The 60948-nt window shown below is 37.3% G+C and overlaps 1 long non-coding RNA gene and 1 pseudogene across 1 annotated transcript; one reads left to right on the top strand and one right to left on the bottom strand.

The window, feature by feature from the left end:
• The first annotated feature begins 9639 nt into the window (after positions 1–9639).
• LOC118835736 lies at positions 9640–10126 on the top strand (annotated as a pseudogene).
• A 9474-nt stretch (positions 10127–19600) lies between these two features.
• Positions 19601–58839, bottom strand: LOC118835737. The gene is made up of 6 exons (XR_005009519.1): positions 58798–58839; positions 53821–53857; positions 48266–48299; positions 48009–48057; positions 47743–47779; positions 19601–19670 (listed from the first exon to the last, which is right to left on the bottom strand). It is a non-coding gene; the product is annotated as an uncharacterized LOC118835737 (long non-coding RNA).
• Between the last annotated feature and the right edge of the window lie 2109 nt (positions 58840–60948).

The following is a 60948-nucleotide window of genomic DNA, read 5'->3' as shown; positions in this document are numbered from 1 at the left end:
TTCAGTCCCTTAATGTGGAAGCTGCCAGATCCTGTGTTATCCTGATTGTTTTTCCACAATATTCAAATTGTTTCCTTCTGGCTGGTTGCAGTATTTTCTCCTTGACCTGGGAGCTCTGGAATTTGGCAACAATGTTCCTAGGAGTTTCCTTTTTGGGATCTATTTGAGGAGGTGATCTGTGGATTCTTTCAATTTCTATTTTACCCTCTGGCTCTAGAATATCAAGGCAATTCTCCTTGATAATTTCTTGAAAGATGATATCTAGGCTCTTTTTTTTGATCATGGCTATCAGGTAGTCCAATAATTTTAAAATTATCTCTCCTGGATCTATTTGCTAGGTCAGTGGTTTTTCCAATGAGATATTTGACATTGTCTTCCATTTTTTCATTCCTTTGGTTCTGTTTTATAATATCTTGATTTCTCATCAAGTCATTAGCTTCCACTTGCTCCAATCTAATTTTTAAGGTAGTATTTTCTTCAGTGGTCTTTTGGACCTCCTTTTCCATTTGGCTAATTCTGCCTTTCAAGGCATTCTTCTCCTCATTGCCTTTTTGGAGCTCTTTTGACATTTGAGTTAGTCTATTTTTTAAAGTGTTGTTTTCTTCAATATTTTTTTCAGTATTTTTTTGAGTCTCCTTTAGCAAGTCATTGACTTGTTTTTCATGGTTTTCTTGCATCGTTCTCATTTCTCATCCCAATTTTTCCTCTACTTCTCTAACTTGCTTTTCCAACTCCTTTTTGAGCTCTTCCATGGCCTGAGACCAGTTCATGTTTTTCTTGGAGGCTTTTGGTGTAGGCTCTTGGACTTTGCTGACTTCTTCAGGCTGTATGTTTTGGTCTTCTTTGTCACCAAAGAAGGATTCCAAAGTCTGAGACTGAATCTGGGTGTGTTTTCACTGCCTGGCCATGTTCCCAGCCAACTTACTTGACCCTTGAGTTTTTCATCAGGGTATGACTGCTTGTAGAGCGGAGAGTACTTTGTTCCAAGCTTCAGGGGATTCGCCATTGATTTCAGAGCTATTTCTATACAGCCAGCTCTGCCACCCCAGCACTCCTCCTTCCTCAAGAATCCAACCCAGACCTGACCAAATCTTCAGCAGGCTCTGAACTCCTGCTCTGATCCACCACTTAATTCCTCCCACCACATGGGTCTGGGGCCAGAAGTAACTGCAGCTGTAGTTCTGTAGCTGCACCTCCCCTGCTGCCCCTGGGGTAGTGGCCAAACTGTGAACTCTGTCCCCTGCAGCTTTTCCCACTAACCTTCTCTGTTGTCTTTGGTGTTTGTGGGTTGAGAAGTCTGGTAACTGCCACAGCTCACTGATTCAGGGTGCTAGGGCCTGTCCTGCCTGGCTCCTGGTCTGGTTGGTCCTGCTGCCTCCCATGCTGAGCTCTGCTCCCCTCTACTGTGTACACCATAGACCTCATCCAGTGACCATCCAGGCTGTCCTGGGCTAGATCCCTGCTTCCCTCTGCTATTTTGTGGGTTCTGCAGTTCTAGAATTTGTTCAGAGACATTTTTTATAGGTTTTTGGAGGGACCTGGTGGGGAGCTGACGCAAGTCCCTGCTTTCCAGCTGCCATCTTGGCTCCACCCCTGGAAGTCCCCTTAATAAATATTTGTTAACTGAACCAAAAGGAATATAGAAGACAGATCAAGGGTTGCATTATATACATGAAATATTAAAAGACTTTAATAGTAATTAAGGTGGAACTTTTTGCTGTTGACCTTTAATGATTCTGGCCTTTGTTTGAATGGGGCAGATAAAGTGGGATGTTTTTGTATTTCTCAGCATTGAGACAATTGGGAGTCATTGATTGATTTGTATCTGATGTGATATTGGGGGTGGGGAACTTTTCCATGCCCAGCCTGGGTGAGGTCAGGGCCCTGGGGGCCCTGAACAGGATACCTAAGCGCAGAGGTTAGCATTCTGTCTTGGAGCTCCTAGCCACAGCAGAAGTGGCATGTGACTCTGGGCCAGCTGTTGTAATGAGCTCCCTGGCTGAACACTCAGATATTGATAACTATGAATTGTATTTGATCTATAATTCAGGGTGCTGGCTTTTTCCCCTGAACTAGGTGGATGTTATTTGTATGCTGGATTAAAGTAAGATCGTTAACCCCTTAATGTTGCTTTCCTTAAGTAAAGAAGATCAAAAGGACCTGTGTTGGCAGCTTTCTGGGTGCTGGTTGTTGGTGGATCTTACACCCCCACAGAAGCTGGTAGCTGGATTGTTGATACAAAGACTCAAAGGACAATCTCCAGTGTATTGCAGATCCTCTATGGAAGTTTCATGGAAATATATGGGCAAGAGGATGATGAGGTTGAGGATGAGATGCACGCAGGGTGTGATAGGAATGGATAGATTTTGATGTATATTAGGGAAGGGAGGAGTAACAGCACCAATAGGATCTTGGGTCCATCAAAGTAGTAATGAAGTAAATATCAAAAGGCTCAAATTCTCCCACTTAGAGACTTTAGTTGTCTGTGATGGGGGGGGGGAATCTCTCTCTCTCCCTCTTTCTCTCTCTCTCCTCTGTCTCTCTCTGACAAAACTGAGCCTATCCGTCTTGTATGTGAAAGTACCAAGAAATAGTAAGACTGATTTTTTGCAAAGTCCTTATGGCAAACCAAAAGAAGAGCTGCAAATGGTACCTGAAACTTCTGACTTCCAGTCCCATTTTAAAAACATTATACAAGACTGCCACAAATACAAAGAGGGGGATGGGATGCAGGCAAAGACATCTGTTCTGCAGGAGACAACAGGAAAATGGTAGGAGACATTAGGACTATATAAGAATAGTGTGTGGAAAGCGGATGAAGTTTAAGTTCCTATTAGCCAATAAAATTATTTAAGAGAAATCTTTGTAGATTGAAACAAAAAAAGGAATAAAGTTAAAAGCCCTCAGAAGACATCCAACATGACAGATACTAAGTTTTGTAGTCAAGAGAAGATATAACTCCAATATTCGCAATTAGATAGGAAACTAACCAGAATAAACCAGTCTTACTCAAATTGTAAAGTACTTGAGGGGGAACTAGGAGAAATTATTTTTACAACCTAATAATCTTAGACACAAATAAGCAGAGCTCAGGATCTTGGACCTAAGGACCTAATCCTGGCTCAAATGACTCTGAAGTTACTTAGTCTATGTTACCAAGTTTAAGGTACAGTATTATATTTTTACTTCTGATATTTCTTGTATAATTTTGACGTAATTGATTTTCATTTTAACAACATTTACTAAGCACCTACTATGTGCAGAGCACTGGGCTAGGCACTGAGGGAGACACAAAGTTCAGATGACAGAAAACTCATAGATAAGTCCCTACTTACATTCTAATCAAGAAATATGGGGCATGCACACAATTAACCAACACAGTAATTCACAAGTACGTGAATAAATTGATAAATGTGGTCTAATGGAGGAAAGGAATATTACCTAGTGGAATGAAAATCTGGAGGGGCAGTTAAGAAAAAGCTTCTTGGAAAGGGTTTGAGTGATTTTAAAGGATTGGTAAGAATCAATCATGAAACATGCAAGGGAACCAATTAGTATAATATTGTGATAGTATAAACAAGAGATAATAAGGCCTACATAGAAAGAAGAGATTGGATGTGAGAGATGTAATGGAGTTAAAAATAGCAAGATTTGTTGTTGACTGAATGAGTGAGACCAAGAGAAGGAAGAATTATTAAGGATAATGCCAAAGTTATGAACCTGGGAGACTGGAAGAATAATGGTACCTTTGATGAAATTAGGGAAATTCAAGAGAGGGGAAGGTTTTGGGGAAAAGTTGTTTTTCAGACAGGTTGAATTTGAGATGTCTCTGAGACACTGAGTTTGAATTCAGTGGGTAAGAGGGAAGAAAGAACATTATACTGAACAATATAAATAAGGGCAAGGAAGTGATAAAGCATAGGATGTGAATGAAGGATTGGAAATAGTTGGGCTAGTGTGCAAAGCCCATGGAGAGTATTAGCATAAATTAAAGCTGGAAAGATAAGAACAGCACAGGATCATGAAGGTTCCTTAAATGTTAGCCAAAGGAATTTGAACTATACTCTGTAGGGTCTTGAGCAGAGGTATTACAGGACTAGACCAATGAGTAAGGAAGATAGGAGTACAAAGAACAGTTTGCAGGATAAATAAACTAGAGGCTGTTAGACAGTTGCAGCAGTCCAGGTAGATGGAGACCTGTATATAGGGAGAGGATGGGATGGATGGATGGAAGACAGACATATTGCAGAGGTAGAATTAACGGGACTTGGTAAGTTATTGGATTGCCAAAAGAAGGAATGTGGGGTAGTGGACAGAGAACTCGCTTCAGGGTTTGGAGGATCTTGGTTCAAGTCGATGCCTCTGACATTCTAGCTGTGATTTTAAGCAAATCACTTAATCACTCAGTGCCACAGGCATCCATTTCCTCTCTGTGCTGATGACTCCCAGACCTACACATCCTGCTGCCTAGCATCTCATCTAAGTTTTGTCCAGGATCATAAATTGCCTATCGGAAAGTTCAAACCGGATTTCTCAGACATCGTGAGGTCAACAAGGTGAAAACTGAACTTAGTTTCTTTTCCCCCAAACCCTTCTCTCATCCAAACTTCCCAGTGTCTGTTGAAAGCACCACCATCCTTTCAGTGTCTCAGGTTTGTCATCTCGGCATGATCCTTGACTCCTCGTTCTGCTTCACTCCACATATCCACGAAGTTGTCAAGTCTCGCTGTTTCTACTTCACACAATTTTGGGCATCTAATCTATTCTCTCTATTCACTTCATTTTAGGTTCTTCACCTCTTGCCCAGATCACTGGACCAGTCTACTCACTGGTCTTCCTCAAACCTCTCACCACTCCCAATTCATCTTGCACTCTGCTGCCAAAGTAATATTACTCAAGAACAGATGTGACTATGTGACTCCCCTAATCAACCAGCTCCAGTGGCTTCCTCTTGCCTCTAGAATAAATATAAACTGCCATGTTTAGTTTTTAAAGTCCCATAGAAATTGGCCCCAAATTATATTCCCTCTTTGGACGTTATTCCCCCTGCCATATTCTGCAATCCATCCAAATCCATCTGTTGTTCTCTCATGTCACTTTATTTCTCATTTCCACATCCATGCCTGGAATGCATTCCCTTCCTTTAAGATGCAGTTCAGATACTATATTCTATATGAAGCCTTTTCTGATCCTCCCAATTGCTGGTGCCCTCTCCCAAAACAACCCTCTATTTAAGTATTGCGTGTGTATATATAATATGTATTTATTAACTTTATATTAATTTATGAAAAATCTGGCTCATTATGTTTGTTATTATGAAATTATATCCAACAAGTATTTATTTAGAAATATAAAGAAAACCTAGGATGGCTATAATGACTGCTACTGGGAGGCTGAGGCTGCTCTTGATCTTTTAGGCTTGGGAGTTCTGAGCTGTAGTAGAGCCAAAGCTGATACTAAGTCCATCCCTAATATAGTGAGCCCCTGAGAGTGGGGGGACACCAGGCTGCTATGCAGAGGCAAACCAACACAGGTTGGAAATGGACCATGTCCAAATTTCCATGCCTGTTGGTAATGGGATGGAGGCCTCTGCTCCAGGAGCCTCTTCTTCCCTCTTATTGGAAGCAGACATCTTTCTTTCCAGAACTTCCATTTAAGTAAGGAGTCCAGATCAGCCATGTCTTCATTTCCCTTTTGGCTGCACTCCTCATGACTTCTGCATCATGTCCCAACACCAGGTACCCCTTCCCACCTTCCCCCTGCTTTTCTGTTTATTGACTGACAGGCTAGATGTTGCATTTTCAGACTGGGCAAAATTAGGGAGACCAGAGAAAGAGAGAGAGAGGGAAAGAAATAAAGAGAGAAAGAAAGAAAGGAGGAAGGGAAGGAGAAAGAAAAAACAGAAAGAAAACAGAGGAGGGAAAAAGAAAGAAAAAAGGAAGGAAAGAAGAAGGGAAGAAAGAAAGTGGAAGAAAGAAAGAAAAGCATAAGAAAATGGTACTTACTCAACTGACATAATTTTTTTGCTGCAGTGTAGTTTCGGCTCATTACTGCTCTTAGGAACTAAAAGAAAAATGAACAATTGGTAGGTTTTAGGGTTTAAATATTAGTAAGACTTATGATATTACCTTTTCCCTTAGTTACTAATTATTTATACACATTGTTTAGGAGTGTGCCTACAATCAATCAACAAAGAACTATTTATTGAGTGCCTTATTATGATTAGCCATTTAAAATAAAATAATAATAGCTGACTTAAGAAAGTACTTTAAGGTCTGAAAAGCACTTTATAGATACGTTATCTAATTTATCCCTCACAATAGTCACAGATGTTATTCTGTTCTTTAAAAAGAGAGCTTAAATGACTTGCCCACAGTCACATGGCAAGGAAGTATGAGAAGCAGGGCAGGTCTCCCTCCTGACGCTAAATTCAGGACACTTTGCACTACAACTTCAGTGCCTGAGCTCCGTGGAGTAAGTAGAATATTTTTTGCTTTATAGTAGATAAACTATATGCTATAGGGTTTGCTCTGTAAAAATGGATGGGCTTAAACTGCTAGGGATTTTGAAGCTAGTAGGAATGAAATTCATCACCATTCTCCAGCAAAATCAAACCGATTCAGTATAGTTTTAGCACTTCTTTGAGACCCCGGCATATATTTATGATGAAAATAGTTGGAAGAAATGTAGACTCATAGGGCCATCTTTTAAGGAAGAACCTCAAATAAATCAATAATTTATTCAACAACCATTTATTAAGAACTTAATATGTGTAAACAGGATGGTATACATGATGTTTGTGGGAGATATAAAGATAAGATATGATCTCTGTCCACATGAAATTTACAATCTGCCACAAAGATCTTCTAACATACTTCTGATATCAGCCTTACCTACTAGTGTCAAAAGATCAAAAGAAAGGCCTCCAGAACATTGGAAGCACAGTGGATAACATTTGGGTGAAGAATGATGAAGGCAAAAAACAGAAATAATTTTGTTAGAGGGGGATTCTATAGACCAGCTGGACAGAGAAAAGAAGTAAATGAAGAGCTTGGGAAACAGACCACAAGCCTGGCAAAGAGGAACGATGTAACCATGATGGGAGCTTAAATTATCCAGACTCCTCTCCCTTAAAAGCAGAGCGGCTAATAATCTCAGGGCTTGCTTCGATGACAATTTTCATCCTTCAAAGACAGAGGAACCCACAAAGGAGGCTTTGATTATGTATTTGATTCTTATCAATAAGAAGGAACTGGTGCTGGAGGGAAAAGATGTGAACCTTGAGAGGAACCTGGCCCCTTCCAAGTTTCCAATCTTCTTATACTTCCCTTTATACACTCTACACTCCAGCAATATTGTCCATTCCACAACTACTATACTTCATCTCCCCACTGGTTCCTTTTCACAGTCATTCCTCACGGTAGGAATGCTCTCCCTCCTGACTTGACTCCAATCCTATCTCTGCAGGCCTTGCCTGTTACATCCCTCCCCAAACTCACCCAGAACTTTCCCTTAAAGATTACTTTCCATTTGCATTGGTACTTTGTATATTTGCTGTTTGCACCATTGTCTTCCCATTAGATGTGAGCTCCCTGAGAACAAGGACATGGGTTTTGCCTCTTTGTATCCCTAGCCCTTAGATAGAATGCTTGGCCCACAGTAAGTGCTTAATAAATGCTTGCTGTTGAGTATGATTATAATAAAGTGACCACTCCTCTTTTCCTGAGTATATGATATAGAAAAGGAAATATGGACATAAATTTCTTCTAGGGATAGACTTTGGAAGGTAAGATTTTAAAGGCTTCAAAGGTGGGAAAGACTGTGGATCCTTTGGACTATTTCTACAGAAGTCAACCTAGGTGGGATAGCAAGCTCTCAATAGTGAAATGCTGAAGAAAGAAGAACAATTGTAATGAAGAAGAGAAAAGGGGCTTGTCTGAAGAGGCCAAATGGCTACACGGGGAACACAAAATTATCTGAGGTTTTTAAAAGCCAGGTAGAAAATATAAGCAGGGTCAGTTAGCAAGGCACAGATACAAAGGCATGGCATGGTTCTGTAAGAGTATGTCAGGAGTGCTAGGGAGAGGAATTCCTCAGCAGGAGGGCAGCTGGGGAGAGCAAAAAAGCATTTTGTTGGTGGAAAGAGGAAGATCAAAGGAGGCTGGCATCCCTGTTAAAGGCAGATGGGATGATAACTGACATCAAAGAGAAGGTAGAGTGTCTTTATTCTTATTTTCCTGTCTTCTCTGCCAAGGAGTTTTCCCCCTGCTTTCTCTCCCCCAGGATCATATTTGTCTTACATAAGCACAGAGTTTGGTAGGATGCCTTCTTTATTTTTGCAAATAGTGATGCAGGAGTCCATTGTTCATTTACTTGTAAATCCATCTGGGCCTGTGGTTCTTTCTTTAGAAGCTCATTTATGGTTTATTCAATTTCTTTTTCTTAGGTAGGCTTGTTTAAACCCTCCATTTCTTGTTCTATTTATATGGCAATTTTATATTTGTGTAAGTATTCATTCATTTTATTTAAGTTATCAGTTTTGTTAGCACATAATTGAACAAAAGAGTTTCTAACAATTTACTTTATTTACTTCTCTTGGATATCGACTACTTGCTAGCCATTTTTATTCTATCCTTTTGAGTGGCTGAAAAATTACAAGTAAAGTAAGAATTGATTAAAAAAAATGAATTGGAAAGGACAGAACAAAAACGGCTAAGAGAGAACTGATATCCAAGATAAGGAAGGTATTAACAGAACACTTAGAGACACTGAATGAGTTCAAGTTATGTGTTCTAGATGAGCTATATCCTCAGGAATGGAAAGAACTGGTAGGAGTAATTGATAAGCCACTAATGGGAGAGGCATCCAAAGATTAAGGAAGAATAAATGTCCCAATTTTTTAAAAGGGGGGAAGAGACAATGGAATCTGCTGATGATAAGTCTGACTGTGATTCCTAGCAAAATCCTACAATGTATTATTTTATAATAGCAGTGGTGCTTAGTGAATACCTAAAAATGGATACATAACCCCAAAGAACCAGCACAACTATATAAAGACAGGTCATTACAGGCTAACCTTATTTTGACAAGTTGATTACTAACTAGTAGATCAGAAGAAAGGTATAGACACACGTAACTAGATTGTGGCAAAGTATTTAACTAAAGTTAGTCTCTTCTGCTATTCTTGTGGAAAAGATGTAGTGTTGTGGTCTAGACAACAGTATAATTACATGGATTAAGAATTCACTGAATGACTGGACTCAAAGAATGTTAACTGTTCAATATCAACTCGGAAGGGGGTCTCCAGTGGAATTCCTTAATGATCTATACTTAGCATCGCTTTAACATTTTTATCTATGATTGGCAAAAAGCATAGATGGCATTCTTATTAAATCTGCAGATGACACAAAACCAGTCAATGAATAAGCATGTAACAAGTACCTAATATGTGCCAGGTACTATGTTAGACACTGGAGATAAAATAAGAGGCAAAAGAAAGTTCCTGGGCCCAGGTATCACTTCTGGCTTCCTCTCTGGCTGCCATCTTGTTACCCTGAGTCTTCTATCTTTATCCTGTCTACCTTCAACCCCGGAAGTGACCTCTGGTCACCTGCACAGTTCTGTTTCCATTCCAGCAAGATGAAAGAAACAATTAGGAACCAGAGAAACTTGCTAAGTTGTAGGCACAAATGTACTTGGGTGGGAAAGGAACTGCTTGGAGAAAGAAGAAGGTGGTTCGTAGAACAGCTATAGTATATAAGAAACTTCAGTTTTCCTTAAAGAAACTAGGAGTAAATGATATTCCTGGCATCAAAGTGGTAAATATGTTTACCAACCAGGGTACAGTGACTCACTTTAAAAATCCTAAAGTTTAGGCATCATTGGCTGCAAACATGTTTACTATTATAGTCCATGCTTAGACAAAGCAGCTAACAGAAATGCTCCCCAGAATTTTAGACCAGTTTAGAGCTGACAGTCTTGACTACCTTAGGAAGACTGGCAGAGTCTCTGCCCAAACAACCTGCCAATGGAAAAGCACCACTTGCCACTGCGGAGGATAATGATGATGAGGTTTTTAGATCTCACTGGGAATGTTGATGAGGCCTCTTAGAACAGGGCAAACTGAATTGAGTACCAACTAACAAAAGTTAAAATTTGAAAAATTAAATGAAGCTGCTATTTTATATCATGTGACTGCTTTTCTTCTTTTTCTTTATGAATGAGAAAGCTGGTTCATTGAGGACCCCTACACTATTTCAATCAGTATAAATCAATTTGATATGATTTTATGGGGGTAGCAATTACAAGTTCTGTATATTTGGCCCCAGAGCTGTGAGCTACAGATTGCAAATTCACTTGCTTAATCATAGAAAGATAACTACAGGCCCTCCACCCTTGTTTTTTGTTGTCATGGTGACCAAACCTGGTGTGGTGGAAGTGACTCAATTACATGGAAAGTCTCTCAATTTATTTTTGTGCCTCTGGACCATTCTCTTTTGTCCAACACAAACAGGTTACCACCTTATAACCATCTTATGACCTCCTAGTCAATGGATATTTCTTACTTCACCCAACCCGTGACTCTGTTGATATATTATTTTGCTTATTTTAGCCTATGTGTCATATGTCAATTGATGGAATTATTCTGTATTTGGTATAGCCACTCAAGAATGTCTAGGTATCTAGCCCTATAAACATAGGGCCCTGGAAGGAAGAGTACCTCAGATCACGAGGAAAATCTGAGGTTGGCTTCATTAGAGGGGACCATGGACAGTTTAATAAAATATCATTGGCTCAGAGCTCTGCCTCAGTCTCTTTTATTGCAGGTTGGACAATTTTAATCCCCACACAGATATGGAAAATTAGATCTCTAGTATTTTGAAGACCACTGGATATTGCAGTTCTTTTCATTTATTGCTTATACACAATTCATTCTTTGCAGCCTAACCACACTGAACAAGCCTGGAATTAAAGTTTGGAAAAAAGTTAACAAAATCTTTACCTAGTTAAAAAAGATAGTCCCTGCCTTCAAGGAGCTCACAATCTAATGAAGAGGAATAGATAATACCTTAGATGTTAGGATAAAGCTCCAAAATATGTCGACAGGTTAGAAAACTGAAAAGAATTTAATGACATAGAATGCAGTAGGGATAAATGTAATGCTTATACTTGGGTTAAAAGTATAAATTTCTCAATTTTTTCATCTTACAGGATATGGAGGAGATATATCAAGAAGCTGGTCTGAAAATGAGGTACAGTTATCCTTCCATGTCTCGACTTTCCCCATGAAGGTTTCAATATATTGAGGGTTGGCATAAGAAATTAGATGGGATTTTTTGGGGAGTTTTGTGGAAGCCACAGATGACATGTGAAAGCCAGCAGCTGACACAGAGCCTATGATCATATACTTAACCGAAATTTTACAATAAGGCATTGTAAACACTACATGAAAGAAAAAAATTCAGACTTCTTCTCTGGTACAAAGGGAGAGTAAAAAAATTTTACTCAGATTTTCCAGATCGAGGGGATGCCGGAACCCTATTCCCCTCCCCACCAAGTGGATGGAATAACCATATAGATTTTAGCTCATTTCCAAGCTGAATAAGTAGTGTGATTTGGGGCTAAATTAAGAAAGGCATGACCGCCAGGAAAAAGGCAGCGATAGTTCCACTGTACTCTATGCTGGTCATTATTAAATCTTGAGTTTTGTATTCAGTTCTGGCCATTACATTTTAAGAGTTCATTGATAAGCTGAAGAACACACAGAGAAGAGGCAACCAGGATGGTAAAGGGTTTAGATTTCATGCTATATGAAGATCAGATGAATGACTTAGAAATGTTAGTCTGAATATTAGGGGGAAATGATAACTGTCTTCAAGTATTCAGTGGGCTATAACATAAAAGAAGTATTAGATTCATTCTGCTTGACTGTAGAGGACCAATTTGTAGAATCTACAAAGAGATAAATACTTCCAATAAGCAGGGCAAGTAGAAAGTGAAATGGGTTGCCTCTGTAGGTCAAGAGTTTCCCTCTTTTGAAGTCTTCTAACAAAGGCTGAAATTTTTGTCATTTGTAGAAGGGATTCTTGCTTGATTATAGGTTAGACTATACGGCTGCTAATGTCCTTTCCTAATGGGAAGTCCTGAGGTTCTGTTTCATGGACAAGAGGTGAATCAGAAGCATAGTAGATAGGTTAGAGTAAACATGAGGATTGTGGTTGTTGGTGGTGGTTGTTGTCCCTAGCTCTCAAAGAGGGCCAAAATGACATGTTAGAGTCAAGTAACAGTGTGTCTGACTGTGGCTGATCAAACCAATATGAGCTCAGAAAGCTGTACCACAGGTTGGGCACAAATAGTCCATGTGAACATTTGGGGTTGATTCTCTAAATTTGTCCATCTCAAGTTTCTTTTGAACTACCTCAATTCTGCTTTGCTTATAGAGCACAGCACCTTTTCTGATGAGTTCTTGTGTTTGTCCTTCATTCTCAAAGAGGACCATGACATCAGGGAAATGATGACATGACTTGCAGTTGACTTCAATTTGAGTGAGGGAGGGCTGTGCAAAGGTCACCAGCCTCACTTTCTCCACCAGAGCCATCTGGCTCCAGTGGCCAGATATTCATCAGGATAACTGCAGATGGCCCAGGATGAAATGGGAGACCCTTTAAGGGTCTTGTAGGCTAAGTAAGGTCTTTTCAGGTTCTTGTGCCAGCGTCTCCCTTGTCACACAATCAATTCCAAAGTTCCTAAGAGAGACCTTGAGAGTGTCCTTGCATTGCTTTTTCTGAACACCATGTGAGGGTTTGCCCTGTGTGAAATTTCCATAAAATAGTCTTTCTGGTAAGCACACATTTGATGTTTGAACAAAGTGGCCAGTCGATCGGAGTTGTGCTCTCTGCAGTAGAGTTTGATAGCTTTCTGAAGCAGAGTTTGAATGCTTGGCAGTTTAGTTCAAGTAAAGACCTCAGTGTCTGGTATCTTATCCTGCCAGGTGATCTTCAGAATCTTCCTAAGACAATTCAAATGGTAGCAATAAACAGGAGGATCAATAAAAACATGTATCCACTGAAGGAATGCTGGAGAAGCATAAAAATGACTTATATCTGTCAATCATGAAAACATCCTGTTTCTGCCTGCATTGTTCACCACAAAATGAAGTAGGCAGAATGCCAGGGCAGATGCTTACATAATACTTTTAGTAAAAGATTGTGTTTTAACTGTCAATGGACAGTGGGCTAAAGCATGACTACAATCAGACTAATAAAAAATTTTATTTTAAAAACAGATGAGCCAAAATTAGAAGGAAAGCAGGAAACTGGGGCGGGGGGCGGAATTTGTAGCAAATTTCTCTTATAAAGGCCTCATTTCTCAAATATATGAGGTTCTAAGCCATATTTATAAAAATACAGGTCATTCCCCAATTGATAAATGATCAAAGGATATAAACAGGCAGTTTTCAGAAGGAGAAATCAAAGCTATCAACAGTAACATTAAAAAATGCACTACTGATCAGAGAAATGCAAATTAAAACAACTCTAAGGTACCACTTCACACCTGTCAGATTGGCTAACATAACAGAAAAGGAAAATGACAAATGCTGGAAAGGATATGGAAAAACTGGGACACTAATGTACTTTTGGTAGAGCTGTGAATTGGTCCAGCCATTCTGGAGAAAAATTTGGAACTATGTCCAAAGGGCCATAAAACAAAGGAAAGGGGACATAATCTATTTGTACAAAAATATTTATAGCAGCTTTTTTTTTGTGGTGGTAAAGAATTGGAAATTGAGGGGATGCCCATCAATTAGGGAATGGCTGAACAAGTTGCGGTATATGATTGTGATGGATTACTATTGGTGATATAAGAAATGATAGAGGGGTTTCAGAAAAACCTGGAAAGACTTAAATGAACTGATACAAAGTAAAGTGAGCAGAACCAGAAGAAAGTGTATATAATAACAGCAGTGTTATAACCATGATCAACTGTAAAAGACCTAGCTACTCTGATTAAGACAATGACCCAAGATGATTCCAAAGGACCCATGATAAAAAATGCTGTCCACCTCCAAAGAGAGAGAATTGATGAACTCTGGATGCAGATTGAAGCATACTTCTTCTACTTAATTTTCCTTTGTTCTATGGAGGGGGAAGGGTGGTTTCTTTTGCAACATGACTAATATGGAAATATGTTTTACATGACTTCACATGTATAATTGGTATCATATTGCTTACCTTCTCAAGGGGTAGGGAAGGAGTGGGTAGGAGGGAGAGAATTTAGAACTCAAAATTTTAAAAAATGAATGTTAAAAAAATTAATATTGACTATTGAATAAATGTAAATATAACTAAAATATATTTAATATTAAAGCAGAATGACAAATCAAAAATATTTGTCTCCTTATAAATTATTTATAATATTAAAACCACAAGGATGAATGCTAAATGTGAATGATTTGAGAGACAGCCTGATATTTATTGTGGAAATAATGCTAGACTTGGAATCAGGAGTCCCAAGTTTGTATTTTGTCTCAGATATCATCTATTAGACGGTGAGATCCTTCAGAGCTGGGGCTATTTTTGCATTTCTTTGTATACCCACTGCTTAGCCCGGTGCCTGGTACACAATAGGTGCTTAAGAAATGCTTGTTGATTTGACCTGATACTTACTACTCTGTGACCCTGGGCAAGTCATTTACCTCCTCAGAATCTGGGTTTCCCTCTCTATACAATAGGCCTAATAATACATTTTTACTCCCTACCTCACAGCAAAGTTGTGAGAAAAGTATTTTTAAAGTTCTGTGTCTGAGTAGGCTGAAGGGTTATTCTGTGTTTTCTTTCACAACATGATTAATATGGAAATATGTTTTGCATGACCATACATGTTTAACCTATGTCAAATTGTATGCTTTCTCAGTGAGGGGCAGGGGAGGGAGGGGGAGAATTTGAAACTGAAAATTAAAAAAAAATCCGAATGTTAAAAATTGTTTTTACATGTAATTGGAAAAAAGTAAAATATTTAAAATAAAAAATAAAGTTCTACATGAGTGAGTTTTTAATATAAAAAGATGTCATGATAGATGGATACATCTCTTTTTTGAAAATGGGCAACACTCCTATCATAGTTATAGGACTTTGCATGAAGAGTAACTTATTTCCTTTATCTAAACGAAGATTGCTTAAAGGAGTCTTTTTCAGCTAAGCACCATTTCAATACCATCCTTCCAATCACTTAATGATAAAATCATTAGCATAGGCACAGCTATGGATGGCTTCTGATTAGTAACACTAATAAATTTCCTAAAGTGGTCAAATTATTTGAATTTACCCTGTATACTTCTATTGAGCTGGAAGCAATGACCAAAATGTATATAATTATGATTTCAAATAGTGTGGATTCGGTTTTTTTCTATTCACTTTTCTTATGCATTATTACTTTTAATGGAAAAATGACAAAGGAATTCCTCTTTCCTTGTGAAATTTCATAGTAAGGATGTAGTAGTAATCTACCTTGATAAGAAAATATTTTAGGATTTTTTTACTATATTTGATCGTCAAAGCCTACATGATACAATTATTAACATTTAATAATTTTCCATTTGTTTCTGAGAACTAAGCAGATTTGTGCAATGAAGAGTTTCAGTTCATGAAGCAAGCAGCATCAAGAATCAGGAAAGGTAGCATTAGGAAACTTCTCATTGGTAAGCGTTTATTTTATGCTCCAAAATGCATGGCATAGTGACATAGGTACAAAAGGACTTAACTGTTCTAAGTACAATCTTTGCAATTGTGCATTTTTCATTAGCATATAAATTGACATCACCTATTGGTTTTGAATTGTGAAGTCGCAAAGCTGACAATTTAAGTGGAGTCAACAATACAGGAATTCAGTTTGCTACATTTTAGTAATATGCTTCTATATAACCAAATTCTATTCTTGAGACAATATGTTAAAAATGAAGTGATATTTACATTAGTATTACTACACCTCTTTTATTGATCTTAAGCTTCTGTTTATGGCAGGGGTGGGGAACCTGCAGCCTCGAGGCCATATGTGGCCCTCTAGGTCCTCAAGTGCGGCCCTTTGACTGAACCAAACAGGGACGCATTTGGGGACTCAGAGGGTCACATGTGGCCGGCCTCGAGGCTGCAGATTCCCCACCCCTGCTTTAAGGAGTAAGGGAAGAGGTTTTTTTGCAGAAAGTCCCCCAAACTGGATGATTTATTCATAGCCTTTCAAGTCTCTGTGATAACAAGAGCAAGGAAAGTCGTATTTTGTATCTATTTAATCCTTCATCCAGGAACCTCAGAACATTTCAAAAATCTAATTGCAAGAAAATTATCTTCATTTCATACATAAAATTATGTATTATAAATGATTTTTCTGAAGACACAAGTGAATTCGTAGCTAAGCCAAATTTTCATTATTTTAGCTTTCTTGCAAGCTTAGACATATTCAATGATGACAGTAAAAACAAAAACAGTGTTCACATTTAATTTTTAACTAAACAGATGATTTAGTAAATTGACTGGGTAATGATTCTAGACTTTCCAAACATCCATGTCAAATATTATGAATACAAACAATTAGACAAATACAAGGAGTAAACATATCTCCCTCCTTTCCAGGTAGGGTAGTTGCAGGGAAAAAAGTCCTAGAATTAGAATTAAGAGACCTGAGGTCAAATCCCATGGGGCTTTGCCAACTTACTACCTGGATGACTCTGAGGTAAGGTCCTTAACTCTTCCCTGTTTTCATTTTCTCAACAGTGTAATGAGTTTGGGATCAAATAAACTATAAGGGACCCTCCTAACTCTAGATCTGGGATTCTAGATCTGGCTGCAGAACCTGAAAAAAGTAGAGGGTATCTCCTCTATCCCCAGCAAAGTGGTCATTGCATGTTCATACAAGTTTTGTGTTCTAATATGCTGTTTCATCTTAAGCGATAAACTGGAGGGCTGCTGTATCAATAAATGTTCTATGGAAGTATCTAGCACATTGTGGTACCTGGATTCAAGTTTCACAAATAAGGCATTTAATTCTAACTGATGTTAGTGGGAAATAAGTTAAAAAAACAGGTAGAGAAAAGTATTAAATGTATTTCACATCTCTTCCCTCATCCTACTGTCTATCTCTCACACCCTCTTCTTTTTCTTCATTATTAAGCATCTGGGTGCATTTACTGCTATGCTTTACAAAATTTAGATAATATCACGTCTAACTCACAGAGAGTTAGTCTAGTAGGAAGATAAGACATAAACTATAGTACAAGACAACTATAATATAAAATATTACACATTTAAGTACCTTAGAGAGTTGCAAAAGAAAATGTGCATTGGGCTTTAAAATATAGACAGGAATTTGAGATGCAAGGGGAGGAGAAAAGGCACTGTGGGCCACGGGAACACTGGGCAAACAGAGAAAGTAAAGGGTGTGTTGATGCCCCTCAGGACACATCCCAAGGCAATCTTAGTGAAAGGAAGCAGAGCTGTTGAAGCATAACTCTGCTTTGCCCTGAGCCCCTTTCTCAATTAGTGTTGCCATCAGCACATCAGGGAGACTCCAGAAGAATCTGGAAGTGGGTCCCAAAGGTGATGGCCAGGTAAATGTCTGCATGGGTAGGTTTAAAAATTATTATTTGCAAAGATGTAACAATCTGACTTTCAAATATATAATAATGTATAAGTAAAATTTACCTCTGTCATTAACTCCAGTGGTGCAACATTTTTCCCAACATATTCATCATTATGTTGTTTCTCATCCTCGTCTTCTGTAGTTTCAGACAGCCTGACATCAGGACTTTGTGAGGAGTCTTCATTAGTTTTTGGAGCTTCTGTATCTTGACCTATATTTAACCAAAATATAGAATGAATATTCTTTAGATGATCAGCCTTCAAAAACTAAGAAATCCAAAGGTGATATTCCTGACCTGTGATATACAACAACATAATCTGGAACTGACTCTACCCTCTGGCTTTCTGTTTTGGAGCATGTCCTTTCAAAGTCAAAGATAATGACAATAAACAGATTTCATTTTTTAAGACCTCTGAAGCCAAAAAGCTTCTCATTTGCCACATGGTCAACAGACCAGAAGTGGCCTCTGTGTGTTCCACAGCCTCTCCAGAGTGCTTTCTTAACTTTTCCCCATCGGATATTCCAGAAGCAAGTTCGCTCACCTCCTCCTCCATGGGCACAGATACCATGTGAGGCCCTCCCCACCACCCAGATCCTCATGACGCTTTTTTAAAAGTCAGCATTGCACTTGAGGTGTAGAGGCAGTGTGGAAGGATGGCAGGAATTTCAAATTTCTGGTCAGGTGTGACCTAGGATTGATCAACCAATCAATCAATTGATCAGCAAATATTTATCAAGTGTTTACGCCATGCCAGACACAAGCAGATAGCAGTGAAACTGTCCCTGTCCTCAAGGAGCTTATATTCTACTATGGAAAATGATATGTACACATACAAGTAATATCAAATATAAACAAAGCAAATAGAAATTTCTTTGTTTAGGGGAGGCAGTAGCACATGAGGGGATTGGAAAAACGATTCACGACAATTGGTCCCTGGGCTTAGAAAGAAGTTAAAGATTCCAACACCAGCACTTGTTAGCATGTAACCTTGGACAAATGACTGATCTTATCCGGGACTCAGCTTTCTCACATCTAAAGTGGAGACCATAATACTTGTATTCTACTTACACAATTGTTGTGGGGGTGAAATAATACAATGTATATAAAGCATTTTGTAACCAAAAATCACTTTATAAATGTGAGCAGTTGTTATCTTTGAGGACCAAATCCTTGCCAAATGCTAGAGATTGCAGTGGACCAAACAAGATATCATTTTATAAGACAGGAAATGAATGCCAGTCATTTAAATATTTTCCTCAAGAAACATATTTTCTGACTCCTCCACAAAAGTAAAGGAAATGATAATAGCTAGCATTTATATTGCGCTTTAAGATTCGCAAAGCACTTTGCATACAGTATATCATTTTGATCCTCACAACAAGAATAGGTATTAGTATTATCATTATTCCCGTTTTACAGATGAGGAAACTGAGTCAAACAGAGGTTAAGTGACTTGCCCAGGGTCATATGGCTAGAAATGTTTGAGGCAGGATTTGAACTGAAGTCTTTCTGACTTCAGGTTCAGTGCTCTATCTACTATGCTACTTCACTGCTTATATCAAATATTAGATATAAATAGCTTAGCATATTGAGATAATAATGAAACAAGACAGGGGAGGTCAAGAAATGGAGAATACTTCTTAGAACAGTCTCTTCAAACCCTGAAACTTCAGAGAAAAATGCTAGAAGAACTTTGAATTAAGGAAAGAAGTAGAGATAAGAGGAAAGTAGTTTGAATATTAGCAAACAGAAATTAATATGACCATTGTAAAAAGTGGTTTGAGATCAAAACCACAATATATATGTTCCAACAATAATTGTGTATTTTTAAAAATCAAGACAAATAATAAAATTCCACAGTTCAGCCTATTTATTACATGAGATTCTGGGAGTGCTAGCCTCTAACTTTATGGAAGTAATCTTAGGGGCTTCTAAAGTACACCTGTATTGGACTCACCTGTGTCTCTAGGGCTGTCATAGCATGGAGGATCTTGGGAGGTGGTTTCCGTGGGAGCAGAGTAACTTGGAGCTGGTCTATCTAGGTAAATATAGAAGCACACATTTTAAGAATGAAGCAAATCAGGAAAATCAGCAAATTGAAAAGAAAGTATTAGGAATGCACAAAAGACCATAGCTAAAACCACTGGGTGGCACAACACATGAGAAAAGCTGAGTCCCAAAACAGGAGACCCAACATGTCCAGAAGTGTCCAATTGATGACCAGACTCACCTGTTCTGTGTGTCTGAGGCTCCATTGGCTTAAGTGTTGGGATCCTTTAGGGTAATCCCCTTATTTCAATCAGCCCTTTTTTCTTGAGGACTGACTGCCTGGCTTTACCCAACTTTACAACTGACATCACACAAGAGCTCATAATGGGGGATGAAAAGATGAATAATATTAGATGACCCTGAGTTGTAAACAGAAACCAGGGCTCCCCCAATCAGGAAAGGAAGTTTTTCTCTCCTCATAACTAATGATGTTACACTCCTCATATGTAAATATACCTTTTAAGAGACTAGGAATTAGCTATGAATAAAATGAGTTCATTTTTAGATCCCTCACATTGCCATTTGGCATAATATGCATTATAAACTATTTAATGGGCTATTGTGAATTATTTAATCTGGCTAATTCCCTGTTTAGTACCTATAGTTGTCATTAGAGTACAGTATAAATAAATTTATTATTATGGAAGTCAGCTTCAGAAAAGGCTCATGTAAATTAATGGATATAAGCCCTTCTTGAAACTTACATCAATAGCAGTAATAACAAGAATAGCTAGCCATTTATGTAGTGTTTTAGGATGTGCAAAGCACTTTGTGTATATTATCTCATTTGATCCTGACAACAATCCTGTGAGGCAGGTGCTTTTAAGGGTAGCTAAGTAGCCCAGTGGATAGAATGCAAGGCTTGGAGTTAGGAAGATTCATCTTCCTTAGCTCAAAACCAGCCTCAGACACTGATTAGCTGTATGACCCTGGGAAAGTCACTTAACCCTGTTTGCCTCAGTTTCCTCATCTGTTAAATGAGCAGGAGAAGGAAATGGCAAACCACTCCAGTATCTTTGCTAAGAAAACCCCAAAATGGCTGAAATGACAGAACAATAAATATGTGCAAAGCACTGGAGATACAAAGACAAAAATGAAATGGAACTTGCCCTCAAGGAGCTTACATTCTAACAGAGGAGATAATATGAACAGAAATACTGATGTGCAAAGCATTGTGGGGATAAAAATTAGAGGTAGTCCCTACCCTCCAGGACTGACAAATTTAGTTAAGGAGAAAAGACAGGAGGAGGTATAAAAAAGTAATAATAGGAGGGTAAAATAACAGCACCGTCAGCCTCTGCATATTTCTGCTTTGAATTCTGTTTGCATCACTTTGATGCTGCACAGTAACCATCTCATTGTTTGCAGTCATTTGTTCATTTGGTGATCCCTGCATGGATGACTCTAATAACATTCTGGACAGTCAAGATACTGTTCTTGCCTTAGTAATTCTCATCTTTGAAACTCTTCTCAAAGCTGTGCTAATAGCCCTGTGATATAGAAGCAATAGTAGGGTTCCTGTCATGTGGGCTGGGCTAATTTTTTGCTAAAAGGCTACCTCTGAGACTTGATTGATTCAGGGAACTAGGGTTCGAGCCTTCGACATGGCTTCTCAGTTGTGTAGGGTATAAAACGGACAGTGTACAGAGAGTCAGTGAGCCTCAGACTTAATGGATGTCACCCTGTCATGAAAGTCAACGCATGCTTCTGACCATTATGAGATTCTGTATGGAGGGGAGGGGCCTGCATCTGCCTGACCCAGTAGAGTATCTTTGTGGCAAAAATAAACTTTTTTTTTGTTAAATGTTGGATGAGGTAATAAGGGTGTCTCATTTTATTCCAATCCTGAGTCTGGCCCAGCCTAGTACATTTGGCATTAGTTAGCAGAACTGGGTCAGAATGATCTTGTGTCTGACCTTTTGGTTTAAGTGGGGAAAAGGTGATGAGGATTGTGTGATCAGAAGGCCGCATCTGGCAGTCTTGCCTATCTATGGTTAGGAAGCTTCTGGCTATGTGCATATGGAGAATTTTCTCATTAGGACAGAACCCAGTGGGATTAGCCTAGTGGGTTCTAAAGAAGGTGGACATGGAGGAAAAGAGATTACCAGGTGGAGCATTGTCTGGCTATTATTAACAGTCCTAAAAAAGCTGGACTAACAGCATAAGGTAAATGTAAGTAAATTGTGCGTGCTCTTCCAACAGCAAGAAATAGAGGTTTTCATTTTTAAGGTCTGCCCTGAAGAGAGAGGGGGCAGCTTGCAGACTAAGTAATGGCACAGGTAAAAGAGGCAATGCTAATGGAGGTGGGAACTGGCTGGAAGTATATCCACCATCAGCAATATTGCTGGAAAATGTAAACTACACTGAGATCAAAGTTTATAAAGCGACAAGAATGGCAGTGGGAATGAAGATGACTTCTACATTCAGCTCTATATGTAATATATTAGCACTTTGGGGACCCACAAATAGTTAGTGTGTGTATTATATTTACACCCATTTGTAAGGCTTGTACTGTGTTGTTTATCTTATTGTTCATCATATCTATAATCTAAAATACTGACTGACTTCCTGGCAAAGAAACCAAACTTCAATTTTAACACTGTTCTTATGGAAAAAAAAATATAATCTGCTTCCTAGGATGCAGCTTTCAGGAACTGTGGTTACAAGAGGAGAATAACAAGGTGTGTGAGATGTACAATTCATTGCCAAATGAAGGACAAAAGGTACAACTTGAATAGGGGAATAAAAAAATGGAAATCAAGTAGCTGTGGGGAGGGGGAGCAGGAAGGGTAGGGTAGGCAAAGGTGCAAAGACAGGAAGAGTGAAAAGAATATTTGGAGAACAAGTACAGATATCTCTTCCACATCATGACTTTCCCCGTTGAGGTTTTGCTGTATTGTGGGTTGCCATAAGAAATTAAATGGAAATTTTGGGGGAGTTTTGCCGAAGCCACAGATTACACACAAAGGCCAACAGATAACACAGAAAAAGTTTAGAAACTCAGAAATGCATAAAATATATGTATAGTATTGTATAATGTTAACATATTTTATGTTTTAATACCATAATAATTCAGACTTCTTCTCTGGTACGAAGAGAGGGCCAAAAAAATTTATGCAGATCTTCCAGATTGTGGGGGTGCTACACCCCTAACCCCTGCTACATGGAAGGGGTAACTGTAGTTTTAGGTGCAGACAACTTACTCAAGAAATCTGACAGCACAAGAAAAGTGAGAACCAGACGATGGCTAGCAATAAGATCAAGTACAAATGTTTCTGTGATAGAGGAAATCAGCATATGTGGAAAGCAGAAAGGAAAGAGCAGGTAGAAAAGAAGAAATGGAACAAGCCGGGGAAATGTGATAACTGAGAGAACAAGACACTGAAAGGAAGGGATGGAATTGAAAATATGGAGTAGAGAGGTTAGCCTTGGGAAGAAGGAAGGGAATTTTCTCTCTTTCTTTCTAAAAAATTGCAACATTAATTGACAATAAAAAGTACGTTCAGGATAAAAAGGTGCAACATTCATGGTTCCTGACCCATTCTTTGTTGTGTATATGGATCAAAGTATACTTACCTTTAATTAATATATACTTCAATTTCAGTATTATAAGATTCAATATGAAATTGATATTATATCAATTTCCTTTCCCCCTTTTCCCTTTTCATTATTTTCCTGTTCTTAGACATATCTAAAATCAGTTAGACACTCTGATACAGGAGCCTGCTTAATTTTACATACAGGCTAATGAATAAGTACTCTGTGTGTGTGTGTGTGTGTGTGTGTGTGTGTGTATACATATATATATATATATATATATATATATATATATATTCTTATGAGCCTGTATATTTTAAATCTGTTGCTCAGATAAAAAAATCCTTCTACCTAATGGTACTTTTGAACAGAATCTTTTTAAATAACAAATAAGCAACAGCTGTTAAATTTAATTTTTTTACTACCCCCTTTTTTTTTTACTAGTTTACTCAAATCTTCTCCCTCTACTCCCAAAACCTAAAAACAAATATACGAATCAGACATAATGGTCTCCCCTTTTTCACTAGCTTTGCCCTTCTCCTTTTAAAAAAGTTATTATTTTTCAATATTAGCAATTAATTACATTTTCCGCTAGACTTAGTGGATTATGTTCTTGCCACTACCCAAGTCATGATCTCATGATAAATTAGGTAGTCAGGCATTTGGGAGGGTACATTATTATACTCATTCATGACAATAGGGCACCATTGACTACATAGTGAAGTCCTCTGGACAATAATTATGTAGGACATTATTTCCTTCCCCTTTTCATCCTATGACATGTCAGAATGACAACCACTTCTTTCATATTTCTCTCCACAGAGAGATACCCTGAAAAAATAGAAGAGATCTAAGATAAGGCCAAAATGGATACAAGACCTAGATATAAAGGGAGATATTACAAGAAAATTTGAAGGACATGAAACATATTACCTATCATACTTATGGACAGGCAAACAATTATGAATAAAAAAGAGACAGAGAACAGTGAGAGGTGTAAAATGGATAATTCTGACTACATTAAATTAAAAAGATTTTGTACAAACAAAACAAAAATAGCCAAGATCAGAAGAAAAGCAGAACATTTTGAAAAAAATTTATAGATAGCTTTTCAGATAAAGGCCTCATATCTCAAATATATAAAGAACTCTGTCAAATCTGTAAAAATACAAGTCATTCCCCAATTGACAAATGGTCAAAGGATATGAACAGGCAGTTTTCTGATGAAGAAATCAAAACAATTTATAGTCACATGAAAAAAATGCTCTAAGTCATTATTAGAGAAATGCAAATTAAAACAACCTTGAGATATCATTTTACACCCATCAGATTGGTTAAAATCATTGAAGGGGAGAGTGACAAATGTTGACGGGGATGTAGAAAAATTGGGACACCAATTCCCTATTGGTGGAACTGTGAACTGATCCGTCCATCTTGGAGAGCAATCTGGAATGATGCCCAAAGAGTTATTAAGCTGTTTTTACCTTTGATCCAGCAGTACTACTATGAAGTCTGTTTCCCAAGATGATTAAGGAAAAAGAAAAAGACCCTATACGTTCTAAAATATTTATAGCAGCTCTCATTGTGGTGGCAAAAATCTGGATATTGTGGGGATGCCCATCAATTGGGGAATGGCTGAATAAGTTGTGGTATAAGAATCATGCTGGAATACTACTGTGCTATGCAAAATGATGAACTCAACGATCTTGGAAAAACATGGACAGAAATGCATAAAATAACAGAGTGAAATGAGCAGAACCAAAAGAATATTGTATATGGAAACAGCAATATTGTTTTAAGAACAATTTTGAGTCACTAAGTCATTTTGACTATTACAAATACGCAATTAACTACAAAGGGCATATGAAGGAAGACACTAGCTGCATCCGGAGAATTAACTGATAAATAGATGTATAGAATGGTTTTATGTGTGTGTGTGTGTGTGTGTGTGCGTGTGTGTATGCATGTGTGTCTAATGGTAGTCATTTCTAGGGTAGAGGGGGGTAGGGAAGGAAAAAAGAAAAAGAAGAAAGTTACATGATAACTTTATTGTATATTCAAAAGTAATAGCAAGTTGTACATGATAGATTTGCAGTTTCATATAAAATCAACCTTTCTTCTATTCAACTGTTATGGAAATGCTTGTTTTAATTCTTAAGTTCAAAATAAAATAAACACAATTTAAATTTTTTTGAAAGTGAGAGAGAAAATATGGTCATAGATACAGGAATATTTTGAGGTAGAAGGACTGGTAAAAGAACCTGAATATATTCCATAAAGTAGTAAAGGAATTCAACAAACATTTATTAATCATCTACGTGCAAGCACTGTGCTAGATACTGAGCATGCAAAGACAACAATGAGAGTGATGCAACAAAACCATGAAAAACAAGTCAATGACTTGCTAAAGGAGACCCAAAAAATACTGAAGAAAATAAAACCTTAAAAAAATAGACTAACTCAAATGGCAAAAGAGCTCCTGACTTCAAGAAGCTTACATTCTATTGGATAATTCTAATTCTACTAGTAATAGTAGTAGTTAGCATTTACTTATGAAAATTATTTCTATGCACCGGCTGTCCCAAAAGTCTTGCAGTGATTAAAACTAAAAACTGGACTAAGACTTTGGGACACCCTCTTATTTGGTCTTTAGAATGCCTCTGAGGTTTAGAAGTTAAGTGACTTTCTATGGTCACACAGTTACTATCTGTTGGATGGTGGGATCTGAACCCAGGTCTTCCTTGATTATAAGAAAAATATTCTAGGGGCGGAGCCAAGATGGCAGCTGGAAAACAGGGACTTGCCTAAGCTCTCCCCCAGGTCCCTCCAAACATCTATAAAAATGGCTCTGAACAAATTCTAGAATGGCAGAACCCACAAAATAGCAGAGGGAAGCAGGGCTCCAGCCCAGGACAGCCTGGATGGTCACTCGGTAAGGTCTATCACACAGAGCTGGGAGCGGAGAAGAGCACAGCCCAGCGTGGACCGTGCCCGGACCAACCAGACCGGGGCAGGCAGAACAGGCCATAGTGCCATGAATCAGTGAGCTATGGCAGTTATCAGACTTCTCAACCCATAAATGCCAAAGACAACAGAGCAGGTTAGTGGGGGAAAAACTGCTGGGACAGAGTGAAAGAAGTTCGTGGTTGGCCTCTGCCCTGGGGGTGGCGGAGGTGGTGCAGCTCTGAGGCTGCTCCCAGAGCTACAGCTGCAGTTGCCTCTGGCCCTAGGCTCACCTGGTGGGAGGAATTAAGTGGCAGATCAGAGAAGGAGTGCAGAGCCTGCTTGAATGTGGGTCGTGGTCTGGGTTGGCGGTTTTTGGGGGAGGAGGAGTGCTGGTGTGGCAGAGCTTGCTGTGTAGAAATAGCTCTGAAAACAGCAGTGCAACCCCTCAAGCTTGGGACAAAGTACTCTCTACTCTACAAGCAGTCGTACCCCGACGAAAAATTCAAGGGTCAAGTAGTTGGCTGGGAACATGAACGGGCAGCAAAAATGGACTCAGATTCAGACTCAGACTTTGGAATCTTTTTTTGGTGACAAAGACCACCAAAACATACAGCCAGAAGAAGTCAAAAAAGTCAAAGAACGTACATAAAAAGCCTCCAAGAAAAATGTGAACTGGTCTCAGGCCATGGAAGTGCTCAAAAAGGATTTAGAAAAGCAAGTTAGAGAAGTAGAGGAAAAATTGGGAAGAGAAATGAGAGTGGTGCAACAAAACCATGAAAAACAAGTCAATGACTTGCTAAAGGAGATCCAAAAAATACTGAAGAAAATAAAACCTTAAAAAATAGACTAACTCAAATGGCAAAAGAGCTCCAAAAAGCCAATGAGGAGAAGAATGCCTTGAAAGGCAGAATTAGCCAAATGGAAAAGGAGGTCCAAAAGACCACTGAAGAAAATACTATCTTAAAAATTAGATTGGAGCTCGCCAGTTGAGAAATGGTCAAAGGATATGAACAGACAGTTTTCAGAGGAAGAAATTAAAGATATCTATAGGCATATGAAAAAATGCTCGAAATCACTACTCATTAGAGAAATGCAATCTCTTTCCTGTCAGATTGGCTAAAATAACAAAACAGGAAAATGATAAACGCTGGAGAGGATGTGGGAAAATTGGAACATTGTTACATTTCTGGTGGAATTGTGAACTGATCTAGCCATTTTGGAGAGCAATTTGGAACTATGCCCAAAGGGCTATAAAAATGTTCATACCCTTTGACCCAGCAATACCACTTCTAGGGTTGTATCCCAAAGAGATCACACAAGTGGGAAAGGGACCCATATGTACAAAGATATTTACAGCGGCTCTTTTTGTGGTAGTTAAGAATTGGAAATCAAAGGGATGCCCATCAACTGGGGAATGGCTGAACAAGCTGTGGTATATGAAGATAATGGAATACTATTGTGCTATAAGAAATGGGGATGATACGGACTTCATAACAACCTGGAAAAACCTACATGACATAATGCTGAGTGAGCGGAGCAGAGTCAGGAGAACATTATACACAACCACAGATATATGGATTCTCTGAGGACTAACCCTGACAAACTTTGCTCTTCTCAGCAACACAATGTGCAAAGACAACTCCAAAGGACTCTCAATGGAGAATGTTATCTACATCCAGAGAAAGAACTATAAAGGATGAATGCAGATTGAGGCACACTTCATGCTTGCCTTTTTCTCCCCCCCTTTTTTCTCTCTTTTGTATTTGTTTTTGGGTTGTGTTTTTTTTTGGTTCTGTTTCTCCATTCTCATGATTCATTCCATTGGTCATAATTCTTCTCCACAACTTGACTAGTGTGTAAATTAATTCAATGCGAAGTTATACATGGAAGTTATATGGGATTCCATGACATCTTGGGGAGGGAGTAGGGGAGGGAGGGAAGAAAATCTGGAACTCAAAATTATGTAGAACTGTGTGTTGCAAACTAAAAATAAAAAGAAAAAATTAAAAAAAATTAGATTGGAGCAAGTGGAAGCTAGTGACTTTATGAGAAACCAAGATATTATATAACAGAACCAAAGGAATGAAAAAATGGAAGACATTGTGAACTATCTCACTGGAAAAACCACTGACCTGGAAAATAGATCCGGGAGAGGTAATTTAAAAATTATTGGACTACCTGAAAGCCATTATCAACAAAAAGAGCCTAGATATCACCTTTCCAGAAATTATCAAGGAGAACTGCTCTGATATTCTAGAGCCAGAGGGTAAAATAGAAATTGAAAGAATCCACCGATTGCCTCCTGAAAAAGATCCCAAAAAGAAAACTTCTAGGAATATTGTCCCCAAATTCCAGATGAAGGAGAAAATACTGTAAGCAGCCAGAAAGAAACAATTTGAGTATTGTGGAAACACAATCAGAATAATACAAGATCTAGCAGCTTCTACATTAAGGGATCTGAGGGCTTGGAATATGATGTTCCGGAGGTCAATGGAGCTAGGATTAAAACCAAGAATCACCTACCCAGCAAAACTGAGTATCGTGCTCCAAGGCAAAATATAGACTTTCAATAAAATAGAGGACTTTCAAGCTTTCTCAGTGAAAAGACCAGAACTGAATAGAAAATTTGACTTTCAAACACAAGAATCAAGAGAAGCATGAAAAGGTAAACAAGAAAGAGAAATCATAAGGGACTTACTAGAGTTGAACTGTTTTGTTTACATTCCTACATGGAAAGATGATGTGTGTAATTCATGAGACCTCAGTATTAGGGTAGTTGAAGGGAATATGCATATATATGTAGACAGAGGGCACAGGGTGAGTTGAATATGAAGGGATGATATCGAAAAAAATAAAATCAAACTAAGGGATGAGAGAGGAATATATTGAGAGAGGGAGAAAGGGAGAGATAGAATGGGGTAAATTATCTCACATAAAAGTGGCAAGAAAAAGCAGTTCTGTAGGAAGGGAAGAGGGGGCAGGTGAGGGGGAATGAGTGAATCTTGCTTTCATTGCAATTGACCTGAGGAGGGAATACCATACACACAGGAAAGAAGGAGGAAGGAGATAAAAGGGGGGCACAATAGAAGGGAGGGCAGATGGGGGAGGAGATAATCAAAAGCAACACTTTCGAAAAGGGACAGGGTCAAGGGAGAAAATTGAATAAAAGGGGACAGGATAGGAGGGAGCAAAATACAGTTTGTCTTTCACAACATGAGTATTGTGGAAGGGTTTTGCATAATGACACATGTGTGGCCTATGTTGAATTGCTTGCCTTATTAGGGAGGGTGGGTGGGGAGGGAAGAGGGGAGAGAATTTGGAACTCAAAGTTTTAAAAGCAGATGTTCAAAAAAAGTTGTTTTTGCATGCAACTGGGAAATAAGATATACAGGCAATGGGGCATAGAAATCTATCTTGCCCTACAAGAAAGTAAGGGAAAAGGGGATGGGGGGGGGAGTGGGGTGACAGAAGGGAGGGCTGAGTGGGCAATGGAGTAATCAAAATATATGCCATCTTGGAGTGGGGGGAGAAGGGTAGAAACGGGGAGAAAATTTGTAATTCAAAATCTTGTGGAAATCAATGCTGAAAACTAAAAATATTAAATAAATAATAAAATCAGAAAAAAAGAAAAGTACTCTACCACATTGTTTCAGAAGTATAGGTAAAAACCATATGCGGAAGAGTAAAGAGGGCTCAGTTGAATGGGAAATAAAGTAGGGTTAAGGAGGTTGTTTTGTTTTACAACAAAATGTAGATGTGAATGACAGCAGGCTGGAGATCAGTAGGCCAAGGAGCAGGATGGAGACATTAGTGACAGGATGGAGGGAAGAGTAGATGCTCATTCAGGCTGACTAGTCACCATCCCAAATGAAATGATGCGGTGTTTTCACTAGAAATCAAAGACTCACAGAATTTTAAAGCTAGACTCCTCTCACTGGGAATCAAGAAAAATGCTTTGCTCAGAGTTCACAGCCAAAGTCTTTCCTGATTAGTAATAATGGAGAAATATCTGATGTGATGTTGCAGGAGCAACAAACCTAGAACTTTCAGGGGGTATATAAAATCAGGATAATTTAAAATATGGATGACAGTAATAAATATCAAGTGTTTGTATCCTTAAGGAACAAACAGATGGACAGGGTTTATCTGCTATTAGAAGATGGTCCCAAGGATATAGGCTGTTTTTTTCCAAAAATACATACATACATACATTTATACACACACACACACACACACACACACACACACACACATATATATATATATATACATATATATATATATATACATACACACACAGAAACCAGCCTAAATACTTATATAGGTTATATGTTTGTGTGTATGACATATATCCAAAATGTTCAGATATACAATTCAGGAAATAAAATTTCTTTTAAACAAAACAGAACTACATTTTATCTTCATAACTCATCATCATCTTCTTCATCATCACAATAGATGATACATAGCAATTTAAAGTTTGGAACATACATATATTGTTGTTGCTATAAAAAGAACTAGTTGGAGGTGTATTACCCTAAAATAACCAGAGGAACCTGTTATTACTTAAACTAAGACTTAAACGGCCTAGAATGTATAACTTCCCTAGGTATAGATATGGTGACAAGCCCTGAAGTCAAGCATCCATTATATGATGAACAGTCGAGACAATAAGGCAATACGTATACTGGAAAGAGTGCTTGACATAGAATTTGGAATTTGATCAGAATTGATTTCAAATCCCTCCTCTAATACTTACTAGATGAATGGCAAGAAATAAGTTCCTTGTTCTCTCTGAGCATCCATTTTCTCATCTGTAAAATGGATCTGCATTGGTGGAGGGAGTTTTCACACCAGGAGCACCAGACAGAAGCAATCATGGTACTCAACTCCCTCTACTCCCATTGGGATAATAATATCTTATTTCATTCACAGGACTGTTGTGAACATCAAATGAGATAATGCATGTAGACCATTTAGCAAACATTATATAAATACCATATTATCCAAATTTCATAAGACAAATATTATGAGATGAATATTTCCATGAGACTTATTTTTAATTAGTCATTATACCAAACATTATCTATTAAGACAAGTAAGCCTTCAGTCACAGATTTATATGAAGATGGATAATTAATTTAGACACACCTGTAATTGAATGAAAACCGTTACCTGTTTTTTCTTGTAAGAAGGAAGATGACCATAACTTATTGTCTGAATTTGTAAATAAATCTTTATTTTCACTACGCTTTGAGGAAATTTTCTTCCTAGATATTAAAGTAAATAATGATTAACAAAATATTCTGTTTCTTTTATAAGGACTTATATGAGCTGTGGGTTTTTTTAATGATAGGTAGAAAACTACAAATACAATATTCTCATTATAATACTTTGATGGATTGATGGTGTCATTGATGTGAGTACTACCTTTCCAACAGTACAGACTACAACCCATCCAGTATCTACTCAGCTCATGTGACTCTTTTATACAACTTCTCATAAGTCCTCTACAGAAGCTCCACTTAGTACATCTGATGGTCAGCCTTCCTCCAGCTTCCTTGATGGTCTATGAATGAAACTGGAGGCACATGGGCTATCTACTGGTTATCCCTCCTTTCCATCACATGAAGTGATTCACCCTATTTTCTGGTCACAGTCTCATATATATTTTTAAAACTACTTCTCCCATATGATTTTCCATCAGTAAAGTGCTGTAGCTTACTCATGCCTATCTCCATAACCCTCCATGACTCTGGGTGACCAGAAACTTGAATTCTGAAGAGACTGTAGAACTCCATGGCCTGCTGTAATATAGAACTACTTAAGTTATACTGATGTTAAAAAGAAGGACATTTTATTTGAAAAGTCATGAAAAACTGCAATTTCCCCGAAGTAATCCAGCCGACTCTCCTTACATTCAATTCCAAGCCCAGTGCACTGTCTCCGGGCAGATTCTGCTCAAGATGTTTATTCTAAGAGGTGTGTTCTATAGTGTGTCCATTAAACTGCACATCACGGTATAGGCTCTTAGCTTTTCCTGTGTGGCAAGAACTGAAGCAGAACACTTTTGACTGACTATGGCTATCACTTAGGAAGCTCTGCAGTGTTCTGGGGCTCATTGTAATCAACACAATATAATTTACAAACAAGAACATCCATCTACATAGACAGAACATTCCTCTCTTCTATTTGGATTCTGTGCTGGATAGCCACCATGACAGTCAAAAAGAACTCTGGTGAGTCCAGCTGTTTTACATTATGTTACTCTGGATATTAAGAATCAGAGGATCACTGAATTAAAAAAGTACTATCTTTGATGTGGCAGATCAAAGAGTCATGGGTGATGCTTGGGAAATACCTTGTTGGAGAAGACATTTTAAAGTGGCACTTCTCTCCATCAAATCAAATACCTTCCTATAATCAATAAACAAGAAGTATAATGAGACCTTGTATTATCTTGGCAGCCAGATGGTGCAGAGAATAGAAGACCTGAGTTCAAATACGTCTTTAGACACTTACTAGCTGTGCAGCCCTGGCCAGGTCACTTAACCTTTGTCTGTCTCAGTTTACTCAGTTTACATAGAATAGGGATAACAATAGTCCTTATATCACAGGTTCGTTGGGAGGATCATGTGAGAAAGTGTTTGTAAAGTCCTTAGCACAGTCCGGGCACGTAGTTGGAACTTAACAAATCCCTCCTTCCACCCTCATCCCTTCAGTCAATTGTGTGATTGTAAAGATACGGTGTGCTGGACAGTATAACTTATGAAAGCCTGCCTTTTCCCTTTTTTTGCATCTTCAAATAAGGATGACTTATATATGTATATACACATATATGAAATATATATAAATATTGTGTACATAGATTAGTATTATAAAGATTTTGTAGCAGTGGGAAACGGCACACAGGTCAGAAGTTATTAACATTTTTCTTGTCTGTCTTTTTTGTTAATAATAAAGTCTATGATTTTTCCCAAATACTTGGTGTTTATGTTGTAATAGCACCAAACTAATTACAAAAGAAAAAAATCACATTTCTGTATCATTTTTGTCATGGTAACAAGCATTTCTAGACACTTTTGAAAGGTCCATAGTGTGGCATGCTATCTACTACAGGTGGCATCCTTATTTAGATGTGGTTGAAGTAAAGAAAATGGACATACTGATCTTAAGGCAATATTCTTTCTACAGTTTATAAATCATCTCCTGTTACTGCTAACTGACATACAGAATGTCCCAAAAGTCCTAGTGCAGTTTTAATCTTTAGTAGCCTAAAACTGCACTAAGGGCTTTGGGACATCCTGTACTTGCAGACAGAGTTCAACAACATTGCTATTGCCTGAGGATAATATTAAAAAAAAGCTTGTTTGTAAAATAAGAAGCTCAAATAATAAATGCTTAACCTTCATTTTTAGATCTTACTTCTGAAAATATCTGCTGATATTAATGGGTATTAAATCTGGTAGGAATGAGAGAAACTCATGTGATATGTATTATCCAGAAAAACTAGGCATCCAACTTGACTGGTAAAATAAACAGAATCAGTTTTATAATGTTTTACATTAATCAAATTTCCTTTTCAAGATTAAAACAAAAACAAATGCTACCTGTGTGTGTGTTTAATAAAAACACCATATAAATATTTTCAAATTTTTCATAGCTCTATATCTTTACATTTGATACTCCAATCTATAGCACTAACACTTATTCAACCAGTGACTTGAATTGAAAAACTTAGAAATGAAAGGTTTGCTACAATAACCACATTGGTATCTCCATTTCTAATGGATATGCTCCTAAAATAGAGCCATTCTTTATCAACTTAAATATGCACAATAAAAGTAATTTTGCAGACATTTTATATCTGCCATTTGTGTTGTTATTATGAAAGAAATCACCTACGAAGAAATTTATGTGACTAGAAATTGGTTAACCACTCAAATATTCAATGGCCATCACTGTCAAATTTCAACTATCCGGCAAAAAAGTGGGAGTGATGCATCCAGAAATAACTTTTGATGAGTAAGAGTAAATGGCACCAGTAAAACCAGTTAAAAAATAAAACTAAAAAAATCTATCCAAAATGTGAAATGAGAGCCTTGAAAGTTGCTAGATAGAATTACTAGGTGGTGCCATGTCCCTATATGATTTTTCTCAGTTCAGGAGGCTCTGATACAGTTTATTGTCTTCATACACTCTCTAATAGTGATGTCATTTATTCTTCTAGCTTCAACTACTAATTTTATATCAGTGACCCATTTGAATGTAAGGTCCTTGCAGATAGAGATGTCTCATTCTTTATATCTTTATCTCTAGTGTCTACCACAACTGATGGCTAATAGTAGGTGCTTAATTGATACTGATTGCCTGCCAAATTTATACCTCCAGCTCTGACCTCTCTCCCAACTCCAAACTCAAATTTTCAACTAACTCCTAGACTTCTACCTGAATTTCCCATCAATATCTCAAATGTCTAAACATCAAACATGTCTAAAGTGGAAATAAACCACCTCTCTCCCTAAACCTGCACTACTCCCTGACTTTCTAATTTTTGGCAATGGTTTCACCATTCTACCAGTCACCCATGCTCCTAACTTCAGAGCCATTAAAATTGTTTCTCTCTACCTCCCTCCCTCTATTCAAATAACTGTTAAGTTCTGTGAATTTCATTTCTGCAATAACCCTAGTTCAGATCCTCACCTCTCATGTGCAATGACTTTTTAATAGGTCTTCCTTCTTCCAGTTGCTTTCTTCTCCAAGCCATTGCTGTGAAATTAATTTTACTAAAGCAAAAAATTAACAGCATCACTCCATTGTTGTAGAACTTAAGTAACTTTCCATTATCTATTGAATAAAATTCAATCTCCTTAGCCTGGCATTCTGGGCCTTCTACAATCTAGATGCAACACACTAGCACCTGTCCTGGAGTCAAGAAAACCTGAGTTCAAATCCAGCCTTAGACACTTACTAGCTGTGTGACTCTGGGCAAGGCACTTAATCCTGTTTGCCTCAGTTTCCTCATCTGTAAAAATGAGCCAGAGAAGGAAAAGGCAAACCATTTTAGTATCTTTGCTAAGAAAATCCCAAACGGGGTCACGAAGAGTCAGATGTGACTGAAATAACAACATAGTTCCCTTAAGAACCACTGGTTCACATTATTCCTATTCTTATACACTCTGAACTCCTGACAAGTTTCACTATTTGCTGTTCTCCAAACCTCTCATACACTTTCCTACCTGTGTACCTTTGGCTCACACTATTCCCTGCCCCTAGAATCACTTACCCCCATTCCCTTGTTGACATTCTTCCTGTTCTTTTTTTTGTATGTGTAACAGCAACCACATTGGCACACCCAGGATGGCTGCTAGTGCAAGTTCTTTTATCTGCTTTACTAAGTAAAGATAGCTGTTTCAGGGGTCAACAATCTTCTTTAATTTAAACAGAAAAAATACAAAGAAAAATAAAGACCAACAGACAAGGCTCTACTGCCTGAATCAAAGCTTTACATCTACCACTGAATCAAGAGAGCCTTTACCTCTGAGCAGTCAGAGGTTCTGAACATACAGCCATTCAGAGTCTCGACTAGGGAATCACATCTTTCTCATAAGTGAGCCCCAAAAGCAAAAGCTCATCTCTCTGAATATATACTCTTTAGGCTCAGTGCCTAATTAAAAATTAATGAAAGGTGTATAAGCCTTCCTACAAGCAAGCAAGCTTCCCTTAATGGGCTCCACATGAGGCCTATTGATGGGCAGGGAAGATCTTATGCCGCCCCCCCCCCCCACCATTAACATTACAGTATTTATTTAGTATTTAATTTTTCCCTAGTTACATGTAAAAACAATTTTTAACATTTGTTTTTAAAACTTTGAGTTCCAAATTCTCTTCTGTCCTCCCTCCCCTCACTGAGAAGGCAAGAAATTGATATAGGTTATATACATATAGTCATGAGAAACATAGCCATAATAGTCATGTTGTGAAAGAAAACACAGACAAAAAAAACTCAAGAAAAATAAAGTAGAAAAAAAGCATGCTTCAATCTATATTCAGATGCCATCAGTTCTCTGGGGATGGATAGCATTTTTCATTGTACATCCTCCAGAGTTGTCATGGATTGTTGTATTGCTGCGGCTAGCTAAGCCATTCACAGCTGATCATCTTACAAATATTGCTATTACCTTGTATCCAGTATATTTCACTTTGCATCAGCCCATGCAAGTCTTTCAAAGTTTTTCTGAGAGCATCTGGCTCACCATTTCTTAAAGTACAATAGTATTCCATCATAATGACATACCATAAGTTGTTCAGACATTCCCCAATTAAGGGGCATCCCCTCAATTTCTAATTCTTTACCCCCAGAAAAGAACTGCTATAAATATTTTTGTACATATAGGTCCTTTTCTCTTTTTAAAATCTATTTTGGAATACAGACCTAGTAGTGGTATTGCTGGGTCAAAAGGCATGTATACATGGTTTTATAGCCCTTTGGGCATAGTTCTAAATTGCTCTATAGAATGGTTGAATTAGTTCACAACTCTGCCAACAGTACATTAATGTCTCATTTTTTCCTACAACCCTTCCACATTTGTCATTTACCTTTTCTGTCCTATTAGCCAATCTAATCAGTATGAGGTAGTACCTCAGAATTGTTTTAATCTGCATTTCTCCAATCAATAGTGAGTTAGAATATTTTTTCATATGTCTATAGATAGCTTTAATTACTTCATCTGAAAATTGATTATATCTTTTGATCATTTATTAATTGGGGAATGGCTCTTATTTTTATAAATTTGACACAGTTCTTTATATGTTAGAGACATGAGGCCTTTATCAGAGAAATTTGTTTCAAAATTTTTTTTCACAGTTACTATTGCTAACTGTATTTCTTTCCATCATATTCCCCCTGCCCCCATTTATTTTATTCTCTTTCTCCTTTCAATGTCCCTCCTCAAGTGTTTTGCTTCTGACAACAACTTTCCCCAATCTGCCCTCCCTTCTATCACCGCCCCCCACCCCTTATCCCCTTCCCTTTCTACTGTCCTGTAGAGTAAGATAGATTTCTATACTCCACTGCCTGTGTATCTTATTCCCTCTTTGAGTCAATTCTGGTAAGAGTAAGGTTCACTCACTCCCCCTCACCTCCCTCCTCTTCCCCGCCATTGTAAAAGCTTTTTTTTTTGCCTCTTCTTTGTGAGATAATTTACCCCATTCTACCTCTCCCTTTCTCTTTCTCCAAGTACATTCCTCTCCCACACCTTAATTTTTTAGATAGTATCCCTTCATATTCAACTCACACCTGTGCCCTATGTCTATATATACTCCTTCTAACTACCCTAATAATGAGAAAGGTCTTATGAGTTACAAATATCATCTTGCCATGTCCCTTGTGATTTCTCTTTCTTGTTTACCTTTTTATGATTCTCCTGAGTCTTGTATTTGAATGTAAAAGTTTCTATTCAGCTCCGGTCTTTTCATCAATAATGCTTGAAAGTCCTCTATCTCATTGAATACCCATTTTCCCCTGGAAGGATTATACTCAGCTTTGCTGGGTAGGTGATTCTTGGTTGTAATACTAGCTCCTTTGCCCTCCAGAATATCATATATGAAGCCCTCTGATCCTTTAATGTCAAAGCTGCTAAATCTTGTGTTATCCTGACTATGGCTCCGAATTACTTGAATTGTTTCTTTCTGGCTGCTTGCAATATTTTCTCCTTGACCTGGAAATTCTGGAATTTGGTTGTAATATTCCTGGCAGTTTTCATTTTGATTTTAGATCTTGATTTGGATCTTGTTCGGGAGGTGATTGGTGGATTCTTTCAATTTCTATTTTACTCACTGGTTCAGTTTTCCCTGATAATTTCTTGAAAGATGATGCCTAGGCTCTTTTCTTGATCATGGCTTTCAGGTAGTCCAATAATTTTAAAATTATCTCCCCTGGATCACTTTTCCAGGTCAGCTGTTTTTCCAATGAGATATTTCACATTGTCTTCCATTTTTTTCATTCTTTTGGTTTTGTTTTATTGCTTCTTGGTTTGTTTTAAAGCCATTAGCTTCCATTTGCTCCATTCTAATTGTTAAGCAATTATTTTTTTTTCAGTGACCTTTTGGACCACCTTTTCCATTTGGCCAATTCTATTCTTTAAGGCATTCTTTTCCTCATTGGCTTTTTGGACCTCTTTTGCCGTTTGGCCTAGTCTGTTTTTCAAGGTGTTATTTTCTTCAGTATTTTTTTTGTGTGTCTCCTTCACTAAGCTGTTGACTCTTTTCTCATGATTTTCTTGCATCACTCTCATTTCTCTTCTCAATTTCCCCCCTACCTTTCTTTATTTTAAAAATCCTTTTTAAGCTCTTCCATGGCCTGAGACCAATTCAAATTTTTCTTGGAGGCTTTGGATGTAGGAGCTTTGACTTTGCTATCTTCTTCTGAGTGTGTATTTTGATCTTCCTTGTCACCATAATAACTTTCTATAGTCAGAGATTTTTTCCATTGTTTGCTCATTTTCCCAGCCTATTACTGGACTTTTAACTGTTTGTTAAAGTAGGGCTCTGCTTCCAGGGTGGAGAGTGAACTGTACCAAGCTTCAGGGGTTTTGTGCAGCTGTTTTCAGAGATATTTCTGGTGACCTGTAAGTTTTCAGTTCTCCCAGGGTGGTATGATCGAAGGAGGGGTGTTTTCTACTCTCCTGGACTGTGTTGTGATCTGTGAGTGACCACAAAACTCTTTTCTGCCCTGGAACTGTGAGAGAAGACCCCCTCCCCTGCTACCATAAACTCTGCTATGCTAGTGCTCCTCCTCATCCTGGGACTGCCACCCAGGACTGGGATCTGAGTGCTGCCAAAGCATCAGAGTCCTGCCTCAGTGCTAGCAAAAGACCCCTGTAATCTCCTTCTGATCCCCTTTCCAACTCCCTTACCATCTGTAGGCTGGGAGCCCTGAAAGCAGTGGCTGCTGCTGTTGATTCAGTCACTCCCAAGGCTTGCTCCTGGGTAGCTGGGGCTGTGCTGTGCTAGTGGGGCCTGCACTGGACTGCACTCCACTCCTATCCTGGTGTGACACACCCTTCCTGCTGGCCTTCTAAGTTGTCCCTGTTGTCTGTGGGCCAAGAGGTTTGGAAACTGCCACAGCTGCCAGCAATTCAGTAGCTCTGAGGCCTGCTCCAGGATTTGCTGAGGCCCAGGCTTCACTGGCACAGCTTGTGTGGGACCGTACTTCTCTCTCATTCTGGTGCAACAGACCTTTCCTGCCTACCTTGTAGGTTTTCTTGGGCTGGAAATTAGTTTCACTCTGTATTTTTATGGGTTCTGCCAATCTAGAATTTTAGAGTCATTTTTAAAGGTATTTGGAGGGTTTGGAGGAGAACTCGGGTGAGTCCCTGCCTTTACTTCACCATCTTGGCTCTGCCCCCCACCCCATCCTACCCATTCTTCTAAGCTGCCTCTTCTATGAATCTGACTTTGATTCTTCCAGCTCTGCCTATTCTCTCTATCCTCATTTAATCTCAAAACCGTTTCCACTCTTCTTCTAACTGGCATTATCTGGGGCATGTATGATACCAGTGGAGGGAGTAAGGACTTTGATGATATCACTAAGGTATTTATCTATATACATGTTTTTATTTTCTCTAGAATATTGTAAACTCTTTAGGGACTCTTTATAATCTTTGCACCTTTGTACCCCATCCTTAGCACAGTGCATGTGCTTAATACATATTTATTCAATAAACAAACAAATAAAGGTTAGATAAATGAACATTAAATGAATTCTCTGAGTTCTAGTTGTACAAAACAGAATCTGACCAGCACAGCTGAGGAAACATGGTAATGCCTTCAACAGTTCTGTGAGAAAACATCTAACAGACCGACATCATTATGGTCTCAATATGAATTTGAAAGTTTATTATTTGGAACCACTAAGCATTAATTCAACAAGAGTTGAACAAATCATTGGCTCAAAAGTTATATAATATGTATCTTTTATCTCCTGATTTCCACAGATTCTCTTCAATAGGACTTTACAGAACTATGGACTTGTAGGTACATCTATAAGTTTATCCTCTAACACAACAAACATCTACTGATTTCCAGCAAAGTATGCCGTGCCCTTCTAGTGCTGCTTAATGGTAATGCGGTAACCTACATCACCCTAGATAAATGCCGGCATTAAGTGGAGTTGGGAAGGAAGGCAGTAAAGATATCAATTATCTATTGAGCATCCTAATACAACTCACAAGGGCAGCTAGGTGGCACAGTGGGTAGAGCGCTGGGCCTGGGGTCAGGAGGACCTAGGTCAGATCTGGCCACAAACACTTGCTAGCTGTGACCATGGGCAAGTCACTTAACCCATTTGCCTCAGTTTCCTTACCTGTAAACAGAGCTGGAGAAGGAAATGGCAAAACAATTCCAATATCTTTGCCAAGAAAACCCCAAATGGGGTCATGAAGAGTCTGGCAGGACTGAAAAAATGAGTGAATATTAACAACAAAATCCAACTTACTCCCCCTCTCTTTAAGTGGGCAGAGCTTCCCTAACAAGTCACTCCTCTTTAGGCTTTCTCTTTCTAAGCAACTCATTCTCCACTTTTTCAAGGTATGGCTTATCTTTTCAAAGCCTGACATGGGAAAAGGCTGCTGCTATGAAAAGATAGCAAGGAAGGAAAATGTCTACTTTTGTTTTCTTAAAGCCTGCTGTTCTCACCAGTTTACAATTTTGTTTCTAGAGAATTCCAAAAATTCTGAATTGCCAGGCTCCTAACAGTTCAATACTGCTCTTCTACTTTTTCCAATTGTTTCAGAGGAGCTCCCAAGGCCTTGGGTTCAGTCTGAACCAAGCATTTCATTTCTCTAGAATATGTAATTATCTCAAATAGAATAAAAGTAGTTTAGCATTTGTTAGCTTAAGTAACAAAGTAAAATTTTAAAATAAAGGAAAATACCTTCCAAGACCAGAGGTAAGCAAGAGATAGATAAATGATCTACCATACAAACAATCCTCTCCTGGGAGAAGAAAAGGGTGTGTGTGTGTGTGTGTGTGTGTGTAGAGCTTTTTTATTTTACACTTGAATACTAAAACTTAAATACATAATAAGAAAAGAAAAAGAAACATTATAAACAAATCTAAAATAAGAAAACAATGTCATGTGCACAGCAGAACATAAGAGAGGATTCAAAATATATAGCAATAAATTGCCATTTCAAATACTACACCTTGTGTTAAAAGCTGTCCATCTTTTGTTTCCTAGTAGGTTTTCTTTTGTTCTCTGCTGTACAGTTTTTACTTTGTTCTTTTTCCCCCTTCCTCCCCTGACAGGCTACGATTAAGTGAGGGTATATTTATTTTTATATATAAATTTATGTATCTTTATATATAAATATTGATATATACATACATATACGTACATACACATATACATCAGGATTATGTTGCTGAGTATGAGGTTTTTGGCCAGAAGCCCAGTTCGTTTGCTCTTCAATATATAGTCTTCCAAGACTGGTGGTCAATTAGTGTTGCCACTGCTAGGTCTTGTATGATCTAATTGCAGTACTGCAATATGTAAATTTTTTTTTCTTGTTGCTGGGGATTTCAGAATTTGACTATAATATTCCTTTGTGTTTTCCTTGCAGGATCTCTTTTAGGTGATGATTGGTGGATTTTTTCTATTTCTACTTTCTCCTCTTGTAATGCTTCATGACAATTTTCTTTAATTATTTCTTGCATTATTGTATCAAGATACTTTTTTTTGATAATAGCTTTCAAGTAGTCCAATTATTCTTATGTTTTATCTCTTTGATCTCTTCTCCAGATCAGTTGTTTTTCTTATGAGATGTTTCACATTCTTTTCTATTTTTTCATTCTTTATGTTTTGTTATTTTTTGTTCTCATGATTTTGCTGGCTTCCCCTTGCCCAATTCTGATTTTCAAGGAGTCATTTTCTTCCTTAAGATTCCAGATCTCTTTTTCTAATTGGTTGACTTTCTTTTCACAATCTTCTTGCTTTTCTTGGATTGTTCTTATTTATTATTTTTTTTCACTTTTTCCTAAATCTCTCTCATTTGATTTTTAAAGTCTTTTTTTAAGTTCTTCTATGAATTCTCTTTTGGTGGGTGACCATTTGCCGTTACTCTTCAGGGTAGAAGAGGGTTTCTCTGTTTCACTATCTTTCTCTGAAGATGAACCCTGGTCTTTTCTATTCCCATAGTAACTCTCTATGGTTGGATTCTTTCTCCTTTGCCTGTGCATTTTTTGTTAATAGCTTGATTTTTTGTAATCACCGCTAGTCCTAGGGGGTGGGGGATGGGAAAGAAGATAATCTTGATTTTTCTTTCTAGCTTTTACTTTACTATACCCAAAAACTGTAGAAAGGTATATATTTTTACTTTCTATAATATGGAAACCTTTGTGGGGATAGTGTATAGAAGACAGTGAGAGAAGTATTTTATTGGGTATCATTTAGAATAAAGTCGTACTCTCATGTCTCATTGTGCATAGAGCCAAGTCTTGGTTTTCAATATATTGGTTAAACAGAAAGTTCTGGCAAGTTATATTCATTCTGCTGATTAGGACAAGTCTGGAGATAGCCATGTATACCTGTTATCTGACAACTAGACTAGCTAAACTGAGAGAATTTTATCACCAAGGTGGCCACAGGAACTCAAATGACTAACTACTGAGGTATAGAGGATTATAGTTTGCATTTGGGGAGGAAGAATCTGCTCTGACAAAATCAGATCCTTGAAATATTTAACCAGGATGATTATTGTAAGCTACCAGGTCTGAAGACAGGTTAACTATTCAGCTTAAACTTATGAGTAAATGGTCTTATAGTCTTGAAAATACAAGGACAGTTTTTAATAATTTTACAAATGTTTATACAATTCTAAAGGAATATTAAGAGATATCTAGGTATTTACAAATCTGTAAAGTGATGAAACACCTAAAAAAGTTACCTATTTTGTAACATTCCAAAAATGATTTAATTTTTTCCAAAGTTAGACCTAAAATAGAAAACAAAATCAGTTAAAACTTACTTTTCTGAGGATATCTTAGTTATACTTAGGGAGGATTTTGTTGTTGCCATGTAAGGTTTCCTTGTCAATTCTTGTCTGCTTCCCAAGAGCATTTTACTTAAAGTATTTTCAACAACAAGATAAAAAAATGTTCGTCATTAGTATGGGGATAGATTATGTTATAAAACTATGATTTTATAATTATATATTAAGTAATTCTCAATCCTCAGAGGAGTTTAATATTCATTAGCTTTGGCCAAATTAATTCCCTTTTTTACTCTATCTTAAATGGAATTGAAAAGTCATTCAACTAGAAGTCAAAATATAATCCAGAGACTTATGTTAATAAATGACAAGATATATTGATATTTTCATTGCTGCTATCCAAGTTCCAAACTGAAATCTATCTGACTTGGAAATGAATTTAATATGAACTGGAAAAATTTTGTTACTGCTTAATCTGAGCCTACGATTCTCATATGAAAGGAATTATACAAGACATAATAATTAAAGATATACCAATTGTGTAACATTTCTGTAAAATGATGAAATTCATTTTTTTTAAAAAAATTCTTCCTCTCTGGAACAATAAAGTAATAGAGGTTATGAGTTACTATATATTTGGTTGAGTTTTAGACAGCCACTTAGACCAAACCATGGCACTTTAAATTTAAAAACAACAACAACAAAAAAAAACTTCTAACAACCTGTTATTCAATATAGATTGAAAACATTTGTGAGGGTTTTTTTGGGGGGGGGATGTGATTGGCTGGGTTTTTTAAAGATAATTAACATCTAACCGAACAAAAGAAAAGGGAGATCCTCATTGGCTGATTAGCAGGTTCCATTACTGCATGACTTTCCTTGAGAATTACAAAGCAGAGAAATATTTACTCTATCATGATGGTTCTCATGCATTGCCCTAACAGCTGAAATAATCTATAGAATCTTCTTTTCACATAGAGTTTATATAATTAGTTGTAGAGTAGCAACTTTGAACCATAGATAGAAGTGTTGCTTTGGAGTCTGGAAGATGGAGGTTCAAAGTCTTGCCTTTAACACACACCAGCTGTATGATCTGGGCAAGTCACTTAATGTCTGTGTCCCAGACAACTCTCTAAGATTATAAAAATCACAGAACTCTATAGAGAGAATTTCCACATTGATGAAAGAAATAAAATTATTTGCAATCAAGTAATTACTGATTATGAAATACATAGTTTTTTTTAATATGTAATTATTAATTAGTCTTAGGAGAAATAACCGTTTAACACTTTTGCTCAATCTCTTACACTTTTGAAATATTCAATAAACAAAATCTTAGAAGCAGTAAGGGCAAAAGGGTTAACTTTCTAATTTTAGAGGGAGAAAGATTAACTGGTTTTGTCACATACATAATTAAGGGTACAGCCAGAGCTAGAACCCACATCTCCTGAATCTTACAGCAAAGGAACACTGGATTATCATGCTGCTTCCTCACATAGTAGCTCCTGAAATAAGATGCTCTGTTCTAGGAATAAAGTTAACTAGTTGAAGAATCCTGTTAAATTCCATGTGTGTTGTTGTACAGTGGTTTCAGTTGTGTCTGACTCCTGGTGACCCCATTTGGAGTCTTCTTACCAAAGATACTAGAGTGGTTTGCCATTTCACTTCGAAGTTCATTTTACAGATGGGGAAACTGAGGCAAACAGGGTTAAGTGACACACAGCTACTAAGTGTCTAAAGTCAAACTTTAATTTCAGTCTTCTTGACTCCAGGCCCAGTGCTCTATCTACTTTGTCACTTAGCTGCCCCAGAATGTAGAGTTAGCCTTCAACAAATGGAATAGCTGAACTGTCCCCTAGGAAGAGTAGTCAGACTGCACCTGTGCAGGTGAGCTTGTGGGATCACATGTGGAATGCTCCTGAATGCAGGCTGAGCCACTACTGCAACAAGGGAGGCTTACAGAACTGGGTGTGTCCCTGGGCACCATGCTAACAGTGCTGACAATGCCTAATGCAAACAGTGTCATATCGAAACATCACATCCTCTGGGGAAGTTTACAACATGTTGGGAAGGGCAGTGGTCTCTTGCTCGTGGTTCCTATGGGAAACAATTATTTTTCTTAGTAAAACTAACTATAGGTCTGTAGATAAATGATCATTTTAGAGGGAACAACAGTTCACATTTATATGCCACTCTAATGTTTGCATAGTGTGTTCCTTATATTTCCATAAAATGGGTAGGCTTTTTTCTATTTTACAGATGAGTAAACTGAGATTCAGAGAGCTTAAATCTCTTGCCAATGGTCATATAGCTATCAGAGAATCAGAGCTGGGAGCCAAACCCAGAGTTCCAATTTCAGATTCAGCATTCTTTGCATTGTATTATGTTAACTCTCAGAAGACTTTGGAAACACATTTCCAATGCATAGGCCACCAATAACAAGTAAGTTGTATTTTCACAGTTGTCTTGCAAGTCAACTTGGAATGAAGATCTTAGTTTTCCACAGAATTGTGTTCTATATATTCTTGCCACTTGGGAAGCAAAACAATTTGAACAGGATCAGCATTTTCTCAATTGCAATCCTCCTTAGCCCCTCTGTCCCTTTTGTCACTTCTGACCACCCTCTCTTCCTACACACTCTGTCATCTCTGGGTCTTCTTGGCATTACTCCCTCGGATCTCCTACCTGTCTGACTGCCCCTTTGCAGCTTTGTTTTTCATCATCCACATTATGTCCCTTAAATCGTTGTGTACCCCAAGGCTCTATCTTGGACTTTTTGTCTATTCTTTCCCTACACACTGTCACTCAGTGACATCATCAGTTCCTATGGATTTAATGATCATCTCTAAGTAGACTTCCCCAAGCCTATATACACAACTCTTGTCTCTCTCTTGATGTCCAGCCATGCATCAACAACTTGCTTTGGCTATTTCAAACTAGATGTCCTACGGACATTGAAAACTCAACATGTCCAAAACAGATACCACTATCTTTTCCCCCAAGTCCTGCCCTTTTCCCAACTTTCCTATAATTGTTGAGGGCACTACCATCCTCTCCCAGTCACCTAAGCTCACAACCTTGCTATCATCTTGGACTCTTCACTCATACTCGACTCACATATACAATCTACTGCCAAGTCTTGTCAACACCTCTCCTATACAATGCTTTTCTCTCCATTCATGTTACCACCCGCCTTGACTCCCTCTTGCCTGGACTACTGCAACAGCTTCCTAACTGGCCTCTGCCTCAAGTCTCTCCCAACTCCAACCCATGCACCACACAACTGCCAAAGCAATTTCCTAAGGAGTGCAGGTTTGATCACATCAAGTGCTGGGATTACAAAGAAAGGCAAAAACAGTTCCTGCCCTCAAGAAACTCAAATTTTAAGAGGGGAGGCAACGCTTGGAGGGGGGAAGGCTTCCTACAGTAGGTGTGATTTGAGCTGAGTCTTAAATGATGGCAGGGAATGAAGAGGTGAAGTGGTGGGGGAGGGGGAGAGAGAGAGAAGTAGAGAGAGGAGAGAGGGAGAGGGAGAGACAGAGAGAGACAGAGAGAGAAGGGAGAGAGAGAGAGACAGAGAGAGAAGGAGACACAGCGGGAGAGAGAGAGAGAGAGAGAGAGAGAGAGAGAATAAATTAATGAATTCCAGGCACGGAAGAACTGTAACCTGAGCTATAACTTCAACACTGCAAAAAACTGAAGTATATTTTTCATAAACATTAATTATAAAAAGTCAAAATGTAAAATTTATTTTATTTTTTCACATTGGTTAAAATAAGATCAGTCTGGTATTTGGAAAATAAAAAGTCAAATGGTAGAATTTATTTTATTTTTATTATTGGTTGAAACAAGATCAGATGGAATTCTACAATAAATAAACACCAGTTAATCAGGAACAGAACCCTATAAAATACATTGTATACAATGTTTCCAAATGAATAGATCACCGTTTCCTTTGCAATTTTTCTTAGAAGTCAAAATTGGCAGGAAGTGATAGCATCTTACTATATACATATACTTATATACATGTATTTTGTTTCTACCTTTATTTGGATGGTTAAGCTGAGATCTGTAATAATTTTAACAGGTTGTTCTACTATGATAATTATTTTCCAAATTGTCTCAGTTTGATTTTGGCTAACATTTGGCAGTAATTTTTATTTTATGAAGCTATAATTAGTAGGGTCTTAGCAAATATTAAGTCAATTTTATTTTGACGCCAAAGATTCCCTTACACATATATCTTGAGAGAATCATGAAATATCAAAAGGGAATGTAGTATGAATAGCAAATGCTATGTTAAATAAACATAAAAATAATTGTAAAACATTCAGCAGTATAACACAAGGTTGAAATGAGTATTTTCTCTAATGTATACCTTATACATTTTTACCAACATCTACTTTTCATTTTTAATGCCCTTCAATCTAAATAACAGTTGTACTAACTGAAGTAAAGGCTAAAGTGCTAATCCGTGCACTTCCGGTCTTTCGAATTTAATTGAGTGAGAAATGATTGCATTATCTCATTTTAATTGCTTAAGAAGCATGTAATAGATCAGCTGCACAACCAAAGACATCTTCTTACCGTGACATTTCTTCAACTGGTTCAATAACCACTTCTTCTGAAAAACAAGTTAAATAGCCTCAGTATCTTGTGTTGGTCCCCTTGATGTAAATTCTGATTACCAAACATTTTAGCTTTTATTTTCTCAAATAAAGATACTGGAATAAAGAACTGTATTATTAAAACTACTTGTACAGACAGTCATTTTTATAATATTTCTTCTTACCAATTTTAGTAAACTGATAGTGATTAGAAACATATTTCTGTTAAAGTAATGAATCATTTACCATTTGGATCAAGCACCTGCAATTTGCCATAGTGTCTATTCTTTGGTTCCTAAAACAGAAAAAGAGATAAACATTTTCATCATTATTTCAGTTTGGGGTATTTGAAAATATTTACACAGAACCTTTAAATAAACATTTCTAACAGATGAACTAAAATGTCTTGTTTTAATAAAGTAAAAAACATGCTTATATACACATACATGACTAGATGGCCATGAAGCAATACTAAACAATAGTCTAGAAAAGTGTAATCTTACCTTAGTAATGTCTGGTCTGTCTAAACAATTCCGCCTAGAAAATAAAATATTTTAAAAGAATATTTCATAATTATCTAGTTATTAGACCACATTTAAAAGACAAAATCTTTTTTTTATCTATGAGATATTGAGTATACCCTTCTTCATAGTAATTTTTATTAGTATTTTATTTAGTAAACTTATAATTATTTAATAAATTTTTAAATAAATAGTATTTATTTAGTATTTTAAGGTTTCCAAAAAATCTTCACATCCATTGTCTCATATAACTCTCACCAGCCGTTTGTGTAGTCCCTATGAGAATTATAATGCCCATTTTACAGACCACACCATCACTGATTTAGAGCTGGAAAGAATCTTAGCAATTAGTCATATAGCTCAACCTATGAAGAAGAAATTAAGGCTTTGCAAGGTTTAAGCATCCTGTCTATGGTCACCCAGCTGATGCCTTTGTAAGTGCCAGCTCTTCTTCCTCCCCCTATTATTTTAAATTTCTTTATATGCTGACATGCTATTCTTCATCCCCTCCCCACTCAGTAGAATGCAAACTCCTTTAAGTCAGGGTTCAGAGAATTTTTGTCTTTGTATGCCCAGCGAGTAACAATGCCTGGCACACAATAAAGACTTCATAAATGTTTGCTGAACTGATATGAATTCATGGTTGGTACTGATTGCTTCCAATATAATCATATTAATTTTAGTCTGTTCAAGCTACATCCTTTTGGATTAAAAAGGTTGTAAAATGCCTCTAGAGACACTGATAACCTCTTCAGTGATAAGAAAGGAGCTTCAGCTGAAATCTTGCCTGGAAGAAAAAAGACAGAAGTGATAACCTAGACCTTATCTACCCTTCCTTATTATTTTATATAATGTTGACTCTACTTAGCTTACAAACTTCTTGTTGTTTTTTTAGTCAGGTCCTACTCTTCATTACCCCATTTGGGGTTTTCTTGTTAAAGATACTGGAGTGGTTTGCCATTTCCTTCTCTGACATATTTTACAGATGAGCAAACTGGGGCAAACAGGGTTAAGTGACTTGCCCAGAGTCACCTAGTAAGTGTTTGAGGGTGCCATTTGGACTCAGGTCTTCCTGACTCCAGGCCCATTGCTGTGTGCATTGCCACCTAGCTGCCCTTCATAAACTTTAAAGCCCTGAGATTTTTTTCCCCGTGTGAATTTCCTTTTCCTTTCTTCCTCACTTCTTCACTGATTGTAAAAGAAATCATGAGTTCACTTGGGCTCATATTCATAATGCTCTTTTATGTATCCCCACTGTGTTTCTCCAAAGAACAAAGCAGAGAATGTGCTGCTCTTTAATAATGCTATACCTCAAAATCAGGCAGAGAGGCCATGTGAGTACACTGATAAGAAATAGCATAATATGTACAATTCAAATATATTTTTCCTAGACTTACAGGAAAAAATTGTTACTATATGAACTAGAGGAAAGACTTTAAAAATCAATGTCCTTTAAAAATATAACTTATATGAACTTAACATGAATATTTTTAAAAAACAGAATTAATGTCTGAAATGATGAATTTTTACTTATCTTTTAAAATGTATCAACATTTTAAAATGAAATATATTGCATGTAATTACATAAATACAATTATATTTAATTAATTTATTTTATACTATATACTTAATACATAAATATATTTAAAATATATTAAATTTATTAAATTTAAATTAAAGATATTAAATTTAATATGATAGTAATACAATGGTATATTTGGCTGTGTCTCTTCTAAACTTCCTTCTCCTCTCTTGTGTATTTTTAAATATTTAATTGAACTTTTTTTCTTCTTTTTGTATCGCATTCATTACTCACTAATTCCCCTCAACAGTAAAGAAAAACAAGTCACATCAGCTACATCTGCAAATCTAAGTCTGTCTCTGTACCTCTTCTCCAACATCCGTCTGCCAAGAAGTGGAAAGCATTCTTCATCATCAGTCTTCTGAGTCATGAGAAGATATTTCATCAGTTAGAATTTTGAAATTTATCAAAGTTCTTTTCCTTTACATCATGGCAGTCATGTAAATTGTGATCCTAATTTTATTCGCTTCACTCAGCATTGGTTCATTCAAATCTTTCCAAGTTTCTTTGAATCCACCAGACTTTCCATTTCTTATGGCTCAATAATTTTCATTTTGATTAATATCCTGTGCCACAATTTGTTCAGTTGTTTGCCAACTGATAGGCAGCCACTTTGTTTCTAGTTCCTTTTTTATAACTAAAAGTTCAGCTATAAATATTTTTGTACACAAATATTCTTTCGCCTATTCGGGACATGTGCCTAATAGTGAGGACTACTGCTGAGTTTAGTAACTTTTTGGGATAAAGATCCAATTACTTTCCAGAAGGGTTGGATAAATTCATAGCTTGGCCAACAGTTCATTAGTGCTTGTCCTCCTATACCCCTTACAAAAAGTCTTCTTTTGCCATCTTTGCCAATTTGAAGGGTAAAAGAACCTCATAGTTGTTTTAACTTCCATTTCTCTGCTTAATGATTTGGGGCACTTTCACATGGAGTTGTTGATAGCTTGCATTTTAAAATCTGAGAATTGCCTGTTTATATCCTTTGATCAGTTATCTCCTAGTGAATGGTTCCTGTTATTTTAAATTTGTGTCAATTCCCAATATCATTTGGATATTAAGACTTTTATCAGAGAAGTTTGCTATGAAAATTTCTCCCAATTAACCTGTTTCCCTTCAAATTTTATTGCATTATTTTTGTTTGTGCAAAAGTTTTTCAGTTTTATGTAACCAAAATTGTCCATTTTGTCTTTTATTAGGCAGAAGAAGGTACCTGAAAGAAGCATGATTATGAAGTCCAGAAGCCGAGGAACAGGGCTTGGAAGGAAATGAAGGCAGGCTAGCCTGGGACTCTTCACAAAATGGAGGCCCCAGCAGGAACTCACCAATGGGAGAAAGGAAGCCTGGCCTTGTGAAGGGATATTCCAAGGTGAGTAGGCTGCAGGGGTGATAGGATGCTCCAAGGTGAGGAGGGCCCAGGCACTAAGGGAGGTTCAAGGATAAGACAACAGAAGGGGCCTAGTTCCCCTGTCCCATTTTATGCTACTTCTGTACTCTCATAGTCATTGCCTACTACTGAGTTCAAGAATTGGCCTAGTCTAGGCTGCTATCTCTTGACTTTCAGTCTCTCTCCATTTCAATCCATCCTATATTAAGGCCAGAATTATCTTATTAGAGTACAGATTTGATTTTGATATCCTCTTGCTTAAAAATCCTCAATGACTCCCCATTGCCTATAGGATAAGAGTCCAAAGGCCTTAGCTTGCTATTCAAGGTACTTCATAATCTGCCCTAAATCTACCACACAGGATTGATGTCAACAAAGTACTTTGTAACTCTTAAAGCTTTATCATGTTATTACCTTTTCTATATTATTTTTCCACCATTCCCTTTTATGTACTTGATGTTCCAGCCAAACTAGACAACTTGTTCCCCAAACATTCATGACTTTGTTCATTGTTATTCCCTACGCTCAAAAACTCCTTTCTCCTTATTTCCACCTATCCAAACTGTACTTTTAAGCCTAGCTCCAATGTCATCCACTCCAAGAAGCCTTTTCCAATCGACCTAGCTGACAGTGATCTCTTGGAACCCCCACACTTTGGAACTTCCTTGTCATATATATCCCATTCTGCTCTGTATCATAGTTAGATGTATAAAAGGAATCTCCCCAATAGCGTAAACAAGTGATGTCAAACTCAAATAGAGAGGAGTACCACCAAACTATATATAAGGATTCCAACAGGCCACATATTAGCTGAGAAAACAACACAATAACATTATCTATGTTCTACCACATTTTTTATTTAGTGTGTTTAGTGGCCTCGATGCTGCCAGGACCTCTAGTGTAAACCTACTCAGTCAGGGATCACATCCTGTTCATCTTTTTGTCTTCATGGAAGGTAGTACGTAAGAGGTGCTTGATAAATGTTTTTGAAATAAATTAAGTTCCAGAAAGAAAATCTGGGTGTTGGAACATGTGACAATATATTCTTTAGGTCATATGTTTTATCCCACAGATTCTCTTCGTGAAATTGAATGTGGTTTTTTTAAACAAATCTTTAGATAGATAACCATTCACAAAATGAGCTGATTTCCAGAGAGAGAACGTGGAAGCTAAATGTGGTAGCCACTAAATCTTGTATGGTCCTGATTGTGGCCCCACACTATATGAATAGTTTCTTTCTTGCTGCTTGAAAAATTTTCTCCATGACCTGGGAGCTCTGAAATTTGGTTATAATATTCCTGGGAGTTTTCTTTTCAGGATCTCTTTCAGGTGGTGATCAGTGAAATCTTTCAATTTCTATTTTACCCTCTGGTTCTAGGATATTGTAGAAGTTTTCCTTGATAATTTCTTGAAATATGATATCTAGACTTTTTTTTGATCATGGCTTTTGGGTAGCCCAATAATTCTTAAATTATCTCTCCTTAATCTATTTTCAGGGCAGTTGTTTTTCTGATGAGATATTTCACATTTTCTTCTGTTTTTTTTAATCCTTTTAAGTTTATTTTATCATTGCTTCATGTTTCAAGGAGTCATTAACTTCCACTTGCCCAATTTTAATTTTTAAGGAATTTCTTCAGTGAATGTTTGTACCACTTTTCATTTGGTCAATTCTGTGTTTTGAGTATTTATTTTCTTCTGAATTTTATACCTCTTTTTCCATTTGGCTGTTTTTTAAGGTGTTATTTTCTTCAAGTCTTTTAAAATGCCTCTTTTAATTATCTTTTCATAATTTTTTTGTATTGCTCTCATTTCTTTTCCTGACTTTTCCTCTACCACTCTGATTTGATTTTGAAAATCATTTTTAACTCTTCTAGGAATTCTTGCTAGGCTTATGTCCAATTCACATTTTTCTCCATTTGAGGTTTTGCTTATAGCTGTTTTGACATCATTGTCTTCTTCTGAGTTTGTGTCTTGATCTTCCTTGTCAAAATAATAGCTTTTTATGGTCAGGTTCTTTTCATTTGTTTCTTTGCTCATTTTCTATTCTATTTCTTGACTTTGAACTTTATGTTCAAATTGGGATCTTTTCACCTGGAGGAAGTGGTGGAGGAGAGGGTGAGGGACTGTCCCAAGCTTCAGGCTTGAATTTCACACTTCTGTTTTCAGAGTTAGTTCTGAGGGTTTGGGAGTTTTCAGTGCTTCCAAAGTGGTGTGATTGGGGAGAGGTGTGGTCACTGCTTTCCTGGTCTGTGCTCTGGTCTTTATCCAGGGAGAGACCCTGATCCCTTCCTGACTCCAGGCCCAGCTCTCTATCCATTGAGCCACCTGGCTCAGGTCTTAATAATTATTGATTATTCCCATGCTATTGTACAACTGTAGGAACTGAGGCAGAGAGAAGTTAAGTGACTTACCCAAGGACACATAGCTAGTAAGTATCTGAAGCTGGATTTGAACTCAGGTCTTTCTGTTTTATCCCCTGTACCACCCGCCCCTTGTGCTACCTTGTTCTTCCTGTATCACCCATTGCCTTAAAACATTAATTTGTCATATGGGATTATTTTTTCTTACCCAGAAATTGTCAAGTCAGCTTCCAAAAATACTTCACCTATAGAGAAATTAAATTAAAAACAAAAACACGCTTAAACTAAAAGATAAAAATTTTGAATCTCTAATTTTTTGGTAATTTTCATATTCATTTAGTTGAGAGTTCCATGTAATATTTCACATATTATATTCTGGGATACCTATTTAAACATCTACACTAAAATGGACTGCTACTGTTTTAATTCATATGAAATTATTTCACAACAATCAAAGCAAAGAAAAGCAACAACTTTATGGTTTTATGTTTTGACTTATGATCCAAGGAGTTTACTACTTTTGTATTGAAACATGGTGTGGCACACCAAATAAAAAGTTTATATACCTATTTCTATGCTCTATCTCTAAAGTAGGGTCTGTGCACCTGAGATGGTATACAAAATGACTCAAAAGGTATAGGGAGAAAATACTGAAGCTGAGGAGATCAGGAAGGCTGTTCAGCTAGCTTGCTGCTACTGCTGCTCTCCATTCCCCTGCTGTGTGGACTGTGTAGTCCCCAGTTTGGATTGTATCAGACAGTCTCCATGTTCTTCCACAGGTAGGTCTATGGCCAGGTGAGCAGTCATCCTCTGTTCTCACCTTGTGTATCTCTGGCCCAGCATCTACATGTGAATGGAGGGCATGTACTCTACTGCCTCACACTTTTTCTCTCCCCTCTACTCTTACTATACTCGTCCACCCCTACTGGGCCTGGCAGAAACTACACCCTGGAGATCAATAGCATGATAAGTAACTGAAGCAAACAGGGTTAAGTGACTTGCCCGGGGTCACACAGCTTGTAAGTGTCGGAGGCCAGATTTGAACTTGGGAAGATGAGTTTTCCTGACCTCGGGCCCAGCATTCTATCCACCATACCACCTATCTGCCTAGTTCCCCTGTCCCATTTTATGCTACTTCTGTACTCTCATAGTCATTGCCTACTACTGAATTCAAGAATTCACTGTATAAAACTAACTGAAATGCAAAAAACTCCCTACATGCAAAGAGGTGAAAAGAAAAGCAAAAGAAAATTCTCCACTTAGTGATTTGTTGTTAATATTTTACTAGAAATCTTTCCAGTCTCATAAAACTTGGTAGAATTAATCATAACTCTGCTGGCAGAATCTTCAAGAACCCAGGTCACTTCCTTACAGGCTGAGGCACAGTAAGAATTTTATGGAGCTGTCTTATCTTAATATTTAGAAATTCTATCTTCTCAATGTAATTAAAACTAGTCAAAATCTAAACTAGAATCATTTTTCCACAAAATTTAGCATTTTCAACTACTTAAGAGTGGAATATTAATTTTTGGTGGGAGGTTTTTCATTAGTTCCAATTCCAGTAAACCCTCAGATATCTTGCATTCAGACCTACATACTAATAGCCTTTAAGAATAGTTAGGAATCCAGAATTAACCCCATTTCCACAAAAAAGTACTTGGAGGCAAAAAAACCACCCAGAAACAACAAAATTAAACGTAACCAAAAATGGTGAAGACTCAAAGATTATACCTGATGGGATGTGGTCAGTTTGTCATCTGCAAAAAAAAGGAGCACTCTGGCTACCAAAGACTACAGATGACTAGTCCTTTGGTATAAAATCGAAGACGGATGGGTGGAGGGATGAGAGAAGCACCAGAAAATAGAAAAAAAAAACAAGAAAAAAAGCAAAAGTGGAGAGAAGGGAGAAGAGAATACATAGAGTAAATACCAAATTCACACCCCATAGTAAGTGAATGGAATATTTATCAAATAGATTACTTGAGTGGTGGGGGTTGGTATCAAAATAACTTACTGACCACACAGCTTTGAGTCCTTGAATATTGTGAAATTAAACCACTTATTCAATTTAGCAGGCAAGATTTACCCCAAGTTTTATTCAGCAGTTGCCCAGCTGGGGAAAACCACTTTATGAGGTGGTTTTCTCCTCCTCTTAATGGATGAAGAATTTTGTGTGTGTGTGTGTGTGTGTGTGTGTGTGTGTGTGTATGTATACTATGTATATGCACACACATATTATATACACATATACATACATACACACATACATATATACACACATAGATATATATTTACACATAGATATATACATATACACACATATATGAATGTATATATACACACATTAGTAAATAGGAAGAAAAAGCTTAATGTATTTTTTTAAAGTTCAGGATATTGTCTAGGTTCAGATATTTTCCCAATTTCTGAATTTAAGAATCCTGCCATGTAAAATGAAGAAGGGCATAAGTTTAAAGGTTACCTAAAATGTAACTTAGATAAGACTAGTTTTAACAGATAGGCAACCTCTTCTAGGAATGGGAATATGCAATTTGTGGAAAAAGGGAGAGAGAAAAGGTAAGGTACTAAGGCAACAGAAAAAGGACAATTTTAAGGTATGCTTAAACCAAGCTGATTTCTGGATTTCCAAAGGATGGATATTAATAGGGAAAGTGGAAATAGAACAAGTTTCAGCAGAGCAACTAATCTCTTTTGAAATGTCTTATTATAACATATATTGGTACAGAGACTTTTTAGAGTATCTGAATTTCAACTTTTAAAAAAATCAGAAAGTTGTATTTAAAATGCAACTATAGTAACTTTATTTTAAATATTACTTTATTATCTTCCAAATTAAGGTAAGTTATTTTCCATCATATTCCATCCAGATTCTATGAAGAAAGTTTTATCTATCACTTTTCAAGTAATGGCTGACCCCTGTTTTAGAATAAAAAAAACAACATGATTCTTTTCTGTAGAAAAATGTTGAGTTTCATGTTCCCGTATTTTTCTAACTGTATGTTTTCATGTGTGTTGGTTATCTCTTTTTTTTCCTTATCTCACTGAGACCTTCCCTGTCTGCCTGAACCTACCTCCCTAATCTGACCTTTTATGTGCCTGAATAAGATGGAGTGAAAACACCTCTGGCCTGAAAGCTCCAGCTCCAGCTCCACCAACCAGTCACAGGGTCTTAGGCAAGTCCCTCTGGGCCCCAGTTTCCTTATCTTTAAAGTAAGAGAATTATCAGAGGAGATCACCCTTTTGTGTCATAGACCCCTTTGGTAGTCTGGTGAAATCTATGGATGCCTTCTCAGAATAATGTTTTTAAATTAAAATATATGGGATATCAAAGTAAAACAATTATATTTTTAAAAACAAGTTCATGGACACCAGGTTAAGAACCCCTGCCCTAAGGTCTCTCCATTGAATAATTTATTATTTTTAAATTTGCCAACTTAATTTTAATAGTTATCTCATACAATAACTGTATAATAATTCTACTGCTACTTTGAGCCTGGAAAAATGAAAAAGTTTAATAATTTCATAAGCAAGGTTCCCTCTGGAAGAATCTTCGACCATAAATCTTTAACAATACTGTAAGACATTCTCTGGGTTACTTCCCCCAACTTACACTTGCAAGTTGAGCCCCAAGATGGTAGTTGCAACCTTAGGTTCTAGGGGTACCCTTTGGGGCTATATTCCTACCACTAAGGCTCATGTAAGTCCTTACCAGTGTGCTTCCCATTAACAACAGACACAATTAGCTTCTAGCATTTACTAAGATACCATAGCACAAAACACTCCCTCCCCCCGCTCCATCCCCCCCTATAAACCTGGACCATACTCTTCCACAAATATAACATCCATGGAAAGAATAGGTTCAAACTTTGGAGTGACATGACAAGAAGGAATGAATGTAAATGTAGGATACACATGTGGCAAAGGCAACTCCTAGTACTACTACATGGCCTACAAGTTCTTTCTCTCTTTGCAGAATCCTTACATTGGTTTCCCAGGGTCTGCTTTGCTCCACAGCCTGACTCCTGATTGCCGGCAATCATGCTTCTTGAATCCATTTTTAATTCTGGGTGACTGGGAGTGTGTGTGTCTGCTCCCTCTCTGCTCTCTGCTCCAGTACTTCTCAGGAGATGGAAGATGGGGGATAGGGAAGAGAAAATCCCTTCCCCCTACTTGAGGCCCCAACTCAGGAACCTCCTTCACAACTGCCTTGAACTTTCAAACTCAGAAACTCGTCCATTAAAAGAAAATCTGCTCATCAGCCAATTCAGCTATTCTTTTCTTGACCTAATCAGAGAAGCGTTCATACTTCATAAAAGGATCAGGATATAGATGCAGCTGCTTTGTTTATACATGAAAATCTCATCATGTATGACTACATCGACTAATAAAGAAGGGAAACTCCCTCCCTTCCACTACTATTACTAGTTCTAGAAAAACAAAGGTCTTGGTTTAAAAATGAGAGAAAATGTAGCACATCTAAAAAAATAGGGTAATAATGTTAAATTATGAAAAAATGCAGTGTTCGCTTACTGGATAACATTTATAATATAAAAGAATATAATTATAATTTATAATATGATATGATAGAAGTTATAACTTATTCTAACACTCCAAGAAGCTAAGATTTTGTCAGGGCATATTTTTTCTATTGATAACCTACATAGCCCCTCCTTAACTTGGTAGATGATCTTTGACAGTTGCTCTAACAAAAAATTAACCACTCTGAAGTCAACCTAGTAGCCAATCTCCTTGAACTTTGCTAGGCTGGTCCTCAGGCAATAACAAGGTTTAGTCTATCACTGGGTCCATACTTGAAGCTCTTCCATCTCAGTAGAATCAACCAGATAGTATAGTCTGCTAAAAGAATATGAGTATGAAAGAATATACCTTCTCAAGGGCAAGATCTGTTCGTTCTTGTCTTTGTATCTCTAGCACCTACCATAGGCATTTTATAATTGCATGCTGAATGAGTGAATGAATGCTGGTATCAGCCTTTGAGAACCTACGGTCACATCCATGCCAATAAGAGACATCAGAAAAGGGCTTCAGTTGAAGAAAATGAATGGATGGAAAATATAGCTATACAAGTTTAAACATTAAATCATTCAAATGTTTCTAAACAATTCAAGTTTTTCATTGAAGACAAATAAAAACTTATTCAAAATACCTTCTGGGCCAATTACTTCTAGCATTCTTGGAGCCTGAAAAAATTACAAAAAGAGCTCATTAATAAATCACCAGTTGGTTGCTAACCATAATGTTAATGTATACAATTAATGAGAACCAGTAAGTGTATGTCGAAGAAACATAAAACTTTCCAAATGCTATAAAATGCCTAGCTTTACTTGCAAAAAAAATTCACAGTGCACCCCCTAAGCAACAAAGAAAATGCAAACTGACATCTCTGGTAATAAGCACTTCTACAGCAAATATTTGGTCATGGCAAAATGGACTATGGAAATGATCTCTTTCATATGGAATCTATACTGAACATTCATCATCTTAGCATTTAAGAAGAGAAAATGCCACACATTCTTAAAAAGAGATAGAAAATTATTATTATTTTTTCACAAAATGCTCTTTATTGAGTTCCACTTATGTGGGGCCAGAGGAGGTGAGATAGAAAATTATATTAAACATTTAAGTACAGGGAAAATCTGAAACAATGTCCCTCAGGTAAATTTACAAGTACTAGCCAAATCAGGCATATTTGTTGTATACAATATAATAGGATGGCTACATGGATAGACATTTACACTATAAAGTAGATGAAAATGGGTAGAACTCTTTTTTTATGATAGATAATTGACTACAAAATACTTGAAATGAGGACAAGAAGCTTTATAAAAGCAGTTTCTCATACAAAAGTAATATACAACATTATAGCTATAATTTAAATTACTAAAACAGATGGAAAAAATCAGGATAAACTGCATTGTCCTGAGCTAACATTTCACTGGCATTTCTACAACTCTCTGGGTGGAAATTCTCCTCACTGATGCAACTGATGTAATCTATCTGTCCTTGTCCTCTTACTTTCATAGACTGGGAAGTTCAATATAATGAGCACATTTGAATCTTTTTGGGGGGAAGGTTGACTTATTATCTTGCAATGCTCTAGCATTATGTCAGTTATCAAACTATTGTAAATATGGAGGTTGGGATGAATGTTCACTGACCCCAAGGCATCTCCTAGAAGTTGTTTGTTTTTCCAAATCATGATAAGTTTGTTTTGTTGTTGCTTGAATATCATGGCTCAGTAAGGATTTGGATTAGCTAACTGAAACCTCACTACTGACTGACCTTTTAACATATATATATATACACACACACACACATATACATATATATATATTTAAATTAAGATGAATTACAGAACTATCTGTTATTCTTATCTCACTCTGGGTAAGGTATTGGATAGTAAAAACTAGAAATCTAACTCCTGTTCCAGTGTGGCAGGGCCTACAAAACTTTAACTGCTACAAATGCTTTCTATAATATTTGACCTCTATAGTTTCATTAGTGGGGAAGTTAGGTGGTGAAGTGGATAGAGTGCTGGGAGTCAGGAGGACCTGAGCTCAAATCTGGTCTCAGATACTTACTATGAGCAGGTCACTTAACTGTTTGCCTCACTTTCATCATCTGTAAAATGAATTGGAAAAGGAAAAAGCAAACCATTCCAGTATCTTTGCAAAGAAAATCCCAAATGGGGTTATGAAGAGTCAAACATGAGTGAAAATGACTAAACAAAAAATAGTTCTATGCCTCTTTCTTATTTGTATAAAGATGTTTTGCCTTATAAAATTTTGTATTGCCAAGTGCTATCCTTTCTCACTTTGAGGAAAGTAATGAATCAACATTGCTTGCTAAAGATTATACATACACATGTTTATATAAAACTATATTAGTAAATAATAAACAAATGGGTATATGGGGTGTTAGGGGAGGACTAGCACCTCTGGTATCCAACCAGTCACCCACTTCTCACCTGTGGCTCCAAGAAGCTGTAGCATGGGCAGAGGCCACACCCTGTAAACCTGTCTCTGCAGATGGCTAAACCAGATTGAGGGAAACTGACAGGGCTTGAACCCATCAGTGAACTGGGTGGGTGTCTACCCCAAGCATGTGAAGACTTCCCCTGGCAGAATGGGTGGATGAGAACAATTTGTACCAATGACCATGGAGGTGGCTGAAGTAGGCACTGTGGCATGCTTATAGCTTGGTCAGACATCAAAGATGTCAAGGTCAGCCACTGCATCCATGGCCATAGCCAGTCATCCTGTCTTTTATCTTGCCACTGAATTTCAATAACTCAGGA

Source organism: Trichosurus vulpecula, chromosome 2 (genome assembly GCF_011100635.1).
Source record: "Trichosurus vulpecula isolate mTriVul1 chromosome 2, mTriVul1.pri, whole genome shotgun sequence".
Taxonomy (NCBI): domain Eukaryota; kingdom Metazoa; phylum Chordata; class Mammalia; order Diprotodontia; family Phalangeridae; genus Trichosurus; species Trichosurus vulpecula.
This window is presented reverse-complemented; position numbering and strand designations above follow the sequence as displayed.